A 53,722-nucleotide genomic window follows, 5' to 3' on the forward strand; every position below is an offset into this window, starting at 1 on the left:
AGCAAATGATACTTATGTAAATAATTTGGTAAAACAGTAATAAAAATTATAAAAATTGTAAATAAAATTAACTAATAAATTTATGGTATGATTGACCTTTTTCAATTTCCTCTAACATCTCACTTGACTATAAAAAAAATTTATACGCATGTCCTATAAGATAGAAGTAAATATAAAAGTTAAAACATCTTAGTTATTGTAATAGAAGAATTATAAATTAATTAATAATTTTGTATATTTATCCCAAAATTAGCAATTATAAACTTCCATAAAAATACATTTCATTAACATAGGAACTAAATATATTGAAACATTTCTAAAATATAACAACAAGTAAAACAAGAAAGAAATTACCCTGCTTGTCTTCCCTTTTAACTAGTTTTATTCAATTCTAAATTCACACTTAAATTGTTTAGAGACTATGCAAGAATAAAATTAAAGAGCATAGTCACATCTATTTATAGAGCATGGAAGTACGCTGGGGATAAGAGAGCATTTGAGGAAGCTAATAAGATGATGACATGTGTCCATAATGAAGGGTTAAGATTCCTTTGAAATTAGTGGAAGTAGGTAAGGAAAGTAAAAGTAGGTAAGGATGGTGAAATTGGTACGTTGTCCACGATAAATTTAAATAAACATTTTAGGAATTGATATTCTTTTATATGAGTGTGCCATACCACACAAAAAAGTGGTGATTGAATACTTGGTCAGTGACGGAAGTATTGTATTAGGATGATATTTGTGCCTGCAGTTTATCTGAGTAGTAATAAATCTATGAATGGTTTGGATGGCATATAAAAATCATGGTCAGCTCTAGGAAGGTTTCAACAGTGGACGTTGATGCTCTAGCATCTGTCACTCAAGAAGTAGTACCACGTATGTGGAACAAGTGTGTGATGATCTGAACCATTCATCCTGTGCAGACAGTGGTCAATTGATAATACACCAAAATTTTCTTTTATTAGATTACCTTAACCATATAATATATGGGCCTTTTTAGCACTGAATAGTATCCGTTGCTGGTTTTTCTTTTTACTGTTAATTTGTATGATCCGAATGAAGGGCTAGATCTATCTAAACACTGTAATTTTTGGATAATTACTCATTAACTACTTAACACACAAAATGGACGGTTCTGATCTGTTCCATTTGCCCCCACGTATTTAGAATGACATGCAATTATTCCGACTTCCTTTCTTGCATATGGTGTGACCCACATGAGTCGACTTCCTTTCATGCATGTGGTGTGACCCACATGAGTTTTGGATCGTCCTGGTTTTTTAGCTCACGCTGAATTGGTGCAAATGATGGTCGGACTGTATATCACACGCATTATGGTGGGCTCCACAGTGAGCGGATTATGTATTCTATATCCACGCCGTCCATCCGTTTTTTTTCAGATCATTTTAGGGCATGAGCACGAAAATGATGCAATCCAAATCTCAGGTGGACCATATTGTAGGAAACAGTGGTGATTGAACGGTTAGGCTCCTAATTCGCTCCCAGAGGCTCCTACAAGCGGTATATATAGTGATGTGTAGTTAGGCTGTCAATTGGCGATGCAGGCCCATCATTCTTCTTGTCAGGTCTGGGCCTAAAATATAAGCCCATTTATTAATTGGGTCATGATTGGGCTGTATATAAGGGCCCATTAGCCCAGATGGAGCCCAGATCGGCCTAACCTATTTAGGGTTTGAAGGGCATTTTTTGTCACATATCATGGATGGTGGAGCACACTTGTCTTAGAATCCGAACCCTTCAAAAGAGTGGGTAGAACCAGCCTTGTGTAAGCTGGGCTTCAGCCAGTTTTGTTCAGTAGCTATCTGCTCATGGGACCCATCTTATCAACCGCTTAGATTTGGATCCCTATTGGGTTCAAATGTATGCACCGTATATGCTGTATTGAATAAAATGCTTGCGTGATTCCAGTGGGTCCCACCTGAGATCCGAATTCAAATTCCAAACCATCTTAATCTGCATCGATTGCAAGTAAATATAGAGTAGATGTGGGCCTAGCTTTATCTGGCCTGGTCCACTTCCATATTTGAAGGTGAATAGGTAAAAGAATATGAAATTCTTCATTGGATTGCATAAGAGCTCAATATTAGCATGGTCCAGAGATGAAAGCCATTCAATGCTTTGTTGGTGTTGTGGTCATGATGCTTGCTTTCCTCGTGGAGGTAATACTGGCCGATGACTCGTCAAGTGACTCAGTATCTCGACAAAGAGTCGAGCCGCCTCGATCAAGTTTGGGGCTTTGTCGTCGAGTTTCGATACTATGGCTAATATATAGGTCGAGTACGCATACTCAGAACAAAAATAAATGGCTATAGAATGACTATGTTTGAGTATTTATGAGTCATGCTGAATCAACTGAGTCAACTCAGCCAAATCAATGAGTCTTGTCTAGTTTTGACTGAATGAGACTTGCAACAAGTTTTCCAGAGACCTTGAACGGATGTGTGTGTGAGATACGCTTTGTCGATCATGTGTTCCTCATCATGTTCACCATACATAGTAATAAATCCATCTCAAAATCAGGTGGGCCACACCAACGGGAGCCATGTAAAATAACGCCGGGAACTTCTAAGTTTTTGGGTCAGGTTGATTTTATTTTATTTTTAAATCATCAGTTCATCCTTGCAAGTCCCACCTAATGAATGGATTGGATGGACGATAAACAACGAAGATTTCTTAAAGAAGCAAATTAAGAACATGGCCCAAGTCAACTGATCACACCCATACTCAACACAGGCCATTTGATAAGAGGAATCCACCGTATGGGTTGCATACGATCATCATAACTGGATATTCACAGCCATGAAATCTAAGGTCTCACTATCCATTTTGCAGGCCCTCATTGAATGGCTTTTATCTGTGGACCATGCTAATATCGAGCTCTTATGCAATCCACAGAGAATCCTCCTATCCACCAATACACCATGATTATAGGTGGGCCCACTACTGAATGAGTCGGACTGAGTCATCGACTAAAAAAAATGACAATTTCTAATACATAATTATTGTTAACTAAAATGAAATGAAATCATTTTTAGGTGGCATCCAAACAGGGCCTGGGTGTATTGGATTAGTAGATGATTCCTACTGGCATTTGCATTTTGGAACCTACATCTTACATGCATTACACCTTTGTCAAAATAGCACATGAGAATCACCAACCTTCAGTCAAGAAAATTCAAATTCGGTGACTTCATGAATGGGTCGATCTTCGCCAGCTGGGCCGCCACTGTCTTATTTGGGACAATCCCGTCTGCCTTAATCCTCTCCCTAAATCCATAAACCGGCGTCTTTGCATTTATATATGCCTGAAGGAGGAACTGATACGGTTGTATCCGACCCACGTAGCCGTGCTGCCTCAGCCTGTGAAATATCTTCTCGGCATTGTGGATGTCACCCTTCTCTGCGTACTTATCCAACAAGGTGATGTACGATCCATACATAGGCTTCGCAACGGTTTGTTGGGCCACCTTTTGCAAGATCGAATCCGCCTTCTCCACTTCCCCGCAATCCGCGTACAGCTTGACAATTGCAGTCCATGTGAGTGGGCCCAGCCGGATCCCATTGTCCAACATCCGCTTCACCAGATCCTTCCCCTTGGCCAGCATCTTATGATCTGCGTAGATCCTCAGAAGGGTGGGGTAATGCTTGCTGGTCACTTTCTTCCATGTCTTGATGATCATCTCAAAAACTGCCTCTGCCTTCTCTACATGCCCCACCTTACCCCAAGCCATGATGGCCGCCACGCACTCTTCCAGCCGTGGGCTCACCTCGCAAGCCTTCCAAACCCTCCCCACCTCGTCCACCTTACCAAGGGCTGCATAAAGAGGGAGCAATTTGCAGCACATTGCACGGTTCGCCTCAAGATCACCCCCCTCGAGCTCCTTCAAGACTGCCTCCGCTTTCTCGTAGTGCCCCTTGAAAATGTAGTGCCCTGCCACAGCAGCTTGGATCGATGCGTTGGGTCTGACTCCTTCAGCTTTCATGGCATCGAGAACCTGCTCCATGCCCGCTATATCTTTCGCACGACCTTTGATGTCGATCAAAAGCCGGTAAGTGAACAGGTTCGGCTTTACATTCTCCTTCTCCATCAGCAATAGAACATCCCCTATTTTCTTACGGTCATACTGCTTATAGAGCAAAAACAATTGGTTATAAGAGAAATCCGTTAAGGGGAAACCCAAAACCCTCATCTTGTTAAACACTTCCTCAGTTTTCTTGCGGTTCTGGGCAGTCACACAGTTCGCTAAGAGGGTTCGGTAGATTACTTCCCCTTGGAAGGATTTTGGGACTCTCATCTCAATGTACTTTTCAGCACTGTAGAGGCCATGGACCTTAGCGATCAAATCAACAAGAGAAGCATAATCATGCTCGGTTAGATCGAGACGGTTATTTGCTACGACCCACTCCATGAGCTGCAAAACAATACAAAGACAATTAAGAAGCAAATAGAAAGGTGGGCGGAACAAAGGAGAGATCTACCAACGATATCCCACTTCAATCAATTTGGATTGGATTTGCCGAAACCATTTTGTTTATCACAGGGAGAGGACACGAAATGGATTGATGAAAGGGCACTATTTTAACACCCAATATCATTTCATGCACCCAAAAACCTTTTTTTAGTGTGTGTGTGTGGGGTGGGGGGGGCGGGGGGAAGCCAACACACCAAAAAAGCATGAAGCACGGTGGGGGGAAGCCAACACACCAAAAAAGCATGAAGCACTCTTCAAATGTCAACTTGTGTTGTTGGGACGGTGCGTTTGGTTCCACCAAATATCATGATATTTTCTGAATAAACAGTACCATTTTGGGCCAAATAGCATGAAATTTCATCATATTTGGTGCAACCAAAGGCACCCAAAAGCTGGGTCCGGTTCCGTGGCTCAGTGGTAGACAGTCTCTGTTTCAAAACTGAGACCAGGGATCAAGTGCCCATGTGGCGTGGTGTGGGTGGATGTGTGAGCATGTGGGGTGTGGGTGGGTGTGTTTTTAAAAAAAAAAAATTGAGTTTTTTAAAAAGAACAAGGGCACCCAAAAGCTTTTTATTAAAACAGAAAAAGGGAAAAAGTACAGCCGCAAGAACTACAGCTAAAGTAGAGAATGAAATCTAGATTTTTTATTTTATTATTATTTTTTTAATTCAGATGTGCCTTGAGAATAATCATGTGAGGCCCTTAAAGAGACCTCTGGGACGTACAAGGAAAGTTAAACAGTTTTTCTTTTTTCTTTTTTTGGCATGAGATTTTCTTCCTTTCTTAATGTCCTAGACAACAAATTTATTACAAAAACAGAAGGCTAATCAAAGAAAGATGCTAAATAGATGTAAGGATCTAATGGGATTTTATTGTATGGTTAGCTGATTGGATTATGCTACCTAATTAGGTGGGCCTCCTTGCTGATGAGCCTACTGTGGGGCTTGGGCTTGGGCCTAATGGATCTAGCCATGGCCCAAGGGTCTTGGGCCCAATTGATGTGGCTTGGCCTGCATCATGAGTGCAACTACCAATATCATGCATGCCAAGGGGGCACCCTCCTCGATGTTTAGACTATCGAAACATTCCTAGTATTCAATCGTTTTCACAGTCACATTTAGGCTCTGGAATCCGCACTCCCCACCTATGGTCAAACTTTATCCCCACCTCCACCTGAAATGTTCCTTCTAGCAATAGTCCCAACCAACCTGTCGCCACGGATCTTCTCATCACCTCAGAAGCCCCTCTCTCCTCCTTGACTACTTTACGTCTTCATATTCTTCAACCCATGTCATCCTTGCATTCTTATTTGTGTTCCCACAACTCTTTAGAGGCTATGCCCATTAGATTTTCTATTAGTGAGCCTAGAACGATCTATGACTTGGAATAGATTTGACTTGGCTATGTGATTATTTTGGATATAGGCATGCATATGAGCCGCATGGTGCATGAGATCTTATTTGTGTGCAACACGATCTTCGATACTTACACAAAATGTGGTGATAAAAGCTGCAAGATGATCGTGGATAGCGATAGTTGTACCAATGTGGCATCAACTAGCACTGTGAGCCGTCTGGGCTTGAAGCTTGAAGCCCATCCCCAACCCCATAGAGTGTCTTGAGTTGATGAAACTTCCATTGCAGTCTCACACCGTTGTCTTGTTCTTATTCAGTTTAGATCATTTAAAGACACATTTTGGTGTGATGTTGTTCCTATTCAGTTTAGATCATTTAAAGACACATTTCGGTGTGATGTTGTTCCTATTCAGTTTGGGACATATACAGTGTCCAAAATATCGATACTATTGGCCAATATATCGGCCGATATTATCGGTATCGGGCCCTAGCGAGACGAAACTCCTCCAACAACCCCCGAAAGATACCGAAAATCCAAAACTTCTGATATCGGCCAATATTATCGTCAATATCGCACCTGGGAGAGCATCATTATCCAAAAAAAATGAAAAAAGAAAAACTTTTAATGGCAGATTTCGGTACCTGTAAAGAAGATCGCCTGATCGGAAGCTGTGTTTGATGGGCCATTTGAATCGAAGCCTCTGATTTAGAGAGATTTGGCCGCGAAATCCGCCGAAATCGTTGAAATAATCGGGATTTGCGAGAGATTTTAGGGTTCCGGACGCCGGAACCCTCTCTGCTTCGAAAAAAAAGGGCCCCGAGCCCTTATGCAGAAGAAGCGGACGGGCTGGTGCATCGCACGTCACCGACGTGTTGACGTCACCAAGTTATGTGGGTCCCATCATGAGGTATATATTATATCCAAACCGTTCGTCCATTTGGCGAGCTCCTCGTAAGGATTTATCCGAAAAATAAGACAGATCCAAAGATCAAGTGGACCACACTGGAAAAAAGCAGCGGTAGAAACCCTTTTGGGGTCGCAAAAGTTTTGGATCGTATGATATTTGTTGTTCCTATTCATCAAGGGCTTTGTGGCCTCATGAACAGATTGGATGGAAAACAAACGTTATGGTGGACCCTACGAATGTTATAACGGTGAGAATCATTATCCTCACTGCTATTTGTGGTGTGGTCCAATTGAGGGTTGGATGTCACTCATTTTTGGATTTGTGATCTAAAATGATCTCTCCAAATGGATGAACGGTGTGGATATAATAAATACATTATTGGTGGGGCCATGTAACTCTGATCTGCTTTGAACTGTTTGTACAACGTGTACTACGGAAGCGGATTGCATACTGAGTAACTCAGTACCCCTAGCGTACTGAGTAAACTGTGTGGGGTCCACTATTATTTTTTTATTTTATCCACTCCGTTAATCCATGTTAAAAGATAATTTTATGGCTTGATACCAAAAATGAAGCAAATTAAAATCTCAACTGGACCATACCACAGGAAACATTTTGATTGAATCTCTACCATTGAAAATTTTTTGGAGGCCAAAGAAGTTTTGGATCAAGCTGATGTTTGTCGTTTCTCTTCATCCATGTCTTTGTCATCTTATGAACAAGTTGGATGACAAATAAAAATTACTTTGGACCCTAGGAAGGTTTCAACAGTGGAAATCATTATTCCACACTGTTTCCTGTGTAATGGTCCACTTGAGCTTTGGATTTACTTCAATTTTGGTATAAACCCCTAAAATTAGCAGCTTTGGATTTATAAATGGTATGCATCATATTTAAATATATTTACCTTAGTTTAATCAGATAATGCATAACTTGGTACCTTATACAAAGGAAATTTATTATGTGCACCTTTTTTTTGATATTTTATGATTTAAAAGTGTGCATTAAAGTCTTTTTAAATAATCCTCAAAGTTTCATAAAAAAATTCAACTATTTTGCTAATGTTTCCCCATGTTTCCCAAAAAGTGCGATAAACTATGCGATACAAACGATATATCCCGTGCGATAACCGATACGTATCTGTATCCCAAGGGTGCAATACACTGTGCGATACCGATATTTCGAACACTGGACATATAAACCTAGGAAGCCTATTGATTTTGTCCCTATGTCTCTGTCCTATAGGCCATCAAAGTCTGCAGAGTCATTTGCACATCACATTCATTCATTGCATCAAGAAATCAGGCAAAAGATCAATACTAGTAATGAACATTAGAAAATTTCTGCAAACCAGCATAAACGATGTAAGGAATTCAATGTAGGGGACTCTGTGATGGTCCGCATCAGGCCAGAGCGGTACCCTCAGGAAGCCGTTCGTAAATTACATGCACGTAGCGCTAGACCATTCAAAATTATAAAACGAAACGGTCTCAATGCGTATGCGATAGATCTTCCACCTTCCATGGGAATTAGTTCCACATTCAATGTGGAGAATTTAGTTGTATTTCAGTGGACCTCTAATACATTGTCCAGCTTCTCACCTGATCATCCTGATTCCCCAGATATTTTCCTTCATCCATGGCCTCTTCCCAACCTCTACCTCTCATACCTACCATTCACACACTCAAAGAGGAGATAGAAGATATCCTAGACCATCAGGTGGTATCAACGTCGAACGGCGGATTTCAAAAGTATCTGGTTAAATGGAAGTCACGCCCAGCTTCAGATAGTACGTGGCTCACTGAGGAAGAGCTTCAACGAGTTGATCCTGACATTTTGGAGCAGTTCAGGAGTTTTGTTTCCCCAATGGCGAAATCTTCGCAGACGAGGAGAGTTGATGGAGACATCTCGCGCACACGCACGCCCTTCCTACGCACGTACGCAAGGAGGAGGGCCCCACCATCGATCTGGATCGATAACGACATCCATGGAAGGCCTCCTAGTTAGAGGACTGTGTTTTGATTCCTTGGAGTGGACCCGATCATCATTTGGATCCCACCATTGGATCTCGTAATCGTGGCCCACTACCATAGATGATTTAGGACTTTGAGTTTTGCTTATTATCATTATTAGGAACATCACAAACGACTTAGATTGCTTTGATTAGTTGTTCTTATTGTTACTTCGTCTCTAAGTAATGGTGTGCGCACATGGCGCTGCTTTTGGGGTATAGGGTTTTCTTATAAATAGGCAACCCCTTGTGGGTTTTTTCTCATTGAAGATTATTAATAAAATTCTACGTTTTCCTGCTTCTCTAAGTTTTCCTGCTTCTCTAATCCTCTGAGCTGTGGAAATCTAATTGGGTGCAAATCTCTCCCTTCTTTGAAGGGCTAACTACCGTGGTGCGAAGCCACACCCATCCTAATTCGCCCCCACCTCCTACCCTCTATATTCATCACCTCTCACAGCCATCCCATCTCCAAATCCATCCCTTTTTGCAGCCAATCTTCCTTCTACAGCAGATTTGCAGAATCAGGCCCTGCAGGAGGGCTGAAACTTCGGCGGAGCACCATGCACAAACCAGACATCCGATCGGTGTGAAACTTGCCGTGAAGGTGGACCTCCCCTGGCCGACCAACACCTAGCTGGCTGATTTCAAATTCGTGGGCCCCACAAACGTGCGAGCAGGATCCCATGCATGTGCGTCAGGCCCGTGCCGCTGTCCACATGTGTGGATCACCTCTTTTTCGCCTCTCTCCTATATTTCACCCCTTCTCACCTTATTTCCCTAACCCTAACCCTAAATAATCCTAAATCCCAAGTTTTATTCCACTTTTGCAAATCCTAGGCTTTCCCGATTTGAAACATGTGAATCCCTTGGATTGGGAAATAAGCCTTTACATGTGTGGATGAATCTACTCTCCTTTGAGCATTGTTTGGTCTTATAATTTTAACTGATTCAGTCCTAACATGTGTAGGCTTGGACCCTCGTAGATTCCCCTTGTTGAATGCTTGACTTTATGTGGGATGTGGAATTTTTGTGATTATTTCAAAATTAGTATGATCTAAGGCCTGAAATCTCGCATATCATATTTAATTTTCATGTCCTGCATCATGTGATGTGTAAAACTCCTCCCTCATCCCTTATTTAAATAAGATTTTTATTCCCTTCACCGCTACACATGAAGGAAAAAAAAAAAAAAATTTGCTCCCATCTCAATTCTCTTGGGGCACAGAAGGTGCGGAAGATCCAAGCATCAAACATCTACAAAAGATTGGCAATGGCAGCCCATTCAAGTATGATTTTAAATTTTCTTTAATCTTCTAGATTCAATACATTGTGGACTCTTGAAAACAATTAACGTTAACTCTACATTGACCGATGATGCTTTTGACTACAAATTTGGGTGGATGTTTATCCTGTCGATCAAAAGCCTAATTTTCCTTATTCTTGACTAGTCGGAATTTTATTTGATCTGATTATGTCCAGACATCTTAAGATCTCTTTTGTCTATCAGAGATGATTCTATTGTACAATTTATTTCATGCCTCTTTTAGTGTGTACATATGTTCTAAGTATGCAAAATTTTAAGTCCCATCTAGAAAGAGTTGGTAGGACCAATTAGAGATATGCACACATAATCATACTAGGTGTGCAATCTCCATACCACACTTTTGTCTTTAATTTATGTTGTTGGGATTACTGGCATTCATGACTAAGTTTTCTCTAACTTTCTCAACATTAAGTGTTGTGATGGTTACCATGTGATGAGGACATCGTGCACACGCACGCCCGCACACCACCACCCCTACGCACGTACGTACGCAGAAGGAGGACCCCACCATCGATCTGGCTCGATGACGACGTCCAGAGAGGGCCTCCTAGCTAGAAGACAAGTTTTGGTTCAAAAAAGTGGCCCGATAGTCAAGAAAAGCCCACCATGGGATCTCATGATCGTGGCCCACTCATCGGATTGGTTTTATATTTTAGGTTTTGCTTATTGTTATTATTTAGAACATCGTGAACGCTTTAGATTTCCTTATTTGGTTTTTATTTTAGTTTACTTCATCGCCAAGTAATAGGTGTCGCACATGGTGCGAGTTTTGGGTATAGGGTTCTCCCTATAAATAGGCACCCCTTGTAGTTCTTTTCATTCATTGAAGTTAATAAAAAAATTCATGCTTTATTTTTCTACTCTCTTAGTGAGTTGTGGAAGAATTCAATAGTGGGTGCGAAGCCCTCCCTTTTCGAAGGGCTAACTACCGTGGTACGAAGCCACATCGATCCCCATTCACCCCCATCTTCCATCATCTTTTTTTTTCCATCTTCCCCCACCATCCGTACTTCGAATTTGTCCTTTTGTTGCATCAGATTTCTTCATTGAAGCAGGTTTCCAGATTTCGGCCCGCAGGAGAGCTGAAACTTCGGCGGAGCACCACGTACAAACCGTACATCGGATCGAGCTGAAATTTGGAGGTTTTGGAGTCCATCCCTAGCCGACCAGGGTCAAGTGGCCTTTTTCTGAATAGTGGGCCCCACACACGTGCGGCCGGGATCACACGCACGTCCGTCTGGGCCATTATTGCTGTCCACACGCGGGATCATCTTTTGGCTCAGGTTTTTATCCTCTTTTATCCTCTCATAGCCGTTTTTCATGAATCATAACCCTAGATTACATGATCCCTAATTGATTTGCCCCTTTCTATCACCTTAGGGTTCCTTAAATTGAAATTAGGGAATCCCTTGGATTAGGGACTGATTTTTTATGCATGAGTAGTTGATTTTATTTTCCTTTGACATCGTTTGGTTTATAATTTTTATTGGTCCAGTCCTAGCCTGTGTCGGCTTGGACCCGCATAGATTCCCCTTTAATTGAATGTTTGGATTTTCATGTGGGATGTGGAATTTGCGTGATTGTTTCTGAATTGGTGTGATCTAAGCCTAAAATCGTGCATATCATATTTAATTTTCCATGTCCTGCATCACCATGATTCAACACTAATGATCTCAATGGATGAGTTATGAGGAATGTTTGCTCATATTATCTAACATCAATAATTTCCAAACTTAGAGGATACCCATTAGGTGATTTCTAATAAATATGATCTATGAAATGTTTTCTTCAAAAGAAACTTTTCAAATTTTAACATTGATCACTATGGCCCAAGTGGGAGCATTGATACCATCAATTTTAACTATTTTCAAGATTCTATAATGAATTGAATCTGGAATATTAAAGGAAGATTACAATCATACCTTTAAATATAGACATTGCCCATCTTTTGAGGAAGTTTGCCGCTTAGATCTTCCACACCTTTTACAGAATTGAGATACTGACCATATTCATCACATACAATGCTTCTGATTCCACCCCATATATGAAAATCTCCTCTCTTTTTCCAAATGTTTTGTCCCCTCACAATGAAACTAAACCCGAAGATGGCTTAGCAAGAAGAGTGGAGGAAATGGTCGTCCTTAAGCTAACTGGGCGGAATCGCTGTTCTTGAGCTTCGTAGTTTGTTTAGGGAAGCAGGAATCATCGGGTGTAGTTTCATTGTGAGGGGACGAAACATTTGGAAAAAAAAAAAAAAGGAGATTTTCATATATGACGTGGAATCAGAAGCATTGTAAGTGATGAAGATGGTCACAATGGGGAGAGAGAGGGGGAGGGATCATCATATCGAATTTTTTTCTCTCTCTTTTTTATGAATTCCTTGTCTTCACGGGTAAAAACAAAAACAAAACCAAAAAAAAAAAAAAGTTAAATCCCTAAACTACCCTACTTAAATATCAATAGCTAAAAACCCTAACAGTGAGCATTTTCCCAGGTGTGATGCCCAGAAGGGTGTAACATTGAAGTCCAGAGTTTGATCACAACTCAACAAACAAAAAAGAAAGAAGAACAACAACAATAACAAACAAAATAAAAAGAAAGCCAATAATAAACCCATATAAATAGCCATTATAGTTTAAAATAGACCTCTCAAAAGAACTTGCATAGACAGCGAAGAATAACAAAAAATGCCAACTAGCAGAGCATTTCAGATCAAAAACTTTGAATTTTAAATACATTCGAACACTAAGAATGTGTTTCTTTAAATCTGCAATACATAGATAACAAAAATGAAATACAATCATATGGAAGAAAATCATAGACACCAATCTAGAACATTGCCCAGCACTAAGTTTTCAAATAATAGCCAACAAGAATAATAGGATTGGTGTAACTTGCCAACAAATAATTATAAGGATGAACAGTGACCTGATGAGAGGCAACATTTGTGATACATATCGAAGTCTCAGTCTACTGTTCATGTGGGAGCCGCCTCCCATGAGCCAAACTGTAAATAAGGTTTGCCCCACGGTGCTTGGGAGATACCTGAAAATCCCATGATTGATTGTAGCCTCTCATCAATCAATCATGGGATTGTAGCTAAATTTGGACTACCGATTCAACCACAGCTAAATTTGGACTACCGATTGTAGCTGTTCATTTTCATCAGATAGTTATAATCATCCGAGAGGGGAGATATCAGGGCATGGCCATCACATGATGGGGCCTACACCATCAACAGCTTAGGTTACTTACAGGTGGGTTGAAAAGAAAAAGTTGGTTCTCTTGACCGAGCATCATATGAGAGATCCAAGTCAATATACCTTCAAGGCCTTACCAAAAATCCGGTGCTTCCGAAGACTATACATGGCATTCAAGATCTCATCATGGTCCACCGTATTACCTTCAGTGACCCACTTATCAAGAGCAATATGAATGGATTGGAAAGGAGCACCGGCGACGATCTCAAATAATGGGCAAGTTGCACTCTTTTGTGATTCGTTGCCACCATTCATACCCGTTTCATCATCCGACAAATCAAGTTCATTATGAGCAGGTTCCAATAAACTATCTTCCGATTCATCATCAGAAAGCTTGGGTTCAGAGACCAATTCATCAACACACACTTCATTCTCATGATTTTCTCCAACACCATGAACATCTGGAGGCGTTTCTAGCTCAGAAAATCCCTCCTCCAAGTCATCTTCGTCGCCGCTGCTCCTGGCTCCAGCCTTTGAAGAAAGATTTCGACTCCCCACAAAGAACTTTGCAGGGACAGATGGGACACATAGAAAACTCTTTGGCAAAAGGTATCTAATGGCTATAAATTGGCCACGCTCGTGATTACCCAATCCATGTTGCAAATCATCACTTAGTACATCAGGTTTAGCACAACAAGCTCGAGGAGCTCCTACACGATAACCATGACACCTGGTAGACAAACGAAGAGAGTAAATTTTTGCCACAAGTTTTGAATAAAGCTGCACGCACGCGCGCGCACACACATAGAGGAAAAACAAGGATTGCAAATGGCCGGAATGATTTCTAAAGGTAAAATAACATGAAGCTCGAGGAACGGTCAATGAAACATGTTTCCACCATATGTCTGTGCAATTCACATGAATCAGATAAGTGGATGGCATATGGGCCATTCATATAGTAGGCCCCATGATGGATTGCCCATGGCCCAAAAATAACTCAGGTTGGGCAACACAAACAGTATGAGCCACAGCCTAGAAACAGATGGGAAAGAAAAAATGAATATGCCTTTTTATCTTGACTATCAATGTAAGTTTGAAAGGTTAAAATCATATGAAATGTAATATTTTTTTTCATGACAATCTCATCCACTAACGAGCCCATAAAAAGATGGCATGGAACGACATTCTAACTGTGCATGTCAGATATGCAGTCCAGCTTGTTTCTCTTAGTCATATATGGTAACAAATAGCCCCTGAAGTGAATTTCACTAAACATGTTCAAGTGGAGGTTCAGATCTAGCAAACCACCCAGTCTGACAGAGTTATGGGTGTTTACCTACTATTTAATGATTCTGCCAGTTGGTGCAGGTGGTGTTTGTTTCTTAATGAGCCAATCTTTTTTTTTAAGGTGATAATTTTATTAAGCAAGGCCGAAGCAAAAAGGATTACAAATCAGACCAAAAAACAGGAAGAATCAAAGCCCAAGTATTTTGTAACTCTTAGTGGAAGCGAGAATTGGATGGCGACGAAAAAGGCGAGAAGGCAAGATCGGGAGAAGAAGGAAACAAAACACATAAGTTTCCCCTTTAAAGATCAAGCAGAGCCCTTCTCTAGTGAATCTCATAAAGGTAAGGAGGTTGCAGACGAGCAAAAATCCGGCGCAGGTCCCTCCCATATCCTAGGCGAGGGTACGTCCAATAACTCAGATGATCATCAACATCAACGAGGGAGGTCTAAGGAAAGCTACAAAGATACGCGCTACACTAAGACGATGAGATCCTATGCTAATCGACAATTGGTCCCTAGGGGTCGTCATGTTCATTGACCCCCCTCCTCAGGCCATGCTCATTCTTCTACTTCAAGATCGAGGTCAAGAAACCTTCGGAGCTCCTTCTAGCGAGTAGGGCTGTACACGAACCAAGTTAGCTCAGTTAGCTCGCAACTCGAAAAAGCTCGATTTGACTCGGTTCAAAACTGAGTTCGAGCCGAGTCGAGCTGATTTTTTTAGCTCGAAAAAATTTCGAACCGAGTTCGAGCTTGCCCGAGCTCGACTCGACTCAGATCAAACCCAACTCGAATCGAACTCAAATCAAACTAGTTCAGTGACTCGGTTACTTTGATATTGATGTTGCTCACCAAGTGTTTCATGAAATGACTCAACGAAGTGTCAGCTTGTGGTAAGGAAGGTATGTTTCATCAAACAAATACTCTTTTTTCTTGATTTTGATGTTGCCTACAAGGTGTTTGATGAAACACTTGTAAAACCGCTACTGGTGTTTTACATACAGTGAGAATTTGAAGGTGCAGTCCATGTGTTTGTGAAAACGCTGCATAGGCGAATTCGGCTCGATCATGGCTTGAACTCAACTCGAACTGGCCCGAGCTGCTGACCGAACCGAGCCGAGCTGGCCAATCAGGCTCAAGGACCGAGCCGAGCCGAGTTTGAGCTGAGGTCAGCTAGTGGCCAAGCCGAGTCAAGTTGTGCCAAGCTCAACTCGTGTACTCCTCTACTAGTGAGACTCGAGTCGTTCTCAGTTATCGGACAATAATTTCAGCCTTGATGGAGATTTTGTGAAGGATTATGCGGCCATAAGAAATAGGGAGCCAGAAAGGGCTGCGGGTTATGCGTGGCATCCTAAGGACAACCCCTCCACCCTTACTAGGGTGAGTAGGGGTACATCTAAGGAGTGGGTAAAAGTATCTTACAAGAAATGTTTGATTTTATTTTTATGCCATCCCATTGGAACTCTCATTTAAAGAATTTTCTCTTTGGGATCCTATGTAGGTGAGGTCCTCAGACCACTTGAAGTTGGGTGAGTATAGATTCATCAGACCACTCGAAGCTGGGAGGATCTCAGCCATGTCAAGATGTTGATCAAAGTAGGAAATTCATCGGAGGTTCCTTCTGCAGCGAGGGTTCAGGTTGGGCAATGGTCGATGGAAATCCAGATCTTAAGAGAGCCTCTCGCCAACTTAGCTTCAGAGAACCTGTCTCCTCAAGAGTTGATCCCCCAAATCCGCCATTGCTAAAGGAGCATCTTTCAAGATGCACCGCGGTACACAAAGCAAATCAAATCCATCATGCAAAGAGAGGTTCCACTCAAGTGAAGAAAATCACGTTGCATCTTGTTTAGAAGCGAGACATGTGGTGTTGGTGCAGGCGATGGATCTAGCCCACCCTACTCAATCGATTGCTTCCGCGAGCTGGAACGATATATCCTGCACTTCTTTGTCCTCTCATGAGTTATCGAGTTCTGATCTCGCTATTATCACAATTAAGTCTTCTATCATCAAAGTATATCGATAGATTTTCTCTGCCAGCCTCAAATGTCACAAGAGGCGATGGGAAGCAGGATGACGACACTTGCCCTCTTATTCGAACCGACAACCCTCCTTCCTCGGATCTGAGGCGGATTCAAATCGACCTTATGGTTGTCAAGTCTTCTCTACCTCTTTCCACGATCCTGAGAGACGTGTGGAGAATGCAAGCCTGCCATTCCTCTTTGTTCGCTTGTGAGAGTGACACATCGTTCAAGACCCAATTTTCCCTCAAGCCTGCCCTTTGTTAGTCGAGAATCGGCAGTTGAGATTGGCTGTTGAGGGAAGTTCTACAGTCAAGGATGTTGATGATTCTATCCCCTCAAAGCGTCTTTTTCCTCTTCTCTCAGGGTATCTATTACCAGCAGCGGAGGATTCCGATTCAAATTCTGAGTATGTTGACTTTGACTCGCTTGAACCTTCGCCTCCGATGAATTGTTCGCCTCTTCAGCAGATAGTTATGGTTAAGACTCCCCTTGCTGACAGCCGCTCTGTGGGAAGCTCCTCTCATCATCTTGCTAAGTTTGCTTCTCTTATAGGATCTCCCATTGATTCCACTCTGACTCCTCCTCTCTCTCCCTCTTCGTTGTCTCCTTGCTTGGCGGGTCCTTTGGCTATGATTCCTGCTCCTCAGGAATGCCATCCTTTGGTCAGGGAGTCTTTTGTTATGGATAGGGAGGTCTTGGAAGAAGCCTTGGACATTCCCCCACTTAGATCGTCTTCTCCAAGGAATTCTAATTCCTGTCAGATAGCCCCTTCACCCCGTCCATCCCGAGGGAAGCTTTGGGGAGGATGGTGGATGCAATTAAAATGAAAAGATGGGTTAGGGAGGCTGTGAGCCATGTCGAAAGGCTTTAGGGGTTGTGTTTAGTGATTCCGACAGAGATTGCATAACTCTCTTTAAATTGGTGGCAGAGAGGGGGCTCATGTTACTATTGAAGAGATTCATATGGTAGGATTGATGGTGACAGTTAGCCCTAATAGGGAATTGCTCAATTTGGGGGTGACCCCAGAAGGAGTGCGGGAAGCCATTCCTATGAAGGAGACGAAGGGGAGAAGGGTAGCCAAGGTGCACTTATGAAGATCCTCTCGTGGAATGTTAGGGGGTTAGGATGTCCCCATAAACGATCCCAAGTTAAAGAGATATTTGTTCGATCCAAAGCTAACATTATTGTTTTCCAGGAAACTAAGCTTCAACAATTAAATAATGCTCTGGTCAACTCCATGTGGCGCCGCAAAGGTAACGAGTGGATTGCTCTTGATTCGGTCAGGTCGGCTGGAGGTATTGCACTCATGTGGGATCCCTCCAAATGAGTGGTTGAAAAGAGTCGGTTGGGTCAATATTCCATGAACATTGTGTTCAGAGAAATTCATCGGGCCTTCGGTGGATTTTCTCAGGAGTATATGGCCCAAACAACCCTCACTCTCGCCCCTCATTTTGGCTTGAATTGTCTTCTGTTCGTCAAAGGTGGAATTTTCCTTGGTTGATTGGTGGTGATTTTAATACGGTTCGGTTTTCTTACCAATGTTCTAGTGGTAAGAGTATTTCTTCCGTTATGAGAAATTTCTCGAAGTGGATATCCAATCACAGGTTGATTGACCTTCCTATGGGGGGATTTAGATTTGCCTGGTCCAACCGTAGAAATCCATCCACTATGTCATTGTTGAACAGATTCCTTCTATCCCATGACTAGATATCCCAATTCTCATTTGCTCGTCAAAGAGATCTGTCGAAACCTATTTTTGATCATTGCCCCATTCTGTTAGAAACTAATGAATTAAATTGGGGGCCTAAACCCTTCATATTTGAATGGGCTTGGCTTCAATTTGAAGGTTTCAATGAGTTAGTTGTTGACTGGTGGAGCTCGTTCCATATTGAGGGTCGCCCCGGGCTTATCCTTCTTAAAAAAGTTCAATTGCTTAAGTCCAATCCTAAATCTTGGCACAAGGATGTTTTTAGGTTAAGAGAAGCTTATATGGCCTCCATTCTCATAGTCATTCAAGAGTTAGACATTTAAGAAGAGGCAACCCTCCTGTCTGATGATGAAAGATCCATCAGAGACCAGTTGTCTTCTAATTGTTGCTCCAAACTAAAAGAGGAAGAGGTTAAATGGAGACAACGGTCAAGGGCCCTGTGGCTTAAAGATGGAAATTGAAATACTAAATTCTTCCATAATTTTGCTTCTGCCTGTTCTCATGTTAACCCCATAGCTTCGTTTGAAATTGATAATGTCATTGTTATTGATAAGGATGTTATCTGTAACTCTATTGTTAAGTTTTATTCTCATTTGTTGTCTACTGATAATATGGATCGTCTGAGGATCGACAACCTTCCCTTTCAATCGTTATCAGAAGAAGAAGCCTTGATTTTGGAAAGACCAGTGGACTCAAAAGAGATCAAAGTTGCCATGTGGGAGTTAGGAGTTGATAAAGCTCCTGGACCTGATGGCTTTCCTATTGTGTTCTTTAAATATTTCTAGGTTTGATTAAGGATGATCTTTTCCTATTTGAGCTGGAGCTCTTTGAGCAAAAGAGATTGTCCACAGAGTTAGGGAGTAAGTTTCTGACTTTGATTCCGAAGTTGGAAGGAGAACATTAAGGATTTTTGCCCTATTAGTTTGATTGGCAACCCCTATAAAATCCTCTCCAAAATCCTAGCCTAGAGACTTAGACAGGTAATCCCTACATTAGTGTCTCCTTTTCAATTTGCTTTTGTGGAGGACAGACAAATTTTGGATTCAGTGCTTATTGCTAACAAAAGTTTGGATTCCTGCGTTAGGGAAAAAAAGGTCAGGTATCCTTTGTAAACTTGAATCCAAAAAGCTTATGATTATGTTGACTGGTCCTTTGTGGACTGCATGCTCCAAAGAATGAGATTTGGTTTTTCTTGGAGAGCTTGGATTAGGATTTGTATTTCCTCTCACGAGTTCTCTATTCTTATTAATGGTGCCCCTTTTGGTTACTTAAGAGTATCTAGAGAGCTTCGCCATGGAGATCCGCTATCTCCTTTTTTGTTCCCGTGTTTGAAGCTCTCGGTGGAATGCTTTCTGGGAGCTAGGAAATGGGGTTGTATTCAGGGTTTTCTATTCCCAACCTCCCTTTCTATATTAATCACTTGCAATTTGTTAATGATAACCTTTTGTTTCGTGAAGTAGAATGAGAGCATGGTTCCTTTCCTTATCATGACTATATCTTGGTTCCAAGTTGTCTCTAGGTTAAAGGTAAATATGTCCAAATCTAAATATATGGCATTAACCTCAACTCCCAGACGTGCACGTCGTTTGGAGCGCATTTTGGATGTAAGGTTGGATTTCGTCCTATCCTCTATTTGGGTCTTCCTCTTCGCATAGGTAAGCCCCCTCTCTCTTTATGGGATTGTATCCTTGAAAGAATGGAGGGGGAAATGTCTTCCTGGAAGCGTAACATTTTATCATTGGGAGGTAGGATCAATCTGATTCAGGCTTCTCTGACAAGTATGCCTATTTACTTCCTCTCCGTATTCCTTAGTCCTAAATCTGTTGTTTCTAAAATAAATAAGGTTAGAAGGAACTATTTGTGGAAAGGAAATGCTAAGTCCTTCAAGTTTCCTCTGCTTCAATGGAAGGTTGTTTATGCCCCTTACAGTGACAGCAGTGCGGGTAATAAAAATCTGGAGCTTATGAATAAAGCCCTTCTTTCTAAGTGGATATGGAGGTTTGGGATTGAAACTAATAGTCTTTGGAGACGGGTGATTGCTGCCAAATATGGCACCTCTGTTTCGGGTTGGTGGATGAAGGAATCCTCCATGTACAAAACCTCATATCTGTGGAGAAACATTGTTAAATTGTCTCCTTATATTCGAGAGAATCCTTTTCCCTTGGAGATGGGAATAAAATCAGATTTTGGCTTGGTCAGTGGTGTAGTGCTTTTACGTTGGCTGATGCCTTCCCCCTCTGTTTACTGTTTCTTCTAATCAGTTCAACCTTGTCAAAGATTGCTTTTTATCATAATGGCTAAGGAGGAATTTGGATTCCTCAATTTAGAAGGAATTTCTCTGATGAAGAGTTTCAGGAATTCACATCCATGTTAACCTTGTTGCAGGAGGTTCTTCCTAATCCCAACGCCGAAGACTCCATGATCTGGAAGTTGACCAGAGCTGGTCGTTTCACAGTCAAGTCTCTCTACTCGCCTCTTTCTAGAGAGAGGTCTCCTTCCTCTTCCAGCTGTCACACTTGAGCGGTTTGGGCCTATTGTATTCCTCCAAAGGTGGAAACTTTCAGATGGCTTACTAGTATAAACAGAATCCATACGATTGATAATCTCAAGAAACGAGGGATGATGTTGCCGAATGTGTGCCCCCTATGCCTTAAAGAGGAAGAATTTGTGGAGCATTTGTTTATCCACTGTCATTTTTCTTTCGATATTTGGTGGAGCGTCCTTCGTCTGGCAGATATTTCATGGGGGATGCCTCCTCTTGATCAGCTCTTCTATATATGGCATGCTGATCATGGAGGAAGGCTGAGGAAAAGAAAGTGATGTTCCATTTTGTTGGTTGGTCTTTGGGCAGTGTGGGCCGAGAGGAACAACCGGGTATTCAGAAATCCAACGTCTCTTCAGTGATGGTTTTCTCGAAAGTATTTATCCCCTTTCGTGTTGGGCCCCTTGACGGGGGAGGGGCCTTGTGTTTTTTAGGGGTCTGGGGCGCTTTGTATTTTTTATTTTTTTATTTTTTTTTACTCTGTGTAGTTAGTGTGGTGCCTCTTGCTGCCCTCTTTCAATCAATTCTTATCTTTCAAAAAAAAAAACAAATGGCCCCTGAAAATCCAATCGATTTCCAAATTTTGAGATGAGAGAAACACAGCAAATGGATAAAGTGACTGTACAGGAAGTCATCCAAAAAATGACATGGATTTTGCTCATGATACAATGTCAAACAGAAGTTTTCTGATTTGAAGTGTAAACCAGATGAGTTCCACCCGCTATTAAATTTAAAAGAAAGACGAGTACGGCAATTTTGATTACAACTAGTGACAACATAAGAAACACAACAAAGTGAAAGTGAATAATCACCATATCTTTCCCATTATAAAGATGGGAAAAGCTTGTGTATCTGTCATAGTGTCATGCACTAAGTGGTCATTTAGATGTATGAACTAGAAATCCAATATAAAAACCTGCATAATTTTAATCCCAAAAGATTGTTTCATGGAACATGAGGTACAGTGTTTGGTTGACAACACTCAGGTTCTGAGGCCACCTTCTTTAATGGAGATCAATTCCGTGGATCGATGCCATGGAATGTTTTAATCCAACTTTTTTAAGGCATTCGATATAATTTTAAGAAAAATAGCTTTCCTGGCAAGATGATTTCCATATTAATTAAGCCATCCAAACCAAAATATCAATTAAAAAAAAAACTCTCTCCTAAGTTGAAAAAAGAAAAAGAAACAAACAAACCCAACAACAAAAAATAGATGAAAAAACATCAAATCAGTAAATCCATAAAATTTAAAAGATGCCCAATACAGATTTTTCCTCAATAATGCTAGAAATCCAAAATTAAATACAAAAGAAATGCATTATTTTTCACTCTTGCAGACTAAACCCATAAATTGCAAATAAACCAAAATAAAAAATAAAAACCATCAAAATAATTAAAAAATCCAGAAATTTTGAGAGAGAGAGAGAGAGAGAGAGAGAGAGAGAGAGAGAGAGAGAGAGACCCAATACAGATTATTCCCAAATACAACAAAAAATTCAAAAAATAAAATAACCGATATAAAAGAAATGGATTTTTCCCTCTTTTTTGCATATAAAACCACAATATATATATATATATATATATATATATATATATATATATCAGATTTTTTTAATAAATTCTGACAAAAACATGGAAAATGGGATAGCGGGAAGAGATTGTTACCTGATAGATTTAGACGCTCTGCGAAGAGCCCACATGACTAACGTCAGGCTCGTCTGACGTCAAGAATCCTAAGACCCTAACAAAACCCTAGAAATATAGACGTTTGGGATAAAACCCTACTGCCTTCTCGCCACTGTCTGATTCCATACCCTCGAAAGAACACGAAAATGGAACGCGGATTGCCTGCAGCGCCCGGCTGTAGAAGATACCTACAGCACTAATCTTTGTGGGACTCACATTGATGTAAGTGCTATATCTACTCCGTTCATCAGTTTTCAAATATCATTTTAATATTTAAATTCAAAAATAATTCAGATCCAAATCTCAATTCGACCACACTACAGGAAAGAGTGAGGACAATGATGGCCGCCGTTGAAACCTTTATGGGGCCCACCATAATTTTTATTCTCCATCCAAACTGTTCATTAGGTCACTTATACCTGGATGAAGGGAAAACACAAGTACCAGCTTTATCCAACACTTCTGTGGCCCAAAAGAAGTTTTAAATGGTAAACGTTCAATTCCTACTGTTTCTTGTGGTGTGGTCCTCTTGAGATTTTTATCTGCCACGTATTTTGTATCCTCTACTAAAATGATCTGGAAAGACGTATGAACGGAGAGGATACAACACATACATCACTTTTGGGCCTACAGAGCTTAGTGCTGCAGAATGGGGATGCATGCAGCCAATTGCTTCCCGTAAAATGGTGGTGACTCATCCGCCTTACTCCTGCTACGTCCGTACGGCTATCAAGACCGTCCAAAGTGGGGAACGCTTTGTGGATGGAAATTAGCATGGAAATTGCACAGATAGAGGAATCCTAACTCTCCAATTTTTGGATATCAAATTTCAAATCCAACGGCTGGAGATGGATGGTTAATATCATCTCTTCAATGTGTATTTGTAATTCAGCTTCACCCACACTCAGTGCAGAGTTTTGGACGGTTGGATTTCCCTGTAACTGTGGCATGTGTTCGGTGGATATGTGACCCTCGTTTTAAAAATGGTGGTGACTTGTCCCCTAAAACCGCCAAAATCTAACGGCTATTTTGTCTTTTAGCCCACGTCGCCCCTGGACCTTTACCCACTGCCCGATGAGGATCTATCAGATCCTGGGCAGCACGTGCAGTTCATAATCCAGTGATCCAGACCATTAGTTGGAGTCCAAATAACATAGATGGACTATGGCCCAATGAACTCGCAGATTGGAAGTATCCACCAATCTTATACTTCGGTTGAATGTAGGCCGTTGTCGCAGGAGAAAGATCGATTGAAGAGTCGACACGTGACACGTGTGTGAGAGAGGGCGTTCATGTGACGCGGATTAGCTGGTGTGCCACACCACTGACCTAATGGTATATTGCGTGACCAAGTTCTGTGGGGCCCACCACGAGGAATGTGTTATGTCAAAACCGTCCATCCATTTGGTGAGCTAGTTATAACGGTTGAGGCCAACAATAAGACAGATCCAAAGACCGAGTGGACTACACTGCAGAAAGCAGGGGGGATTAAACGTCTGACATTGAAACTTTGTATGGGTCATAGAAGTTTTGGATTAATCTGAGTCTTTTATCTCTTCGTCCGCATCTTTGTAACCTTATGAACAGATTGGATGGAAGATAAACATTATGGTGGGCTCTACAAATATTTTAAGGGTGAGAATCATTGTCCCGCTGCTCTTTAGATTGTATTTATGGTGTGTTCCACTTAATATTTGGATATGACTCGTTGTTGTTTTGGATCATTCACTAAGAGAAAAAATTAGCATCGTAGACGAGTTGTACAATGCCTATTTTTAATCGCAGCTCAGAAACTTATCTGAACAAAGGTGATTGTTAGGGTATGGATATTGGTTTTTGGATGAAAATATCCCTGCCTGTTAGGATAAAGCAGCTGGAAAAAGAATAAGTATTTTCATTTTTCTGGGTTCATCCGTATGACTACAAGTCTATTTTGGTGCTTAGGTTTTGTTTGGGTCTAATGAAAAAAAGGAGGTAGTACGTTGGGTCTATATAATGCAAAATCCCTTCACTAAAATAACCTATCTAGATTGATGGACTATGGATATAATAAATACATTATTGTGGGTCCCATGTAACCTTGATCTCTTTTCTAACTATTCATCATGGGTGCTCGAGGAGGTGACGAGCTCCTCTTGGAACACCACATACACACACTAGCCCATGTTTGGTGTGTGGTACACCAGCTAATCCACTTCCGGCAATACGTGAGTCTATTGGCTAGTGTACCACACCACTGACTTAATTGGTGTGGCTACATGTCGTGTGAAGATGAGGAACGATACTCCTTGTTATGGGGAAATCCGAGCAGAGTCGATAAAGGTTGACTCGGGCAAACCGAACCAATTAATGGGGTCTCAGAAGGAGAATATTACATCAAGTCCGATCGGGCCTCCAAACTACGGTCTTGGGTCGGCCGAGCCGAGCTCTTCTCCAAGGACCCACAACCCTGGGTCAGCCAAGCCGAGCTCTCCACCAAGGAATCACGACTCTGAGTCGGAACTCTCATCCGAAAAACCACGACCCCGGAATGGCCGAGCATAGCTCATCCTTGACCCAGAGGCTGAGAACTAAGTCCAGAACATGCACACCCAACGGACTCCGACCCCTGTGCTCCGACTACGGGCTCCAACTAGTAGGATCCGATCATGGACTCGAACGGATTAAGTCCAAGTCTGGATGAGAGCAGTCCAATCATGAGCTCGGAGAACCGAGTTGCTGGACTGACTCAGTTATGGACTTGGCCGAAGATCACGCCCGGTGATACATCCCATTAAGGCATAATCTTGCACACAATCCAAGGATAACGGCCAATATCTCCGCGCGCGCGACATCCGCTTGATTGAGTAAATCGTGCCGATATTGACGATCATGATCCCATCACTTCTCCAGTACAAATACCAGAGAAACTCATTGCAACAGGTACGCAATATCTCGCACCTCTCATCTACTCTACGCAACTTAGACCCAGTTTCCCTAGCCTAACTTTGGCATCAGAGAGTCCACTGTTAGAGCCAGGGTCTCATTTGTTAACCGTTGTGCGCAGGTCCAGGACGTGGTGGAAGGTGTTCCAGATTCTTGCAACAACATTTTGGCGCCGTATGTGGGAAGTTTGAAACAAAAAAGCTAGAAAGCTTTACCAGAAAATGGCGAGAGGAAAGAAGAAGGTGGCAGTGGCAGAACCCGAGCCGAGCAGACAGCATCAATCGTCTTCATCGCTGCATACTGAATCGGCTCCAATAGGGTCGTCCCAGCGAACTCGGAGCCGAGGAGGGAAATACAAAGCGGTGCAAAATGAATTTCAGATGCTGAAGGATGAAATCAATAGGATAAAGACACAACAAAGTCGGCAACCGCCTCTCAACCTGGTAGAAACAGCCTTAGTGCCCGAAAAACCACCACAGCAAGTGAGTTCTCGGTATCTATTAAGCTAATGTATAAGAGTCACCCACATAGAAGGGCTTAAGTCTGGGCAAACTGGAGCTTTCCATGCTTTTCTATTAGATGCAGACTCCGCATTGGAAGGTAGTGTGAGAACTCAGACACCTGACCCGAATCCTCTTTCTTTCCTTTTTTTCTCTGTTTTTTTTTTTTTTCCCCTTTACAATTGCAAGAATCTTCTTTTGTGGTGGTGCTCCGGCTTCGACACCACATTCCAAAATCATGGTCTGCCTCTGTTTGTGCTTTGTGCAAATGAGTTCTTTGAACAGCTTGGGTGTATTGAGAACTCGGGTGAATCATATGTACACTAGCAAATTCAAACATGATCTACTTCATTGACTGAAACCTGGCCCATTGCCACCCTTAATTTTGATACGTAGTGTATGAATACCATATTTATAAAACTCGTTTGCTCGACTAGAAACTTGGCCAGGTCAATTCAACTCGGAACTGGGTCTGACTCGATCCAACTCGAGAAGACTTGTCGAGATGATATGATGCAACTTGCTGTCACTTGAACCAAGGCACTCGGTGAGTCAGTGTTATTCTTTAAAGAAAGCAAACGTGGAGGGTGGGAATCAAACCTGTAACCATGAAGAAACAATGTGAACCAGAGAGCCAATCACCAATTTTATGGCAATGTTTCTGTTTTAAATTACTTATGGTTTTGAATTTTCCTTTTTAATATTTATTGTTATACATGGTATATTTAATCATAACTATTAAAATATCGAGTCATGTCGGGTTGAGTCTTTGAGTTGACCTGACCCAGCTGAAGACCATGTTTTCAGATTTTTGAAATATGATCAATACCTAGCATGCATGGATACCCGTGAGATAGTTGATTTTAATTTTTTTTCTTTTCTTTTCTTTTGTCAGGCCTATTTCTTTGCCGACCATTCAACTGGGATGGTTTGAGTCTGTCTTCTCGTTCTTCTCTCTGCAATACCCATCTCTGGCTAATCTTTCCTGCTGGCGAATCTCACTCTCGCATGTCCGGATCATGTGTGACTGAATGCCAACGATCAAAGAGGTTAAGATTTATCTGATTGAGGATGGTCCATCAATGATATTCAGCAGTCTGAATTGCTGAACCATGGACATCACATGCGTAGAAACTCAACAATTGTAGAGTTCCCCATTAGGGAGTAGTAGATGCAGAGTGATCTGATACTCCCACAGAGATATGTGGCTCTACCATGCTCCGGTTCATCTCGATCTCCATAGTCTCCTACGTCCTACAGCCAGCTGTATGTTAACTTACCTCACAGCCCGTCTCTCCCGCTAACACGTGGATTGTGAAGGACATCATATTCATGCAAATTGTGGGCCCTATCATCAAGATAAAATCGGGAAGATCCGCCCATCAGGTAGGCTGAAGATAACTCTTTCCACAGGCTCTCTTACGATTCTTGAGATGTAGGAGAAATACTGACAGGAAACAGTGAGAATAGAAATGTCCACCGTTGAAACTTCCTGGCCATCCAAACCGTTCATAAGGTTATTGGGATAAATTGTAGGCACAAATATCATCCTGATCCAAATCTTTTGTGGCCCCCACAAAGTTTCCAATGGCAGGTTTTCAGTCCCCACTGTTTTGTGTGGCATGGTCTGCGTGAGTTTTGGATTTGGCTGAACTTTGGACTTATGTCCCATTGTGAGCATGAACTACACACATAGAACTGGGCATCAGCTCGTGTCGGACCAAGTTACGGCTGAAAAGACTCGATCCGGTTTTGAAATAGGCCTTACCCGAGCTCAACCTGACTCGATACCGAGTCTAGCATGCCTTACTCGATCCGAGTTTGGTCCAGCCTGGATTGATCTAGACCCAGTCCGATATGGTCAGAAGTACCGAGTTGGGTTGAGTTGGCACCGAGTTGGATCGAGAGATGAGGGAGGGAGGGAGTGGAGAGGAGAGAGAGAGGAGGAGGAGGAGGAGGAGGGTGATGGTGGTGGGTGGTTGCCGGGCTAGGAAGAGGGAGGGGAGGGGAGGGGAGGGGAGGAGGAGGAGGAGGAGGGTGATGCTGGTGTGTTGTTGGGCATGGAAGAGGAGGAGGATGAGGGAGTGAGAGAGAGAGAGAGAGTTTGGGATCGGGCTGGAGTAGGGTTAGAGAGTCGGGTCGAGTTGGGTTTCGGATCGGGTCGAGTCTAACTGGATCGGGTTACTGGGTAACTCGAACTCGACTCGGTTTGAGTTCGGATTGGGTGAAGCTTGATTGATTCGGACTGACTCAACCATTGATTTCAAGTCGAGTCAGATCTGAATGAGTTGGACGAGTCGAGTTAGTCGGATCAAGTCGTTCGGTGCCCACCTCTACACACACACCTTTTTATTTGGAAGAGACCATCTCTCTCTCTCTCTCTCTCTCTCTCTCTCTCTCTCTCTCTCTCTCTCTCTCTCTCTCTCTCTCTCTATATATATATATATATATATATATATATATAACACAAAATTCTTCAACCTAAGATGGTAAATTACGTTAGTGTCTTTTGCTTTTTTATTTTTTATTTTTTATTTAACAAAGTGGAAAATCCAAAGTTGTGGGGCTCACATGGTATGTTTTTCGCATCCAATCTGTCCAATAGATATACACCAACATTATCATTAGACGACCCTAAAATAAAGTGGATATGATCATAAGGTGGGCCAATCCATTAAAAGTAACGTGCACTGTTTAAAATAATCTCAATTCTAGTGTAGCTAATCTGATGGACCTGATGTTTTGTTCTTGTTATCGCCATGCTATGGTCCATACATTTAACGGGTTGGATGTTACAGACAGACCACTTGAGGCCCATACATCGTGAATTTCCGTATGAAAAAATTTTCATTGGCCATTTTTGTAATTTCATCTTCAAGAGCATAATAATGAGGCCTGATTTGGTAAAACATGTATTGAAAAATTTACAACTGTACGACCCATTTATGGCCCATTCACATTCACATTTGTAAGCCCACTTCTTTTTACCTCTAAGAATAAGCCCCATACGTACGGACGGCTTCCCAAAAGTCAAAAATGCCCCTACTTTTCCTTCCGCAAGAGGATCAGCCGCTGACGCTCCTCGAATCCGAGTTGTACGAACGGTTCAAAAGATATCAAAGTTACGTGCCCCACAGTTATGTATTTATTATATCCACAACGTTCATCCATATTTCGAGAACGTTTCGGAGCATTATCAAAAAAAAAAAAAAAATCATACCCAAAGATCAACTGGACCACACCACAGAGCGGCGGGAAAATTAATTTTCACCGTTGAAAATTTTGTAGGGCCCACCATAACATTTATTTTCCATCAAATGTATTTATAAGGTCACAAAGACCCGGTCGAAGAGCAAAAACAAATTTCATAATGATCCAAAACTCCTGCGACCCATAAAAGGGTTTCAATGGTAGACATTCCATCCTCCACTGCCTTTTACTGTGTGGTCCACTTGATAGCTAAATTTGTCTTATTTTTCATCTCAAGACTTCGCCAAATAGATGGACAGTTTGGATATGACACATACTTCGTAAAAGGAGCCATAAAGGCAGTGTGGATTACAAAAGGAAAAAAACCTAGAACCTATCGCTATGGATTATAACAGTAGCCATAACCAGAGCCCATGCCTTTTCGATATATCCTTATGGCCCATGCCTTTTCGATATATCCTTTGCTATGTATCGAAGGTCTTTTGATATGTACTTCGATATGTATCGAATGTCTTTCAATTGATCGAAAAGGTCCAGAACTGTCCAGCGAGTTTGCCTACAAAATCCTACAATTTTCGATACATATTGAAGTGGATTCGATATGTATCGAAGCTATAGCTACGGTTTATAGCCGTAGCCCTAATTGTAGTCCGTAAAAATCTATGCTTTTTTTATTTTTTTTATTTTAGCATGGAGAACTTTATTCTACCTACAATTTTCTCTAATACATATTTATATAAATATGTATATATAAGCATTAAAAAAAAAAATCTCTCTTTTTTTCATTTCTTTCTTTATTCATTTAACAAGAATATCTTCTAAACCAAAATCAATTACTTGACGTACCATATATGATTTTGGGGTAGGAGAAGCTACTTTAGCTAACTAACCTTATTATTTTCCAAAATTCCATCAGGTCGATGGTCGAAAATCCATTTCATTCACTTTGCGGACAATTTCAATAAGTTTGCGGTCAATTTCATTTATTTCATTTACTTCGCAATCAATTCCATGCATTTCACAGTCATTTCTGGCAATTCCATTTAGATTCACGGTCATTTTCATGCATTTCACGGTCATTTTACTTCACTTCATGGTCATTTCCATGCATTTCACTGTCATTTCCGGCGATTCCGTTTTGATTCACAGTCATTTCCAAGCACTTCACGGTCAATTTGCTTCACTTCACGGTCATTTCCACACATTTCACGGTCAATTGCCTTCACTTCACGGTCATTTCCATGCATTTCACGGTCATTTCGCTTCACTTCACGGTCATTTCCATGCATTTCATGGTCATTTCCGGCAATTCCGTTTAGATTCACTGTAACGTCCTGAAATTTCACTGTTTTGGATTTTTAAAAATTCTTAATTTTTTTTAAATGTAATTAACTTATATTATCACTTACTGACCATTAGCACTCCATGTTAGTTTATACATGGGTGGTACCAATAAAGAACTGCATAAGTCTGATTAATCAACCGTATGAAGCCAACGAATCCGCCCGATCACTTGAACATCAAGTTTAGCCCCATGATTTACTCACGTAGGATCCAAATCTAACCAACTTGTTGCTAACAAATCAAGACAATTATAACTAAATTAAATATCTAACCGAAGCCGAGTCAGATAAGGCCCAAATCTTGACTAATAGACCAAATCAACTCTGTTACTCTTCTAGCCTAAAACCGACGGCTTAGACTAATCATGACCAAATCTTCACTTTCACTAGTTATAAATAGGCCACACTATGAACATAGTTAATCCAAACCCTAATCATTGTCCACGAGAAATCTCAATGTCAGATTCATTCCAGAAATGCCCCAATTTTTTAGATCACTTGTTAGTAGGCCACTAGTTCTGAAATTATAGAATAATGTCCATCTCACTGGGCTTGACGTCCATCGCTGGTGGCGAACTAAGAAAGTGCCCAGAATGCCTCAACTTGGGCCGAAAGCTAAGTACTTGCAACGCGCGAATCCCCTAAGCCGAAATTTAAAATTTAGGGCTTGTTTGATTTCCAGGACATTGGTAAATACCTTGCAAAAGGGGGTAATAAGTATTTACCGATGCATTTACAACATTTCACTCATGCTTCATTTGACTACTTACTTTTTGGACACGAAAATTGAGAATATTGCAAAATATCTGTGAGTCTTATTGTGATGCATTTCGCTTATCCACACCGTTCGTCCATTATGCCAGCTGAATTTATGGCATGAGCCAAAAAATGAGGCATATCCAAAGCTCTAGTGGACCACGCCACAAAAAAAGTAAATCATACACTTACCGTTAAAAACTTCTACGGGCTACTGTTACTTTTGATGTGGGCCACTTGAGCATTGGATTTACATGATTTTTTGACTCATATCTCAAAATGTTGTGGTAAAACGGATGGACGGAACAGATATATCATATACATCACCGTGAGGTTTTAAAAATTTAACTAGCACTTTTGAACCGGTTTCCAAGGCAAGAATTCCCAAAAATTTCCAAACGGGTGAAAGTGTCATAATTAGCTATTTACCAGGTATTTGCACTTGCACTGAAAAATCAAACAGACCCTTAAGTGAAATAGATATTCTGCTTTTTCGTGAAGTTGTGACTTTCGAACCGTCAATCCACAACCAAAATTGGATTACCGATTAATGATATTCCCCTGCTCATATCCGTATAGCCGCGGCCCAGATCGACCATCAGTGACCATTAAACAGACTTCTAATCATATCCGTTAATTCTCACATGTAAATGGCGGGCCGATCATATCCATACGTAGATCATTGTTAGGGCTAACTATCCTAAGGTGTATATCGACTTTTACACCCCATAATGGGCCCTAAAGGTTAGAAAAACTCTCCCATAGGGCTAGTATAGTAAAAACCCAACCATTGGGGTCATTTACACCAAATATGACACTATATAAGGGCTTCATTTGGGCACCCCCTCTTCCTATACGAATTTGCATTTTTAAAGGAGAGAAAGAGGAAGAGAAAGAAGAAGAGAAGAAGAGAGAGTAGGGTGGGGGAGGCTTTAGTGCTTCCCTTCATCGGTTTCCTCCATTCAAAGCCCTAGCATTGATCATTCTCCTCTGCCGAATCCGCCTTATTCGCGATTGGAAGGTAAGAAACAAAACCTACTTCCCAACCTAGATTTTTCTAAAATGAATTGCATGAATCTTACCTAATTGCTTTTAAATTGGTACATGAATCATTTTTCCCAATTTTCTAACCCAAGAAACGTCATGAGTTGGGTGAAATGTCACAAGGTGTGGACCATTATCCCTAGGTGACCAAGTACCAATTTTAAGATAAATTTAATGATTTTAACTGCTAGAGTGATGTGCATGAGTGATTTAGGAAAAACCTATCTAGAAACCTACATATTAGGTCTACCAACATCCATACAACGATAAATTACTATTTGTTTAGTTTTCAACATGTTTGAGCATGAAATTGGTGATACATGATCATCTCATATTTGATTCTTGCATGATTTTCCTTATAACATGTATGATTGTACTATTTTTTGTTGTATTCTTATACTATGAGTAGTGTGTTGTCCTTAGTCTCTTAGGTAATCCAGCACCATACACACACATGTCTAACTCATGCTATTAAGAGTAGTTGCATTTATATTAACAACCTGAAACTCCATGCTCGATGTATTGTGCGCATGATTTCACTTGTGCTAGAAGACGAACTCTTAATTGTTGAAGTGATATTGAATACAACCCATTCTCTGGGTTGGTCAGGAACTGGAAATTGTGAGGGTGGACCCGTTGGTTAGACTGCCCTGTGACCAGACTGACTGATTTGGGTGGACATGAATGGGCGACAGTAGTGGGACTACATGGGTTGCTTGCACCTGATGTCGTGCGTTACGCGCTTGCCTGAACTTGAGCAGTCTAGTCCATCGACTGACCAACTATGCTTGTTAACGATGTTTGTTTACACCTGTTTGGAATCTTGAACACCCTTCGCCCACTGACGCCCACTGACAACAGCTGAAAACTGATCCAGTCTCGTGAGCCAGGCATGATGGAATGGGACACTGTGTCCGAGCTGACAGCCTACGCTGGGGTGACGAGCCTCCCCGTACTGACCGCGAGCGATCCCGCTTTCCAGCACTCCTCACTTGCTTGCAATTGGGAGTGGGGACCCTGATGGGATCAAGGATTACGGGGTCCTGGTTTCGCACGTTGAGGGGTCCGGGTCTCGTAAATAGATGGGGGCATTGATATCGTCGGGGTATACCAGTTTTTCCAACCTGTTGGATGAACGGAATTAACTAAATACTCGACTAACATTATTCATGCATCGCATTAGCTAGGATTTAGCGACTCGGCAGTTAAGGTCGCAATGAGGGAGTGTTGGTCATGCGCGACCTTAAGATGAAGTCGCTCTAGGGAGTGTTGTGGGTGAGGTCATATATCATACACAACTCATGCATATGCATCAACAAAGACTAGTTAGTGATTTATGAATGTGTGTTTTTCATTAAATTCATCATAGAATTGTTATTTGATGTAACTTATGGCTGATGACACTCACTGAGTTAGTTACTCACTTTCACTCTAGGACGGTGTTTTAAAACACCAACCAGACCCTTTACTAAATGTAGATGAGGCGAAGCTCGACGAGCCGAGCGAGGTGAGCATGGATAGGGAAGAAGAGCTTTCCTACTTCCAGCTTATGGGTGGATCACCGTAGACTGTGCGGGTTGTTTATGGGTTGTTGAACAGGGATCTAGCGCACCATTTCTTTTGGGCATTTTTTATATAAGTTTTATCAAGCGACGCCTTGTGCAACCTATTTGATATTCCTATAGACTTGTATTTCTTAGTCACATTTATTTCAGTAGATTAGTTGTGCTTGTGGTTTATGTTCCAGTCGATTCCTTTATTGCTCATTTATATTGATTTATGTACAAATCACTATAATTATAATATAAGTGACACCTGAGAATTTGGAGGCTGAGTTCCTACACGGCCCCCGAAAACCCGGGGTGTTACATTCACGGTCATTTCCAAGCACTTCATGGTCAATTCGCTTCACTTCACGGTCATTTCCACGCATTTCACAGTCAATTCACTTCACTTCACAGTCATTTTCATGCATTTCACAGTCATTTCCGGTGATTCCGTTTAGATTCACGGTCATTTCCATTCACTTCACGGTCAACTCCCTTCACTTCACGGTCATTTCCATTCACTTCACGGTCAACTCCCTTCACTTCACGGTCATTTCCATGCATTTCACAGTCAATTCGATTCACTTCACGGTCATTTCCATTCATTTCACGATCATTTTCGGCGATTTCGTTTAACTTCACGGTCATTTCCATGCACTTCACGGTCATTTTCATGCATTTCACGGTCAATTCGCTTCACTACACAGTCATTTCCATGCATTTCACGGTCATTTCCGACGATTTCATTTAGATTCACAATCATTTCCATGCACTTCACGGTCAATTCCCTTCACTTCACGGTCATTTCCATCTAAACGGAATCGGCGAAAATGACCGTGAAATGCATGGAAATGACCGTAAAGTGAAGCGAATTGACTGTGAAATGCGTGGAAATGACCGTGAAGTGAAGGGAATTGACCGTGAAGTGCATGGAAATGACCGTGAATCTAAACGGAATCACCGAAAATGACCATGAAATGCATGGAAATGACCGTGCAATGAAGCGAATTGATCATGAAATGCGTGGAAATGACCGTGAAGTGAAGGGAATTGACAGTGAAGTGCATGGAAATGACCATGAAGTTAAACGAAATTACCAAAAATGACCATGAAATGAATGGAAATGATTGTGAAGTGAATCGAATTGACCATGAAATTCATGGAAATGACCGTGAAGTGAAGGGAATTGATCGTGAAGTGCATGGAAATTATCACGCCTCAAACTCAGAAACCGGGCTCACAAAATTTTCGATCACCGAATCCGGTGCTGACAGCCTCCATAGTACCCCATTCTCGGCTCCCAGTGCGCATGTGCCAGATTCCGATCCTGGGATCCTAAAAGGAGGATTTTTCCAACGTACATTTGTCTCATAAGAAGCATAACCACAAGTTTACCCAAATCACAAAGGCAACATCATCATCGTATATCCACTAATATAAACATTTGAATACAATGCTGAAAGGGAAATACATATATCAAAAATCAAAGCACTAGAAGTCAGCTACACGCTTCAAGCTCGACGTTGCTGCAACATAATGCCACCTGCACGCATCTATCGTGCATAAGCTTATAAAAAGCTTAGAGGGTGGTATAAGTGTGTACACAGGATAAGTGTCAAGTATTCAATACAATGCCTTAATCATACAATATCAGAATTACTGGCAAGATCATGAATTATATAATATCAGAGTAAGCGAAAATACTGCAAGTCTATAAATCATACAATATCAGAGTACGCAATGCAGATCAGCTATGCAAATGAAGAGTTATAGAAAGTCAAATATCAGATGCCGATGATACAATTCAATATGTAAATCCTGCTAAGTCTGTCTAGGCCATATAAGTGCAGAAACATAGCAACCCAAAATGTCATATGCCTGCGGATGTAATGTAATATGCGATGCGAATGAAATGACCAAGCTAGAGTGTGAAGTCGAAATGATAGTACGTAATATCGCAGGCTACGGGGTCCACCACACGAGACTTCTATCCAAACCAGTCCCATACCTAAATTTGGATAGTCAGACTCAATGTGGTAAACTCCTGATCTCAGGTTAGTCGCGCACCCCAACCGAAATCTTGGCCATTGCAAAGGTACACGTAACAAATAGTTACGCACCACTAACCCGAGTGAATAGTGAATTAATGAATAAATGAGTATGCAACTCTTGTTCAATAAGTCCACATATCAGCACAGTTCTTCTCTGGGATCATCACCGGGATGTAGTACACTCTAAACTGACTACCGCCGTTGCAGGCCGCGTAGCCCAGCGAGTGAAAAAGACCTCACTACCTGTCTGCTAGCAGTATTCCAATGCCTACCCGGCTCGTCTCTAGCGGACCCATTTAGGAGCTGGTCAGACTCAGCCTAGCTATGCCTACTCCCTCAGGCGGGTAAGGCCACACCTCCTCCCAACCGACCATGACACAGTGGGAGACGCGACCTCCTGGTATTCGGCACTCGGGCGCTTATGTACCCACTTGGTCTCCACGTTGGGGCGTCCTCTGGTATCAAGAGGGATTAGAAATTTTCACATAGGGCCATCTATGGCAGCTCGATGCTAATAACAAATTTTCGGTATCCCATCTGGCCATCCACAATATGCCTGTGGAGGCTACGACCCTGATGTCGCTAGGACATACAGTAATCACAACACACAATGTAAGGTGCATGAGTCATACAATCCAGTCATGCATCAATCCTGCGCATACCGTGCGCTCATGTGAGATAACCTCCTCCTATCTGGGAGTCTCATAACAACTTGCCCAATGTCATATGCAATGGTGAACCACATCTCATAATGAACATTCAGATGATGTGTATGGGCATGTATCATGATGCTATGCTGTCACATACTCATAATCGGTATCAATAACCGGCATCAATAATCGACCTCGACAACGTGGACATTTAACTAACATTGCCCCCAAGGAATGGCCCACATAGAGCCTAACGTGTAGTGGACCCATGGCCTCACAAGAGGGTCAAAAAAATACAACACCATGGGCCTCACTCAAGAGTTTAATACACATCATGATGGGCCTTTCACATGGGCCTAACATACATCACAATGGGCTTCATAGCTTGGCTCTCAAATGTACCACAATAGGCCTTATACAATCATAATGGGCCCCGTCACATGGGCCTAATACACATCACATGGGCCTATATACATTGGATGAGCCACGTCTTATGGGCCCCAAATACATTACAATGGGCCATAACCCATGGGCCCCAAGTACATCGCAATGGGCCTCTCACACCGGTCCATTATGCATCACACCAAGGTAGGCCTCAATGGATGGCCATAAATACGTCACATTGGGCCTCATATATGCATCAAGCGAGCTACATCACATGGGCCACATATACATCACAATGGGCCTCTAACACGAGCCTAATATACATCACAAAGGGCCACATCCCATGAGCCTTATATACATTACATTAGGCATCGACAATCGGAATTTACCTCGATAATCAGAATTAACCTCGATAATTGGCCTCAACAATTGAAATCGGCCTCGATAATCGGAATCGACCTTGACAAATGAAATCGGCCTCATCAAACGGAATCACCCTCGACCATCAAAATCAGCCTCATCAATGGAACCGGCATCGACAAACGAAATCGACATCATCAAACGGAATCGGCCTCGACCAAACGGAATCAGCCTCGACAAACGGAATCAGCCTCGATAATCGGCACCAATGATCGGTAATTGGCACTAACAATCAGCATCGATATCGGTACCGATAATCAGCATATAAACAAGGCGGGGTCCATAGAGGAACAACCGATCAACCATAATATGAGGATCAGCCCTCGGCCGGAATTATATCAAATCTGATAGCACGAAACCATTCATTTATGGTGAATGAGACCCACTTACCTAGGTTAACCCACAAGAGAATTATAAGAATGGGCCTAACAAGGCCTAAGGGAATGTCACAATGTGGACATCCAACCATCATTGCCCATCAATGTGGACATTTAACTAACATTGCTCTCAAAGAGTAGCACTCATAAGGCCAATCATATAATGGGCCCACGGCCTTATACTAGGGCCTAATATACATCATTATGGGCCTTGCTTATGGGGCATATATGCATCGCATTGGGCCTCACTCATGGGCCAATATATACATCATATCGGGCCGTATCAAATGGGCCGAATCGAATGGGCTGAATTAAATGGGCAAAGTCAAATGGGCCGAATCAAATGGGCCGATTCAAATGGGCCGATCTATTGGGCCGGATCAAATGGGTCGAGTCAAATAGACCGAGTCGAATGGGCCGAATCAAATGGGCCGATATAAATGGGCCAAATCAAGTGGGCCGATATAAATAGGCTGAATCAAGTGCACCACACCACTACACCAATCATCTATTATTAGGGATCATTTTAGAGCATTATATCAACAAAAAAAAAAAAAATCATATCCAAAGCATCATCTGGACCATACTATAAATGGCAGTGGTGATAATGATTCCCATAGTTGAATTTCCAGTGGGCCCACCATAATATTTATTTTCCCATCCAGTCTGTTCCCAAGGTCATAAGGACCTGATCTAGAGGAAAATAAATATCATATTGGTCCAAAACTTTTGAAATCCCAAAAAAGGGATTTTAATGGTAGACGTTCAAACCACTATTTCCTGTAGGGTGGTCCATTGGATAATTGGATCTGTCTTATTTTTAGTCTCAAGCCTTGAGACAGTCTTGCCAATGGTTGGACAGTTTAGACGTAACGCATATATCAGCGGGTCCCGCGCAAGGAAATAGATAGACTGCGTGGATACAATAAATACATCACTGTGGGGCATGCTGCAGCAGCATACGTGTGGGGTCCCACCGTCCTGTGGTGTGGACGGTGATGGAGTACAAACATCAAGGTGAGGGGTGGGCCCCACCTACTTGCTGACGTCAATACATCAGCTATATAGCTGGTGTGTCGTCCAGCTAGCGTCCAACCATTCCACTTCAACGTGGATGATTGCCACGTGGGGCCCACAACAATGTAATACTATATGCATTATATTATATATGTATTATTTGTTTATTTATTATTATTATATTGTTTTCTTTTATAGGGCTGCAATGTCCAGCGTCAAGATGGACGACTGGACAAGATGCACACGCATCAAGTGGATGAAATCCACTTCAACGTGGGTCCCACATGGGAGTAGCCCACCATAATATGTGTGTGTGTGTGTGTGTGTGTGTGTGTGTGTGTGTGTATATTAATATGATATTAGAATATTATATATTATATACTTAAACATAATATAATATATTATATTCATATGTATATACAACAGATCCACTGTCCAGATACATCTGGACGGTGCAGATTGTACAAATTAAAGGTGGGTCCCACATAGGAGTGGCTCGCCTTATATATTTATATTATAATATACATTATATTATATAATATTATATATATATATATATATATATATATATATATATATATATATTATATGTATATACGTGTGTGTGTGTGTGTGAGAGAGAGAGAGAGTGTGTGTGAAGGGTTAGCTCGTTAGTATACACCCATGTCAGTACACACACTTCATATTAGCCACCGCCACTAGGGATCGATACCAAGACCTCCAAGTGTTGGAACGAGGTATCTCCACTCAGTCGGCCAGTTGAGCCATGGACCTGGGCATGTCTAGGCCTTGGACAACATGGATGCGGATGCACTTCACGGTAGAGTCCCACCGATCATGATAGACGGTGCGGATAAAACATAAATTAGTGGGGCCCACATCATCCAAACTGATAGAGAGAGAAAAATGGTGATGGAGGGGCCCCGCCACTATGGGCCCTCATGATTTCAACACATACATCAAAATGGGTCCCACTTACAAGTGGGCCCTCGAATGCAAATCGACGGTAGATCACCCACCTATCGACCTCCTTCTTTAGCTCCTTGGACTCCTATGCTCCTTGGCTTTACCTTTTGATGGAGGTTGATGAAGAATGAAGGGTTGAGATGGGAGATGAGGGAGTGGGAAAGTGGGTCACACTTGTTTGCTTGGAAATGCTTGGACATTGGAATTTGCTTGGGAGGTTTTAGAAATGAGAGAGATAGAGAGAGAGAGAGGAGTGATGGGATGATAAGAGATGAATATTGTAAGGAAAGGATGGTTAGGGTATGGGCTTGGTTGAAATTGTGTAAAAGAGGAATGGGCGGGGAGAGAGAGAGAGTTGACTTAGGGAAAAGGAGTGATGGTTGCTTGTACTTAAGGTATGGAGTTTACTTGATTGATTGATTAATTGATTGATGGGACATGTTGTAGAGATTCTTTCGTAATTCGCAACGCGCGACGTTTTCTTCGAGATGAACGCGAGCCACATCTCCTATGCTGAGTATCGGATCGGTGCGCGAGTCGCGGTGTTGGAACTGCGGCGACGGCGCGGTCGCAGGGGTACAAGTTTCGAGTCGAGTGAACTCTGATATGCGGGACTCGGCTTAGGATCAGGCGCAAATGTCGGATACAGGTCGAGGGTTGCCGGAATTCGACCGGAAGGACCGCGGAAGCCTACTGAACGGTACAGTTTAAGATACGGGTCTCACAGAAATGACCGTGAATCTAAACGGAGTCGTCGGAAATGACCGTGAAATGCATGGAAATGACCGTGAAGTAAAATGAATTGATCCTGAAATGCGTGGAAATGACTGTGAAGTGAAGCGAATTGACCATGAAGTACATAGAAATGACCGTGAATCTAAACGGAATCGCCGGAAATGACCGTGAAATGCGTGGAAATGACTGTGAAGTGGAGCGAAATGACCGTGAAATGTATGGAAATGACCGTGAAGTGCATGGAAATTACCATGAATCTAAATGGAATCGCCGGAATGACCGTGAAATGCATGGAAATGATCGTGAAGCGAAGTGAATTGACCATAAAATGCGTGAAAATGACCATGAAGTGAAGCGAATTGATCGTGAAGTGAAGCGAATTGACCGTGAAGTGCTTGGAAATGACCATGAATCTAAACGGAATCACCGGGAATGACCGTGAAATGCATGAAAATGACCGTAAAGTGAAGCGAAATGACCGTGAAATGCATGGAAATGACCGTAAAGTGAAGGGAATTGACCATGAAGTGCATGGAAATGACTGTGTATCCAAACGGAATCGCCAAAAATGACCGTGAAATGCATGGAAATGACCGTGAAGTGAAGCGAATTGACTGTGAAATGCGTGGAAATGACCGTGAAGTGAAGCGAATTGACCGTGAAGTGCTTGGAAATGACCGTGAATCTAAACGGAATCGCTGGAAATGACCGTGAAATGCATGGAAATGACCGTGAAGTGAAGCGAAATGACCGTGAAATGCATGGAAATGACCGTGAAGTGAAGGGAAATGACCGTGAAGTGCATGGAAATGACCGTGAATCTAAACGGAATCACCGAAAATGACCGTGAAATGCGTGGAAATGACCATGAAGTGAAGCGAATTGACCGTGAAGTGCTTGGAAATGACCATGAAGTGAAGTGAATTGACCGTGAAGTGCTTGGAAATGATCGTGAATCTAAACGAAATTGCCGAAAATGACTGTGAAGTGAAGCAAATTGACCGTGAAATGTATGGAAATGACCGTGAAGTGAAGGGAATTGACCGTGAAGTGCATGGAAATGACCGTGAATCTAAACGGAATCGCCGGAAATGACCGTGAAATGCATGGAAATGACCGTGTAGTGAAGTGAATTGACTGTGAAATGCGTGGAAATGACCGTGAAGTGAAGCGAATTGACCGTGAAGTGCATGAAAATGACCATGAATCTAAATGAAATCGTCGAAAATGACTGTGAAATGCATAGAAATGACATTGAAGTGAAGTGAATTGACCATGAAATTCATGAAAATGACTATGAAGTGAAGCAAATTGACCGTGAAATGTATGGAAATGACCGTGAAGTGAAGGGAATTGACTGTGAAGTGCATGGAAATGACCGTGAATCTAAACGGAATCGCCGGAAATGATCGTGAAATGCATGGAATTGATCATGAAGTGAAGGGAAATCACCGGGATTGACCGTGAAATGCATGGAATTGATCGCAAAGTAAATGAAATAAATGAAATTGACCTCAAACTGATTGAAATTGTCCGCGAAGTGAATGAAATGAATTTTCGACCATCAACCTGATGGAATCTTGGAAAATAACAAGGTTAGTTGACTAAAGTAGCTACTCCTACCCCAAAATCATATATGGTACGTTAAGTAACTAATTTTGGTTTAAAAGATATTCTTGTTAAATGAATAAAGAAAAAAATGAAAATAAGAGAGAAAAAAAATTATATGCTTATATATACATATTTATATAAATATATATAAGAGAAAATTGTAGGTAGAATAAAGTTCTCCATGTAAATAATAATAATAATAATAATTGCATAGACTTTTACAGACTACAGTTAGGGCTATGGCCATAATCCGTAACCATAGCTTCAATACATATCGAATACGCTTTGATATGTATTGAAAATTGCAAGATTTTTTATGCAAACTCGTTGGACAGTTCTGGACCTTTTTTGATCAACCGGAAGACATTCAATACATATTGAAAGACTTTCGATACATATCGAAAGGACAAATTGAAAAGGCATGGGCTGCGGTTATGGCTACGGTTATAATCCATAGCCATAGCTTCCAGGCTTTTTTTTTTCCCTTTGTTGTAATCCCCACCGCCTTTGTGGGTCCTTTTATGAGGTATGTGTCATATCCAAACCGTCCATCTATTTGACGAACTCGTATGAAGTCTTGAGACGAAAAATAAGACAGATTTAGCTATCAAGTGGACCACACTGTAAAAGGCAGTGGAGGATTGAACGGCTACCATTGAAACCCTTTTAGGGGTCACAGAAGTTTTGGATCATTACGAAATTTGTTTTTCCTCTTCATCCAGCTCTTTGTGACCTTATGAATAGATTGGATGGAAAATACATGTTATGGTGGGCCCTACAAAATTTTTACCGGTGAAAATCAATTTCCCCGCTGCTCTTTGTGGTGTGGTCCATTTGATCTTTGGGTATGATTTTTTTTTTAATTTATAATGCTCCGAAATGATCTCGAAATATGGATGAACGTTGCGGATATAATAAATACATAACTGCGGGGCCACGTAACTTTGATATCTTTTGAAACGTTCGCACAACTCGGAGTTTAAGCAGCGTCAGCGGCCGATCCTCTTGGGGAGGAAAAGCAGGAGCATTTTCGGCTTCTAGGACGCCCTCCGTACATATGGGGCCTATTCTTGAAAGGAAAAAAGAAGTGGGCTTACAAATGTGAATGGGCCATAAATGGGTCGTACAGTTGTAAATTTCTCATATACATATATATATATATATATATCGAGAAATGCTCCAATGCTCTCGAAGTGTATTAGTTCTCCTAGTTGCATTGGCTAAATTTGACAGTCTAATAGATTGATCTAAACCGTCAGTTAAGTCTAAGACATATTTCAAGGGTTACTGTGAAAAACTGACATTGATCTAATGGTCCAATCCATCCTGGATTCATTTTTACTTTTCTAGCCATCCTTTACCAAACCAATGGATGGGGATGGTCAGGATTGCCTAATAAATTTGAATATTTAAAACCATAAGTAATTCATGGTAGGAGCTATTAAATAGATGGATAGAATCGTTGGTTAGACCTTTTTTAATAATTATTATTTTAGCAATGATCCTGAACGTCCATATTTGCGGCTATTGATAATAGGATATTTGCATGTCAGCGTATGCACATCATGGACGACTGGGATTGTCTAACTGTCCTAATTGCCGGAACATCTCTCATCTCCAACCGGTTTGGAAATTGAATATTATTTTGGAAAAGGAGTGTAGCTCGGGTGGGCCCACCAGTGTTTACGTGAAATCCACCCAGACTATCAGTTGAGTCACCTCGTGTTAGGCCCCCATTCATTATTCAGGTGGACCTCCACACCGTTTTCCTTGGTGTGGCTCACCTCAGTCATGAATGTCCTGAGTTTTCCGCCAAAAACTAAGTTTTAGTGTGGCATTTAATGGTTGAAGTGGCTTAAATGTAATCATCATTGTGGGCCCTGTAAAAATCAAGGGGATGCATCTCGCCCAACTATTTCCCTTGGTGTGGCCCACCTCAATCACAGGTCAGCTTGAATTTTTTGTCTTTGGGCTTAACATGGGATTACACATTTAGTGGCCGGAGTGGATCTCTCATACACATCAACAGGGCCTTGTAAAAACTCAAGTGGACCTATAATAAAAGTCCTTTTTTTAATAAGGTAAAACTTCCGACTTTTCACGGGAATCAATGAAATTTTTAACGGTGGGGATTCAATCACAACTGCTTCATGTGGAATGCTCCGCCTAAGATTTGAGTCAGGTTCATTTTTGGGATCATACCCTAAAATGAGCTTTCAAAATAGTTGGACGGTGTGGATTTAAGGCACATACATCACTGCGAGCCCCGCAGTCAGGTGTCGCACGTGAATCCGGGGAATCTGCTCCCCTAAAATTGCTCCTAAAATCTATCAGATAACATGGTGTGGTCCACTTGAGTTTTCGGTCAGACTAGTTTCTGTTTCCCTTTTACCTTGATGATTTACACCTTAACAAGGGTCTGATGAAAGATAAGCACCAAAAACAAAGCTATGGTTGGCGTCCTACTCCCATTCCCCCTGCAGTGTTGCCCACCTGAGCGGTGGATGTCACTGATTTATATCCCCAGGGCCCAAAATCAACGGCAAAGCATGATGGATGAAGTGGATTTTACATATAAGACTGGGGGCATCACAAACTTGGGTGTTTTTATGTGACATAGGCATTAAAAACAGAAAAAAAAATAAAAAAAAATAAAAAAAAAGATCATGAGACAGATGTTGGAGTAGATTTCGGTTATAAACCACCTAATCATTGCGGCCCACCACGTTCTACATGCAAAATCCCCTTCGTGGCCCATCCTGTTGTATATGCAAAATCCACTTCGTCCATCAAGTGAGAACCATTATATTCATTGTATGCCCCCAATGAAAAAATGAGGTGGGCCATGCCAATGGAAATATGAGAATTCTATGTTCGTCCGATGTGGCCCATCTGAATTTTGGATGAGGTTGATTTTTGTATATATTTTTTTCTCATCTTGGTGACTAACTCTTGATTAATGGATTTGATGAAAGATATAGCACAATGACAGCCACGTACATAAACCTATGGTTAGCATTCCATCCCCTTTGCTCCATATGGTGTGGCTCACTTGAGTTAGGGATTTGGTTGATTTTTGGGCTTCAGAGATATCATTCAAGAATTCACCAGTAATGGGAGTTGATGTCACATATACCACGTGGTGGGCCCTGAGAGATTTATTGTTGTTGGCCTAGGTAAAAGACGTGTTTGGAAGAAAAATAAAACTAGGAGAATAAATGTGAATGAGAAGGGATGTTGCTGAGAGAGAAGTAGGGAGAATTTAAATAATTTATTTATGTGTTTGATCATTTTTTTACTTTTTGTCTTAACTGATTTTAGCAATTGCCAAATCTAGTTAATCTCAAATTACTACTTTAATCTAACGGCTAGTAATGTGCGACTGAAGCTCAAGCCTAAAGTTTTGATTGAGGTGAGACAGTTTTTGTTAGAAGAAACATGATAGGTACAAGGTAAAGTTGGTTGTGAAGGGGTATCGTCAGAATGAAGTCGTCGACTTCGGTGAGATATTCACATAAATTGTCAAGCATGTATCTATCATATTTTGTATTGGCGTTAGTTGCTCAATATAATCTGAAACTAGAATAAATGGATGTAAAGATTGCTTTCCTACATGGGGAACTAAAATGGCAAATATATATGAAGCAACCAAAGCGGTTCAAGATACTAGGGTCAGAGAATAAGGTTTATAGGATAAGGAGGTTAGTATATGGCATGAAATAGTTGTCTAAGCAGTGCTATAAAACATTTGATTCTGACGAGTCAACGGTTTACCATAAATGAATATAATGATTGTGTCTATTTTAGAGCATTAAGTGATGGAGAATTCATTATATTGGTATTATATGTTGGTGACATGCTTAACACCAGTCATAGCATGTTCGAGGTTAATGTATTGAAGACTCAATTATCAAATACATTTGAGATGAAAGATCTAAGAGTTGTAAAGAGGATTATCGGTATTGATATATACAGATAGGGAGATAAGTGGGTTACAATTGTCTCAAGCATAACACATTGAGCATGTATTACTCAAGTTTGGGGTCTCACTTAATCCGCTTTCGTAAAATTCTCATAAAACCTATCAGATAAAATGGTGGGCCTGGAGAGATTTATCGTTGTTGGCCTAGGTAAAGGACATGTTTGGGAGAAAAATAAGATTAAGAGAAGAAATGTGAATGAGAAGGGATATTACTAAGGAGAGAAGTGGGGAGAATTTAAATATTTTATTTATGTATTTGATTATTTTATTACCTTTTGTCTTAACTTATTTTAGCAATTGTTAAAGCTGGTTAATCTCAAATTACTACTTTAATCTAACGGTTAGTAATGTATGACTGAAGCTTGAGCCTACAGTTTTAATTGAGGTGAGACAATTTTTGTTGGAAGAAATATGATAAGTACAAGGCGATGTTGGTTGTGAAGGGGTATAGTCAAAATGAAAGCGTCGACTTTAATGAGATATTCATACAAATTGTCAAGCATGTATCTATCATATTTGTATTGCAGCTGGTTGCTCAATATAATATGAAACTATAATAAATGGATGTAATGACCACTTTCCTACGTGGGGAACTAAAAGAGCAAATCTATATGAAGCAACAGATGCGGTTCGAGATACAAGGGTCAGAGAATAAGGTTTGTAGGCTAAGGAGGTTGTTAGATGACATGAAACATTTGTCTAGGCAGTGGTATAAAAGATTTGATTCTGACGAGTCAATGGGTTACCAGAAATGAATATAATGATTATGTCTACTTTAAGGCACTGAGTGATGGAGAATTCATTGTACTGGTATTATATGTTTGTGACATGCTTAACACCAGTCATAGCATGTCTGAGGTTAATGTATTGAAGACTTATTTATCAAATACATTTGAGATGAAAGATCTGGGGGTTGTAAAGAGAATTATCGGTATTGATATACACAGAAAGGGAGAGGAGCGGGTTATAATTGTCTCAAGCATAATACATTAAGAATGTATTGCTCAAGTTTGGGGTCTCACTTAATCTGCTTCCGTAAAATTCTCATAAAACCTATCAGATAAAATGGTGTGGTCCACTTGAGTTTTTGGTCAGATCGGTTTCTGTTTCTTCTCTTCACCTTGATGAGTTACACCTTAATAACGAGTCTGATGAAAGATAAACACCACGGTGACACCATAAAAAAAAGCTATGGTTGGCATCCTACTTCCATTCCCCCCTCCCCCCTTCTAAATGTGGCCCACCTGAGTGGTGGGTGTCACTGATTTGTCTCCCTTCGACCCAGAATCCACGGAAAAGCCTGATGGATGGAGTGGATTTTTACATATAAGACTGGGGGCATCACATACTTGGGTGTTTTATGTTACACAGGCATAAAAAAAAGAGCATGAAACAGGTGTTGGGAGTAGATTTTGGTCATAAAGCAGCTAATCACGAACATTAATTTCCTTTAAAAGCCTTTCAAGGATTCTGGGTGGGGCCCATTGTGTTGTTTGCGAGAAATCCAGCCTGTTCATCCGTTTTGTGATATCATTTTAGGACATGTGATAAAAAATAAGGTGGATCCAAAATAAAATGGGCCACACGAGAGGAAACGGTGGGGATTCAGTCAGCATCATTGAAGCATTTACATGGCCACAAAAAGTTTTGTATAGGTGTAAGTGTTTGGTGTTTTCAATTCATCTCAATGGAAATGACCTTATAAACTGTTTGGATGGCATATAAACATCAAAGTGGGGCTCACATCGTTAAATTCAATAGGCTCATTTGTAAATTGCTGCATGTGGATGCATGTGGATGAGATGATGAAATATGAATATTAGGAATGCATTTTGTTGAATTCTCTTCTAGAATTGTATGAGTTGTTTAAAGACTCTTTGTACACCAATGAGATAACCATTAACATTGAGATCGCTATCTTAGTACTTCAAACGAAAAGTGATGAGAGAAAAAAGTGATGACCTGGGTGCTTCTACAGATCCACTGGTTACAAGGGGGAGGAATTCTGAGTGGTATAATGAATATTCACAATCGATATCCAAATCCAAGGGAAAATAGTAAAGGCAAGTTGAAGTGACGGAATCATCGTATGACATGACACATGAAAAAGTATTGTCAGAATCCTAGGTAGAGGAAGGAGAAATTAGAGAGTTTTTATAGAAAGGCCAACACTATGGAATCCAATGAGGAGGCAAGTGGGTAGTGATGTGTTGACTATGTCAAAATCTAGGTATTTCAACGATGAATAGATTTTGGATATGTGGGCTTCGTATCACGTGATCCCTCCTGAGAGTTGGTTCACCAGTTACAGCGAGTACAATGGTGCCCAGGTGTTTATAGGTAATGAAAATGCATGTAACACGGTTGCTGTTGGATTGGTACATATCAAGATGTTTGATGGCATTGAGCATATCTTGACAGATGTGAGACGCGTTCATGAGTTGAGGAAGAGTTTGATATTTATGGGAGTATTCGAGGCACTTGGGTGTGAATCCATCGGATTCAATCGATTCCTTTAAGTCTTGAAGGGGACATTGTAGTCATGAAGGCACAGAGGAATGTTAACCTTTATATGTTGATCGGAAGCACTTCATTAGGTGGAGCTACAATAGCTTGAGCAGATTCCACGTTTACACATATGTGGAATGCGCGCCTATGCCACGTGAGTGAGTGGGGCATTGAGTTATTTTTATGATCGTTGTTTAATTCCAATATTTAAAAGCATTGATTTTAGTATATGTGAGTAATGTATATATAGTAAATAGTCAAGGTTGTCTTTTAAGTTTGGGAAATATGCATGTAAGGGGGTTTTGGATTATATGCATTCTAAAATATGAGGGTGGTCGCTTGTATTTTCTGGTGGAAGGTCGTTATGGTTTGTTATATTCATTAACTACTACTCAAAAAATGTATGGGTTTATTTTGTAAAAAGTAAACCTGAGGTCTTTACCAACTTAAAATAGTGGAAGGTGATGATGGAAAAATAATCAGGATGAAAAAGTGAAAGTGTTGAAGACAGATAATGGTGGAGAATTAACTTATGAGGATTTTAATCAGTTTAATAAGGATGAAGAGATCGAAAGATGTAACAAAGTGTGTGACACACCAGACTAGAATAGCGTGGCTGAGCAAATAAATCAATCTCTCTCGGAGAAGGCTCGATGTATAATGAGTAATGTAGGATTGGACAAAGAAATGTAGGCTGATGTCATTAACACGACTTGTTTCTTGGTGAATCGGTCCCATTTTATGGCTATAAATTATAAAATTTTAGAGGAAGTGTGGAGTGGTCAACAGATAGACTATTCAGGGCTATGAGTATTTAGTTACGATACTTACTCTCACGTGCCGTCAGTTGAGCGAGATAAGCTAGACCAAATGACTAAAAAGTACATTTTTGATGACTATGAAAATGGTGTGAAATGATTCAGGCTATATAACCTGGTCATATGAAAAATCATCCTTAATCATGACGTCAAAGTCTACGAAGGATCCTTGTTCCATAAAGATTGACACAGGAAGGACGAAAAGTCATTTGTGGACGTTCAAATAAACAAAGATGAGACACGGGCTCATACCAAAACGAAGACAAAAGTGCAAGAGTAGTTGGAAAAGCCACCCATGAAACAGAATCCACTAAGAGATCATAAGTTACCGGTAAGATATAGGGATGACCTGAATGTTGCATTTTCCCTTATTATGGATGAGGAAAATCCATCTATTTTTTAGGAGGCTCTCGATGATGTAGATGGCGAAAAGTGAAAAACGACAATGCATGACTAGATGGACTCCCCATACAAGAATAAGACGTGGGAGCTGTTGGAGCTTTCCGTCAGTCGTAAAGTGATGGGGCGCAAGTGGATCTTCAATAAAAAAATATAATAGGTACAAGGCAAGGCTGATAGCGAAGGGATATGCTCAAAGAGATGACTTCACTGAGATATTCACGATTGTGTGTGAACGCTGGAAAATCGGCGCCCACGCAAATTTTATGTTTGTGGTGGGGGAAACTGGGGGTGATTGGGTTGATTTGGATTGATGATACAATAGACTCGAAGTCGCCGCTAGCCACTTAACTCAAAATCCCGCAGTCGACTAGAACCTGCAGAATATATAAAGCTATAGAATCCAGAGACTCTTTGCTTTTAAGTTGATTCCTGATTTACGATACGAGATTCTGAGTAAGGGTCCTTAGTTACAGAGAGGGAAGGTGTTAGGTACCCTCTCTGCCCGTAAAGGTGTGCGGTATTTACTTCGTGTGGTAAAATAGTCTTAAGGGATGTGATGATAAGATTGAAATAGGATTAGACAGACTGAGATTTCTGATGTACAGGGTTCAAAATTTCGGCAAGCCGCAGAGCATATGTTCAGAGAATGTCTATAAATGGAATTCATGATGATGCTAGAATGACATGTAAGATGCTTATATTACCATGAGTTTCTGATATAACAAGATCCAGAGTTCTGGCAAGTCACAGAGCATACATTCAATGGAAATATAGAGGAGCAAGGGGGTTGAGAAGGGAAGTAATGATGTGATTGATAAAATATAAATGCTAGTAATGATTGCATGATCTTTGGCTTGTACTTGACATGGCTTGGATATTTAGGTGCATCATGGTTCGAATGATTGACTTAAATGAGATTGAGAGGCTAAGAGATGGCTGGATGAGGCTAAAGGGGGCTGGAAAAGATGGGAGCTTAAGAACTCAAGCGCTCCCTGTCACTCTCACTCACTTTCTCTCTCTCCCTCACTCTCCTTATCTTTGTTAGTTGGTAGTTGTCCTAAATTAAGAGAGAAGGGGGGTATTTATAGCCCATTGAGATGACTTTTGTGTAATTGAAGGATTTATGAAGGGTAAATGATGACGTGGCAATTTTGGATTGGTAGAGAGAAGGGAGACGCCATGTGACACTTTCATATATGTTGAAAGGCTTGGTAAAATGGTAAATAGTATGCATTTTGGGATCAAAGAGTTTCAGGAAGAGTTGACTTTCGAGGAGAAAAATAGATGTATCTCCAGGCACATTTGTTGAGAAAAGGCGGTAATCGGATTACCGCCTCTGACTGATCTAGCTCTGCGCACATCAATTGCTCCTGCAGTTTGGCCGATGGGCTCAATTCGGGACCTGGGCATGGCCTAAAGCCTGTTTTAGATTTTTGGCTCAAAAGTGACTAAAAAATGGTTCGAAAATGGTTCGAGGATGGCTCGAAAGATGGATGGTTTTTTGACATGCTTCGGCTTGGGTGATGGCCTGAGTTAAGTTATGGTTTCGGGTAATGGGATGGCTCAAAAGATGGATCAGGTTTTGAGAAACGGTTGCGGTTTTACGTAAGGTGTGGGGTTCAGGTTCAATTCCTAGGGATCATCCATGCCTTGTTAAATTGTTGGCTTGGATGGGGTGTCTACACCATGGTGAAGCGAGTACATATCAGATTTGTATTGTTGGTTGCTTAATACAATCTTGAGCTGGAGCAGATGGATGTGAAGACTGCTTTCCTGCATGGGAAATGGGAAGTGCATATTTACATAAAACAATTAGAAAGTTTCGAAATACAAGGGAGCAGAGAACAATGTTCGCAAGTTGACGAGGTCTTTATATAGTTTGAAATAATATCCTAGGCAATGGTACGTGAATTTAAATAATTTCATGGTGAGTTAGAGGTTTACCGGGAGTGAGTATAATCATTGTGTGTATTACAGGACACTAAATGATGAAAAGTTCATTATCTTAGTATTGTATATTGACGACATGCTTATCGACAGTTATAGCATATTTGATATCGATATACCAAAGACTCAATTATTGACATTTGAGATGAAAGATATGGGGGGTGCAAAGAGGGTTCTCGGCATTAACGTACACAGAGACAGAAAGATGAGCAAACTGTAATTATCTCAGACAAAATATCTTGAGAAAGTATTCGTGAAGTACGGGATGGACAAGGTAAAGTCATTTAACGTTTCCAATGCGACTCATTTTAAGCTTTAATGCGACTCATTTCAAGCTTTCTTATGAACGACGTCCCGAAACAGATGAATAAAATCATATTATGTCTCGTGTGCCTTATTCAAGCGCAGTTGACAGCTTGATGTATGTCATGATTTGTATGAGACTAAATATTTAACATGTGGTGAGTGTTATTAGCAGATGTATGTCTAGCCCCGGCAAGCAACACTAGGAAGCAATGAAATAGTTACCTCGATATATTCGAGGTACGCAGGATTACATTTTGATATTTGAAACATCATGGGACAAGTTAATATGCTGTGTGGATTCATAATATACGATCATTGTGGATAATAGAAGGTCGACTTCCGGCTACTCGTTTGTGTTAGCGAGTGGAGCGATCAGTTAGATGTCAAAACTTCAGTTTGTGGTGACACTTTCCACAACCAATGTTAAGTATTTAACAGTGACAAAAGCATTTAAAAAGGCGTTTGGTTGAAGGGAATGGTAAATCGGTTGGGGCTTCAATAGGAGGTCGTGCTAATTAATTATGACAACAAAAGCACGATTAATTTGGCAAATAACTCTGTTTTAACACCTACGTACTAAACATATAAGTATGCATCATCATTTTATTTGATGGGTGCTTGAGAAGTGAGGTATGACTCTTGATAAGAGACACGCAAGTATGAATCTGGCTAACATGCTTACAAAGGTAGTTCTCAAAGAGAAGTTTAAGTTTTGTGCAACTTCTCTAAGCTTGACGAAGCCTTATTAAGAATGTAGTGTGCACGAGAAGCGACGATGAAGGTATGATGGAAGGCAATTAGAGATGTTGATGGCAAAGGAACAATAAAAAATAAAGATTGAATACATGGCGTATATTGTTGTCAACGTCTAACAAGGATTGTCGATGTCATTGATAGACCACTCGATCTCATCGAGTATATGTCAATGACGTCAATGACATTAACAGACGTTCGATCCCACTGAGAAAATTTGAAAAAAATCATAGTTGATTGTTAGACAGGTTTGGAGGTTGCTAATCAATGACATCGAAGAATATTCGATATCATCGATTAGTCCTCAATGTCCGTCGATGCCATCGAATGATCCATTAAAGGCGTGTGCCAACTTTACTTAAGTGTGCGATTTGTTTCCTATTCCAGTTGGGTAGTTTATTTATCAAGTGTAATCGGGATTATGGAGAAGATTAAGACTTTATAAGTTGTTCTAAATGATTCAAGGGCATATCTAGAGTTTTCAAATGAGATTCGAGGGTTGTTTGAATCGGTAAGATTTACTGTTTCTTGTAATATTGTTTTCATAGTACATTACTCGTCACTTTGTACTATTGTTTTTTTTTCCGGCAAAAGTTTTTCCACGTAAAATTTCGATTACCTTCTTGCTGAGTTTCTTTATGCGATTACGTTTACTTTGCTTGATTCTACTTTATGTGCTTTTATTAAAGCAAATTAGGTGTTACACTTAGTAACAACTTAATGGGTGTTACCCCTACAATAGAGCCCACCTTGACGATGTGTTGTATGTCCATGCCGTTAATCCTTTTTCTGAAACCCATTTTAAAAAGGGCTACCAAAAATTTTGCATATCTAAATCTTAAGTGGACCATACCAAATGAAACAATGGCGACTGACAGCATCACCATTAAAATTTTCAAAAGCTCATTGTAAGGTTTTCATAATACTTATTTGCA

The 53,722-nt window shown here is 41.0% G+C and overlaps 1 protein-coding gene across 1 annotated transcript; it reads right to left on the reverse strand.

Annotated features, from left to right (window-relative positions):
- Positions 1-2,993: 2,993 nt before the first annotated feature.
- LOC131226744 (pentatricopeptide repeat-containing protein At1g80270, mitochondrial-like) lies at positions 2,994-22,742 on the reverse strand. The gene is made up of 3 exons (XM_058222439.1): positions 22,515-22,742; positions 13,415-14,021; positions 2,994-4,433 (listed from the first exon to the last, which is right to left on the reverse strand). The coding sequence occupies exons 1-3, from the start codon at positions 22,547-22,549 to the stop codon at positions 3,183-3,185; spliced, it is 1,893 nt and encodes a 630-aa protein (XP_058078422.1). The 5' UTR covers positions 22,550-22,742; the 3' UTR covers positions 2,994-3,182.
- Between the last annotated feature and the right edge of the window lie 30,980 nt (positions 22,743-53,722).

This window comes from Magnolia sinica, chromosome 15 (assembly GCF_029962835.1).
Source record: "Magnolia sinica isolate HGM2019 chromosome 15, MsV1, whole genome shotgun sequence".
Lineage (NCBI taxonomy): Eukaryota > Viridiplantae > Streptophyta > Magnoliopsida > Magnoliales > Magnoliaceae > Magnolia > Magnolia sinica.

Bases quoted from the DNA above. Each gene is read 5' to 3' on its own strand.
- LOC131226744 (XM_058222439.1), bottom strand. From the start codon at position 22,549: ATGTGGGCTCTTCGCAGAGCGTCTAAATCTATCAG. The intron at 14,022-22,514 runs GTAACAATCTCT...TTTGTCTACCAG, and splicing joins AGAGCGTCTAAATCTATCAG to GTGTCATGGTTATCGTGTAG. The intron at 4,434-13,414 runs GTATATTGACTT...ATTGTTTTGCAG, and splicing joins TTTTTGGTAAGGCCTTGAAG to CTCATGGAGTGGGTCGTAGC.